The sequence below is a fragment of the Cricetulus griseus genome, chromosome 2, assembly GCF_003668045.3.
Source record: "Cricetulus griseus strain 17A/GY chromosome 2, alternate assembly CriGri-PICRH-1.0, whole genome shotgun sequence".
In the NCBI taxonomy this organism is placed as follows: domain Eukaryota; kingdom Metazoa; phylum Chordata; class Mammalia; order Rodentia; family Cricetidae; genus Cricetulus; species Cricetulus griseus.
This window is the reverse complement of record NC_048595.1, coordinates 253794055-253866143: the sequence shown is the minus strand read 5'-3', so window position 1 is coordinate 253866143 and position 72089 is coordinate 253794055. Positions and strand designations below refer to the sequence as shown.

The 72089-nt window shown below is 36.7% G+C and overlaps 1 protein-coding gene across 1 annotated transcript; it reads right to left on the bottom strand.

The window, feature by feature from the left end:
• Positions 1-40331: 40331 nt before the first annotated feature.
• LOC100766682 (anaphase-promoting complex subunit CDC26-like) lies at positions 40332-40589 on the bottom strand. The gene has a single exon (XM_035438756.1). It carries the CDS (start codon positions 40587-40589, stop codon positions 40332-40334), a length of 258 nt encoding a protein of 85 aa, XP_035294647.1.
• Positions 40590-72089: the final 31500 nt, after the last annotated feature.

Sequence of the window (72089 nt, the reverse complement as noted above, 5' to 3'; positions counted from 1 at the left end):
TTCAAATAAACATACTGTTTCTTGCAGTCTTTGCCAATTTGGAATAGAAGTTTAGAAATAAAAGCCTGCTAATCTCAGAACAGGTTGAAGAAATGATTCTTAATAGAAAAAAAAAGACATTAAGGGTCAGTGAGATGGCTCAGTAAGTAAAGGTACATATTCCTAATCCTGATAAGCTGAGTTTGGTCCCCAGGACTCACATGATGGAAGGAGACAGCCCTCTCTCACAAATTGTCCTTTCATCTCCACAGAGTACGCTATGTGTGGAGACACGCACACACACTCACAAACACAAACTCATTAACATAAAACAAAATGTTTCTAAATGTGTTTGATAGAATAGTTTTATATATGTGTGTATTTAATACACACAGTGTATTGAAAATTTAAACCATTCATTCCATTTAAATTAAATCATTGTAAATGTATTATTTTTTCTCCTCATTTTGATTGATGGTATGATATTCTATTGTAAAGAGACTCCATTTTGATTTTATACCCTGGCATATTATGTATCCTTATTTATAGAAATATTAATAGAACTTGTCCTAGTGCTGAAGAAACAGTGTGAAGATTTTATTTGCCTGACAATTCCTTTCTGCAACACATCTGAAACTCAGCAGATATGTTGCCCTATGTCTTAATATACTACAGCAACAGAAATAGAAGAGAGCTTTCTGAATCACCATGCAGGGAATTCCTGTTACATGGATTTCAGAGAAAGAAGCATATGAAATTCCTCTCAGAAGTATCAAAAGCATCTCATCTTTAATTCTTTCAATAATTTTATAGCTGCCTATTGGTCATCTGATTATGCTATTAGACATAGGAATATGTGTAAATGCTTGGTTTAAAGTTAATTAAAATTAAGGTAAGTATTAAGACCACTGAGTGATCAATGTAATACAAAATAAAATGAGCCCTAGCACAAGCTCAAAGCTCACATTTGCAATTCTTACATGTCTCACTGTGTCTTCAAGTGATGTTAATTTAGCATGCAACCTTTTGAGAAAGATCAAATCAATTTGTTACATGGCCTAGGGAAGAAGTAAATTCCAGTTACAAAAGAAGTAAAAGCAACTTTCCAAACCTATTGATAATGTATGGGCAGTACCAAGAGAAAGACAGAAAGTGAGTGTCCTTTTCCTTACAACTGGCAGATACTAATAAGTTTCCAAATGACAACTTAAGGATTTATCTGAAATAATTTCTATGAGGACCATATAGTTTATGTCATCTGTGTGAAGTAACAAAAGCAATCTATTCTGTTTGTATATTTTCTTTAGTGTTATAAGGATAGATCACATTTTGCTTTTATATATTTGTTTAAGATGTGGCAAAACTTAATCTTTTACTATAATTTCAAAATCAGGATAACAAATGACTTCATATCCCCCATTAATAAAGGAAATCACACACACACACACACACACACACACACACACACACACACACACACACACACACAAATCATCTATTGTCTCATTTTGTTCAAAGTTTCTCCATCACTATAGTTTTCTATGAAGTTGAATAAGTCAAATCAAATAAAGCCACAGACTGTAAACATCATAGACCCTTTCCAGTTAGCATAATGTCTTTGATATTAACCAAAAGATGCTGTTTGTGTGAGTTTTTGTTGGCTTTATTAGTGATATTTTCATTGTGTGCTCACCAGCATTTCAGATGACAGAAATGTTCTATTTTATGCATTATGGTACACATGTCTTATATTTCAACATGGTTTAAATTTCACTTTTTAAAGATTAATTTATAAAAGTACCTTATAGTATCATAAAAGCACGCTGATTCTTTAATTTTGATAATGAAATCATGTGAGTCAGTGATTTACTCTTGAGAACAGTCATATATCGATTATCTAATTTCTCGTATATTCATATGGACTCAGGTTGACTGATTCTGTGAAAATGAGCTTGCTAGTCACATTGCTGAAATATGAGCCTGAAGTTGCCCACACTACACTGTTAACTTTATATAGCTGTGAAGTTATGCTGACATCTTTCTTCCTCACTCAATTAGTCATTTATGCCTACATTTTCCTGTCTTGAAGAGGTTTATCACCTGCATTGTTTCAAAGAAGCAGCTGTAGATTTCATTTTTTACTCACACACTACACAGCTGTTTTATCATATATTTCTTTCATTCTCATTATATTTTTATTTTCTTCTATGAAATCTGGATTTTCTTTGCTCCTTTAATATGATATAAATATATATATTGCTAGCTTTATGTATTTTCTTCTAATATAGGTATTTGCACTATAAATTTCAATTTGTGCAAATCTTTCCTTATACCACTCAGGAGTGATATATGGGATATATTTGAGGTTATTGCAAAGTATTTCTTTATTCTTAAAATTTTCTCTTTAACTCTATGGATTACATAGAATCATGTTGATTAATTTTCAACATTTTGACTCTTTTCCTGTTATTTTTAAATTTCATCTCAATGAAATTAGCTTGCTTTTTAAAATGTAATTATTTCTTTGTGATATGAAGATATTTTGAGTATTTGAAACATATGAGACTTGTTAAGTTAAATCACTATGTTTCTAAGATGAGGTTAAAATCAAATGATTTTAAAGTGAAATTTTTAACTTTTTAAATTAAAATACATTAACATCATTTTCCACCTTTCCTTTCTCCAACTCCTCACATATAACCCCTTGCTCCTTGATTTTATATATATGTTAACCACTTGATATTGAATAACTAATTAGGGGGCTCATTCCTTGGAGAGAGTAATTGTTTCTATCTTAGAAATCCTTAGTTGTCTGTATTTCTTTCTCTAGAGACCTCTTGATATTTCTCTTCCACATTAGCATATTTGTTGGTGGTATTATTGTTCAGGTCTTGTTTAAAAAGCCATAATGAAAATGTTGTCATAGGTAAAGCTTCTCTGTAATTTCTGAGAGAGAGAATATCATAGAAGTTTTCCTGGTTTCTGGCTCTTATAATCTGTCTGGCCCCTATTCTGTGATATTCTTTGTGTCTTAGGTGCAGGAATTGTGTTGAATATATAATATATATAACCAATTGTAGTTGGGCATGACATAACCTCTTGTTTTCTGAATTTTGACCAATCATAGCTTCCTGTAATGTTCTTTGCCTATGCAAAGAGAAGTTCTTTGATAAAGGTTGAAATCTATAATTATCTGTGTGTATACAGCTAAATATTTAAGTGCGGCAAGGAATTAGTGCTACATAACTGTGATGTTTATGAACCACAATAATAACCAGCATGACATGGTAACTTTAAAGATGTAATCATGGCACTCATATCATGATAGTAACCAACAGCACTCTAATTGGACATAAGACTTACTTAACAGGAGGGAAACCATTCAGGTTACTGAATACCTGGCTAGTGAGGTTATGGATCTTAAAAGAGGATTGTGGTGATTTGAATGAGAATATCTCCTATAGGCTCATACATTTGAGAAGGATTAGTTGATGTGACCTTGTTGGAGGAAGTGTGTCCTTATTGGAAGAAATGTGCCACTGGGAGATGGGATTTAATGTTTTCAAGGGTCAAGCCAGGCCCAATGTCTTTTTCTCTGCCTGTTGCCTTCAAATCAGATGCAAATCTCAGCTACTGCTCTAGTGCCATGCTTGTCTGATTACTGCCATGAGAATCATGAAACCCTCTAAGCAATTCCCAATTAAATGCTTGGTTTTATAAGAGTTACCTTGATTGTGTTTTTCTGAAGAGCAATAGAACAGTTATTAAAACAGAAGGAGGTACCAGTGACTGGGATTCTGCTTCCACCTTTCTCCAAATAATAGCACAGTAAAGCAGTGCATTGCACTAGAAAGACATTGAGTGCTTCAAGCAGGACTTAATGGACCATACTAGTAGGCACATGAAAGACAATAGTGCTGAGAGCACTGTAGATTATGGTGGACCAACACAAGAGTTATCAGAGGAGAATAATATTGCAGAACATTTTTGCTATATTTGATAAAGAATGTGGTCACTTTTTGTCCATGTCCTAAAAACTTTCCAGAGGATAAATTGGAGAGTTTTGGATTAATGTTGATGGCAAATGGGATTTCAAGACTATCTAGTAATGGCTATGACATGTGGTTAATAGTGATTACTGTTATATAGATCTACCTATGAAAAGAAGCAAATAGGGCAAAGAAAAAAACATAATAGACAGTTTGAGGAGAAAAAGAGCACTAGAAAATGGAATGTTTGAGTGAAATCCTATGCTCAAGGAGATAAAAAGTTTAAAGAAACAAAATACTGCTAAATTGAATAAAGCTGGTAGTAACTTCCAGGCTAACCAGCAACCTGTGAAAGGAACAAGCCTGAGGAATTTCCTTGTCCTATAAGCAATCAACATGTCAAAGATATGCAAATACAAGTCATGGACGAGGTCAACTTCCCAACCAAGAAAACAGAAAATCTTGGAACATTCAGCGATGTAATACTGGCTCTAGAATCAAGGATTCAGAAAAGCAGTGGTGGAATGTTTTTCCATGGTTAAAGAAAACTGCTGAAGCCAGCCAGGTGTTTGTTTGGCAGAGCATCCCTACATGGAAGCACAGGGAAGCATTGCATGAAGCTGTGAAGGTAAAGCCAAGATGTTGGAGATGCCAGAGTCATGTGATACCTGCCAAGGAGAGCTGCTAACAGGATATGGAAACAGCCTAAAAGAAAGAAGTATTTTACAGCAAAGCTAGAAGGAACTGGAGCTCTGAAGAGCACTTTAACATTAGACATAGAGATGCAGAATTCAGAGTTTGCACTGTGGGTTTTGGTCTTGCTTTGGTCCGGTATTTCTTCATTGTGCCTCCTTTCATCCCCTTTTGGAATATAATGTATATTCCATTCCATTGTATGCTGCAAGTATGTGATCTCCTTTCGGATTTTGATTTTACATAGCATTTATAGTTAAGTTATTGCCTTGAGTAAAAGAGAGCTTGGACTTCTAAATAGTGTTGACATTATTGAAAAACTATAAGAACTTTAGAAGCTTGAGTAAATGCATCTTACATTATTACACAGCTAAAGCCTAAGAGGGATAAGAGGGGCTGATGTGGTGATTTGAATGAGAATGGCCCCAATAGACTCATTTATTTTGCCCCGGCCCTCGGGGTTCTGGTAATTTGTGGGTGCAAGGGGGACTAAACCTGAAAATAAATGGGTGAGAAAGAAAGAGCGAGACCAAGCAGTGTCCTTGTCAAGGTCTAATTTTATTGATTATAAGCAAGGAGTTTTAAAGAGAAGGGAGGAAGTAAAAAAAGAGGAAGTAAGGGAGGGGGGGAGGAATGGGTGTTAAATGCCCTCAGGCCTGAGCAGGTGTCCGGGAACTTTCCTGTGGTTATCTCGAACACTAACCTAAGGGGTGGGGTACTTGACTAAATTGGCGGTTTAGCATGGAGGGCGCCAAGCCTCTTGTAAAGGAGACTTTTATATCTGACCAGGGCTGGCTCCTGACAATATTTGATTGCTTAGTCAACAGAGAGTGGAACTACTTGAGAAGGTTTAGGAGGTGTGGTCTTGTTGGAAGAAGTATGTCACTGGTGAATGGACTTACAGGTTTCAAAAACCTAACTCAGGCCCAGTATTTCTTTCTATGCCTGCTGCCTGAAGATCAGGATGTAATGTCTCAGCTACTGCATCAGCACTATGCCCATTTGCTTTCTGCCCTTGAGAATAATGGACTAACGTTTTAAAACTGTAAGTAAATAGCTGCCTTGGTCATGGTATCTCCTAAAATCAATAAATCAATAACTAAGACTGGAGACTACTACTGTCAGTTTACAGTGTAATTTTTTTATTCTTAGCTAATGAGAAATTCTGTGTAAGAAGAAAGAGATTTTCACACTTGTTTGCATTTTTTAATTTTTTTTCCATTTTAGGTGTTTTTCCTGCACTGTCACCATGTTAGTGTTGAGAGTGGAATTTGGGTCCTCTGGAAGAGAAGTCATAATCTTAACCACTGAACCATCTCTCCAGCCCTGAAATTTTCATAGCTTTTATTTTTGAGATTATAATTTAATTACAATAGTTCTCCCTCCAAACCCTCTTATATGCTCCTCCCTGGACTCTTTTTTTAAATTAATCATTACTGCATGCATATATATGCACACATATTCCTAAATATAACCTGTTCAATTAAGGTTGTAAGTATGTATGTTTTCAGGACTCACCATTTGGCACTACACAACCAGTTGGTGTGCTTTTCCTTGAGGAAGACCACCTATTTCCAGCTTTATTCAGTTGCTTGTAATTTTTTTGTGTAGGATTAAGGTCCTTAGCTGTTAGTTTTGTGGTAAAGATAAACAAGATAGATAACCAAGGTGGAACTTAAATGTAACTAATGTAGATATTAATTTTTATCTGAATGTGTTTAAATTTCACTCTATTTCCAAAAAACTTCATTAAATAAAATAAGAACTGAAGATGAAATCTAAAACAAATTGTTCCATTCTGAAGAGAACCTAGTCACAAGTTTAGTCTGGAGATGTAGAGTTAGTTATTGCCTAACTGTTATGTAGTAATTGGACAAGCTTATATGGATGAATCAAAATACAGAGGGGTTATGTCTCATGCATTTAACAAATTATGAAAATGGTACCATGCAAGTTATTACAACATAAGCAACCATCTTTCTGTACTTCTTAGTAGAAAGATCTCTAGATGCTAGACATACAAATCTTTTCAATAGAGTACCTACCACTAATATTGGATTTTCTCAGGTTCATTTTGAAAACTCTATAAATGTATTTTTTCTGTACTCCTTTCCACTATGAAAAAGAAATAAACCTTTACTAAGTCTGTTCCCTTAGGATAATAAAAAGAAAATGTCATTCAGTTCTTTTAAGAGCTTCTATTGATCATCCATGAATGTTTCTAGATTTCTAGCTAATGGTACCCTTTGCAAATCATTGCAGGAACAGTACTGGATCTACTTCATATCTCTGGGGGAGTTAGTAAACTATAATTTTAGTTTTGCTCAAGGATTATTAATTGAATACCATGAAAATAGTTCATTTCTTCTGTTACCATAATTCTATATTACTAAGTAAATTAATCATCATAAAAATGAAATATCAACTGTTTTCAAAGTAAGGAGCATCCACTATGGAGGTACAACACCATCTAGTAGGAGGTATTATATATTTATGCAAATGGAAGCTGTTTAAGAAAGACATAGTAACTACCACTTTCTACCTGGTGTTATGCCCTCTTAATGAACAGAAAGTTCTCAGTGGTCATGCTTTTGAAGTTGCAAAGAAGCAATCAGAAAGAATTCAAATAACATTTTGTCCTTCATGTTATGGCTTTTGAAAGTGTTTCTGTGGTTTGCATCACAATTGATAGTGACACAAAATGTTTCCTGTGATCTTGGAAAAATCAGTTTCAGACCCTCTGACCAAAAGCAACCTTCATAGAGCTATGTAAAATGATTCAGAACACAGGCATATCACCTAAGATTGAGAAAATATTTATGTAGATTATTTACAGGTTTAAATAAAATAACCCTATTATGTCATCAGAGTATAAAATGTCTGGGAGGCAAAAGGTCTGGTCACCATTGCTCACTTCTTTATTCTCCACCTTTTTGTCTTCCACTGGAGAAAGTATACAGAAGTATGGAGAGAGAAAATTGTGTTGGAGATTCAAAAACCTTTGAAAACCCCTGCTAGGAATTTTAACACAGCTACTAATTTTACTGGCATTTGTATATTAATTGAAAACCCAAACTCACAACAGAGTGCACCATTTAATGTTGGTACACAAAACACAGAAGACACTTTGTGTCATGTAAGTGTAAATATTAATGCCTTATTCATTTATTGTTATTGTATTGGTTGTTATGTGCACAATGGTGTTTTCATACCTTATGCAACTGTAACTCTGTCTTACTGGAAATCACCTTGAGTTCCAAGCTATACCATCCAGTAGAAAGAGTGGCATCTGGTGCCAACATCTTTAATTATATATCCAATTATATTTGGCCTTCCTTCTGTTCTCTGGTTTGAATTATATTTTTGTGTTTCCATTTTACTGTTTTCCACAGTAAAATTTTTACTATACTTCATGTGCTTCAAGATTAAGTTTCCATTCAAAAATATGTTGGTGCAATGTACTTTGACCAACACAGCCCTGTCATCTATAATAATGAGATCTTACTGACCATGTACATTTCTTTTCCTCATTATTCTGCCAATAATGTCTAATAGAACCCACCTGTCCACCTGTCTAATAGAACCATGAGTCCACATGACTCATCAGCACCATTACAGTGTATTGCACCAGTTTCAATGATGTCCTCCTTTAAAAGTCACTAATGTCTCTCTTAGAATCCTCCTTGTTGCCTAGCTTCTCTGGTGGTGTGGATTGTAGGCTGGTAATCCTTTGCTCTATATGTAAAATTCATATATGAGTGAGTGAATACCATGTTTGTCTTTTTGTGACTGGGTTCCCTCACTCAGAAATTCACATTTGTGTGTGAATTTCAAGATTCCATTTTTTTCCCCTGAGTATTACTCCATTGTGTAAATGTACCACATTTTCTGCATCCATTCTTTAGCTGAGGGGCATCTAAGTTGCTTTCAAGTTATGGCTATTACAAATAAAGCTGATATGAACATACAAGATTTCCTGAGCAAATTGGGATCATGGGGGAGGGGAGAGGGAGCTAGGAGAATGAGAAAGGGAGAAGCGGAGGGGTGAGGAGGACATAAGGGAGCAAGAAGATTGTGTAGGGGGGATAGTAGAGGAGAGCAAAATAAGAGATACTGTCTGAGAGGGAGTCAGTATAGGTTTACAAAGAAATCAGGCACTAGGGAAATGTCCAGAGATCTACAAGGATGACACCAACTAACCATCTAAGCAACAGTGGAAAGGCTTCCTTAAATGCCCTCCCATGATAATGAGATTGATGACTAACTTATATGTCATCCTAGAGCCTTCATCTAGCAGCTGATGGAAGTAGAAGCAGATACCACAGATAAACACTGAATTGAACACTGAATCCAGTTGATGAGAAAAGGGGTCAAGATTAGGCTGGTGAAACCCACAGAAACAGCTGACCCGAACAAGGGGGAGCTCATGGACCCAAGACTGATCACTAGGAAACCAGTATGGGACTGATCCAGACCCCTGAATGTGGGTGTCAGTGAGGAGGCCTTGGACATATATGGGGCTTCTTGTAATAGATCAGTACTTATCCCTAGGATAGGAATGGTCTTTGGGAGCCCATTTCACATAAAGGGATACTCCCTCAGCTTAGAAACATGGGGGAGGGCCTAGGCCCTATTCCAAAGGATATGAAAGACTTTCCAAAGACCCCTATAGAAGGCCTCACTCTCTCTGGGGAGCAGAAATGGTATAGGATAGGTAGGGTGTTAGTGGGGGGGGCATGGGAGGAGGGGAAGGATGGGGAACTGGAATTGTCGTGTAAAACAATCTTGTTTCTAAATTAAATAAAAATGGAGGGAAAAAGTCACTGTTGAATTAAAGAAACTGATGTTTGACAGGTATACCTCACAGAAGGGAAGATTCACAGAATGATGAAATCTTAAAAATGATTGTAACTCATTACCCAAGATGATTCTCTGTCATTTGTGTAGCTAACATCATATGTGAACATGTATGTCTATTCATTCTTTATAAGGTAATCTGTGCCTATACATTCAACAGTATATTCACTCAATGATATTTACTGATGACTGTTTTTTTAGATACTGGTGGGCATTATTTACTTCTGCTGTTTTTAAAGTTTAGACAATTTCTCAGGTCAAAGAGTATCCAGCCTACCAGGGTAATTCCTCCTTTAAATATCAAAAATTGGAGGGAAATGCATTCAATAACTTCAGTATCTTCAGTTACATATTTTATATGTTTATGTATCTGTTAGTCTTCCCACAGGCAGGATGTCCAGGCAACCTGATATCTGGCAGCCTTAGTAAAGCCTACCCTGACAATATGCAGATTCCTTTAGCATTTTTATACATCTCCTTCAGTGTACGCATGCTCCAGGATGCATTTTATTGACCTGCCTGCTTTGGGGGTGTAGCAGTATACCCTTGTATTACTTTAAGGGTTTTGCTTCAGGGAAGCAAAGACTACAAACCTCTGTTCTTGGAAGTTGCTTCACCTCAGACCTCATGCATTACAGGTAGGGAGCTGGATGAAGCATAATTCTTACTACAGCAATTTTCAGTGAATTGTTCTGCTAAATAGAAATATATTACCTGAAGGCTGCAAAAGTGATGATAAACCTGACCCTTCAGCTCTGCTTTTAAAGGTCATTTTGGTTAAATGTAGACAAATTGTGGTATAAAGTACCTTTGCTTGCTGTTTCCCACTTATACCTCCCCTCACACCTCATTATGCTAATGTAATGACTTATTTGACAAAGCAGTTTCATCCATAATCTTGGAAATATATAATGGATTTAATTTTCAAGGTTATATTTTCAGAAAACTATTAATGTTCCTTTCAAAGTCATTGAGACTGAGTTATGTTTCAGCAAAATATTAACTACATTAAAGTTCCCTCTTAGATCAGTACAGCCTATCAGTAATCCAGCTACTATTATTTAACAGCTTAGGGCCCAGCTTTGTTAAATTTAAGATGAATTAGCCATGCTCATCATTATTTTGGTAAATTAAACCTCTCCACTCCATTCAAACTTCATCAGAGACTGTCACCAAATAACTGATTTATTCCAAAAAAGTATCAGAGCCATCTTTATTTTTTTAAATGTACACTAGCTAATTATCTTTAAATAATCAAGAAATGCTTTTATATTATTTAAATTATCTCTTGTTACTAGTGATTTTTTCCCCTGTGGAACACATTCGCTCATACCAACAGTTTCTACTACTTGGATGGAGGTAACCAAAGTTCTTTATATTTATGTAGACAAATTTAAAATAATCACTGGTACTAGATCATATTAATAATCAATATGCCTTATAATTAAGCACCTAAACCTCTTCAACCTAGAGATGATTTATATCAGTAATCTGGCCAACAGCTCCACACAGGACACATATCAACTGTGGAAATATCTGCTAGTCATCCCCAGACATGTTGGAGACTCACTCAGGGAATTTTAAGTAACAGAAAACCCACCATCCCCTCTTCATATGAGCATTTAGGTTGCTCTTCTGGAGATTATTTTGCATATCCTAGGAATAGAGAATGCAGAATATGCCGAATTTTAGTCAAAAGAAAGAGGCAGAGACAGAGACAGGATGAATGACACTGGTGATGTCCGTGTGTATGTTAGAGCTCATTAGCATGCTATGACATTTGTGATACTTTACGAAATCTGAGACTCCATCACTGTATTTCATTTACTGTGTATGGGTGTTTTGCCTCTTTGGATGTCTGTTCACCATGTGTGTTTAATTGCCAGAGAGGTCAGAAGGTGGTGTCAGATCCTGTGAAACTGGAGTTAAAGATGGTTGCTAGCCACTATGTGGGTGCTGGGACTTGAACCCAGGTCCTCTTGAAGAACAACCAGTGTCCTTAACTGCTGAGTGCTCTCCCCAGCCCTTCATTGCTACTTTAACATGAAACATCTATGTATGAAAGGAATACTAAATCTATGTCTGCTGTCTTTCCAGCAAATGTTATTGGTGCTAGAAGCCCTTGCTTCTAGACAAGTGAGAGGCTTTATTCAAACTCCAGAACAGTCCTTTCCTTTCTCATGTCACCATAATTTCTATGCCTTTTGGCCCTGCCTCACTTCCATTCAGATCACCTTAAGTTTTAAAGGTGGATAGATATTGGTAGTAGCGAAATAATACACATAGGAAGGAACACAATAAAGCCAAGAGGCTAAGAAGTCACAAATGAAGAACTGCAATTGAGGTGACCATTCAGGTATTCTGTATGATTGGAAGACCAAGCACCTAGAAGACAGGATGATGGGCTAGAAATAAAAAGGTCAGGCTAGCCCAAGAAGGGAAGGGAAACACACAGAATAATACAGAATAGTATAATTTCTAAAATAAAATAATTGTGTATAGTTTTCCAAGAGGAGGGCAAGACAAATGAGAGTAAAGAGAAGTAAAATACAATGCAAATTGCACACTGAAAAAGTGTGCTGACTACTATTCATAGGTATAGAGAGGAATTAGGCATTGCCAGAGATTAGGGAGTGATTAAGACTACACTTTCTTGCAAAAGATACTCATTTTATCAGAAGGAAAGTAAATGTATGTGTATTAGTTACTTTTCATTTTATCATGGCAAAATACCCGAGGAGAAGCAACTTATGGAAAGAAGGGCATATATTATTCCATTGTATACAAAGGCAGGACAGGTATGATGTGTTCATGTGTTGTGGAATAATATTTTGAACACTGTGAAGATTTGTCTTAATCAAGGTGCCTTCTGATTAGTTTAATAAATAGCTGAATGGCAAACATCTAGGCAGGAAGAGGTTAGGTGGGACTTTTGAACAGAGAGAGAAGAGGAGGTGAATCTAGACCAGGAGAGATGCCAGAGGACACAAAGAGGAAACAGGAAGTTCAAGATGGAAGAGAGGTAAACAGCCATGAGGCAAAACATAGATTAATATAAAAGGGTTAATTTAAAACATAAAAACTAGTGGGACAAGCCTTTTGTAGGCTGAGCTTCCATAATTAATAGTAAGTCTCCATGTAGTTTTCATGAGCTGGTAGCCCAAGACAAAAAATCTGACTACATTCATAGGGGAGCGAGAGCACAGCAGTTGTTTGATTACATTTCAGTGGATCAGGATGTGTAGTGGTTGGAAAGAAAATGCCCCCCAAAGGGAGTAACAGTATTAGGTGAGGCTTTGTTGAGTAGCTACGGCCTCATTGTAGAAGTGTGTCATTGTGAAAGCATGCTTTGAGGTCTCCTATGCCCAAGGTATGCCTAACATGGAAGAAAGTTCACTTTCTGTTGCCTATGAAGATGTAGAACTCACATCTCATTCCCCAGCACCATGTCAGCATGCACGCTTCCATTTCCCACCATGCTAATAATGGATTAAACCTCTAAACTGTAAGCTGCCACCTCAATTAAATTCTTTCCTTTCTAAGAGTTACCATGGTCATGGTATCTCTTCACATCAACATAAACCCTAAATAGGACAGGAAACAGATAAGAATGCTGACTCTTTCCCCCATGTTGTTCAGTATTAGTTCCAAACTCCTAAGCCTATGTTGCCTCTGGTCAGGATAGGTCCTTAGTTAATTATCTATGTAAGGACCCTCATAGACATTCCATTAAGTATGTGTCCTAGGGAATCCTAAAGCTAGTCTCATTGATAATAAAGAGTAGCCATCAAAATATCTCTGTAAAACATGATAGACATGACTGGTCATGATTAAAATTTTGCTGAAGTAGCATACCATTTGTATTGTGTCCTTCTATTTCAAAGGGATACTTCTATCACCTCAGCACTGGAGAAATATGAGGTTTTAATTTACAAAAGTCCTGACCTATACTAAACCCATTCCACTGTCCTTTGGATGCCAACTCACATACTTTTCCATATGGACTCATTACCATGCATTTCAGCAAGTGGAAAAAGGTCTAAGAAGGGGAAATGAAGGTCAGTGCTTTCCATTTATGGGGGAAAACTACAATTCATATATATTAACTTTCACTCATACACCCGTGGATACAACTAATTTACAACATCACTCTTACCAAATACAAAACCATTTGGTCTTTATTGGGTATATCTTAGTTCTGGACTAAAGCAAGTTCCTTCAGCTATGAGAAAGAATTTAAAAAGAAAACACAACAGACTGTTTGATTAGAACATCTGGTGCAGGCAATTAAAATAAAGAAACACGGGTGCAATAACATAAGCAAACCAATTGAAGGAAGGAACAGAAGACATTCAGAAGGTATTTACAGAGGTAGGGAGCAGGGTGAGAGCACTGCTTGTCAGAGTTATAATTGGAAACAACCTTAAACAACATGGAATTTATTAAAAAGCACTGAGAACTCCATAAAAATAACAAACAGGCTAAAGAATTGCCCTTGGCTGAAGCTGAACAGGTCAGCATATTCTAGAATATTTCTCAGGACCATAATAATTATAAGGTATAAGCTGCAAGGCCAAAAGACTCCAACCTCTACAGCCATCCAGTCTCCCAAATCACTCACTCTGTATTGCTCCCAATATTCTTCCCAGCATGCATAAGGAGTTGGATGAGCATCCAGACACACTGAGTGTCTGAGTCTACTGAGTGTACCTGGATAAATGGAGGTCCCAGACCCATTCCAGCTTCTTCAGTGTATTTTCATGCAACTCCCCACATGTCAAGTATATACAAATACATATTCAAAAGACTGAATAGTTGAGAACTTCCCTCTCTTCTTTTTTAAAGAATCAACAATAGAGAAAAATCTAATGTAAGCTGTCTATGTTGGAAAAATTTCCTTCATAATTCAGTAGCCAAAATTACTTGTCAATATTTAAGTAGATATGTATAATGATAACAAATATATATGCTTCTCTTAATAGTCCTTATAAACAAAAAAGCAAAAGTAAACACAATTTACTTAAAAAAGTAAATTTCCCTTGATTGCCTTTCTGAATCACCTTCTCTACGTCAGTATGTGAGAGGAGGATTTTTAACTTTATCAATTATTTCTCAATTATTTTCTAAATAATTCAATATAATTAAAATGAGTAAAGATAGAAACACAAAGTATTAAAAAATTAAAATAATCTTTATATCAGTTTAAAATCGTGGAAGCACATCTTATAACAGATACCAGAATGATGACTCTGTCCAATGCTTTTAGAATTAGTCTCTCGACTCCCCTACAGGGAATGATGGCTTAAACTGCAATGGAGGAAAAAACCAGTCAAGTATAAGACCATAGTTGAACCATTCAACTAGCTGACAACATTATGATTAAATTTGACATACAGTAATCTAGAAATCAAAACTGCAAACTACTTAGTACCAAAACAAACCTCGTAGCTTTAGAATGACCAATCTTGAAGATAAGTAAAGTCAAATGTTGAATAATTGAGCATTATGCATCAGAAAAAACAAACGCTACTTTAACTTAAAGGGAAAACTGGCTTCTTACAAGAGGATGTAGGGCAAATATCACATTCCCTGCATCTGTTTCGTGCCGGTATGTATTTCTGGAGGTTTATACTTAGCAAGGAAAGGGGAGAAAATACAATAAAAATAATTAGTTCTATTTTAAAAAAATACCAGATACATGTGAATATACTTAGCATACAAAATGAGAAAAAATTGTAAATAGCTAATAAGCAGCTATTGAAATACACAAAACTATCTCCCAGTGATGCTAAATCCATTTTCCTTAAGAACAAAGGATCAATGGAGAAAGAAATTAAACCATTCTAAGTTTGAGTGGGAAATTAAGTTACTGAAGGCAGCAAATGAGAGTCAATGATGGATTACTGCTCTCATTACCTTTGGGAAAGGGGGATATTAAAGCCACATCATTAATACAGTTTTATTCCTGAGGATTCCAAAGTAACTTGAAAGAATATCTAATAAGCTAGGTGTATGTTTGATAAAATGTTCAGTACTGTATCTGAATAAATTGTCACAGTGTGGTATTTTTATAAAACATAAAGCTGTGGAGGAAACTATAAAAAATAAGCAATTTTATTGTGAAGTATAAATTTTAAATATTTTTATTTACCTACTAAAAGCATATGACACATTATCTAAATAGAAAAAAGCTAATATCATCTTACCTCATGAATTTTAATTATTAATTTGTTTCCATGACAGTTTCATGTGTACTTACAAGGCATCCTGTATATACCTCCCACTCTATCAGCCCCCTTCTGTACCTATTAGCTCCCCTTCCCCATCCTAAAAATCTCTTTCCCACATTCATGAATTTTATTTTTTGGTTCACCAAATTTAACCAGAACTTCCTGTGACAAGTGGATGTGAATTATCCTTTGGAGCCCGTGGTCCTCCCAGTGTATGCACAGCTGAAGACAAGGACACTCCTCTCTCAGAATCCACTACCAGCAAATATCGCAGAAGGGAGAGACAGTAAGCTCCTCCACCATCAATGACAGAGCCAGCTCCTGCATGCCCAGTGCCATCAACTTTAGCTACTGTGATTTCATGCTTGCAATGACCTTTTCATGCCTAGAAAATGACATTTCTCAGCCCTTCTTCTTATCTTCTCTTTCATTCTTTCTGCCTCCTCTTCTGAAGTAGTCCCTGAGGGTTAAACAGTATGGTATAAATGTCTTATTGAGGGTTGATCTCTCAACTGTTACTCTTAGCATCTTGTGCAGCCACTACCTGGTGGGTTCTTTTCCATAATTATTGAAACAAAGTATATCAAACACTGTTAATGGTACATTAAAAGGGGTCCATAATTTAGCAACAATTATCCTATAACAACAATAACTTTAGGCAATGGCAACATTAAAAGTAGTGCTAGAGGCTTAAAAGATGACAACCAATTTTATTTAATGCCCAAGAGAACTAGGAAATGAATTTCTGTTCTTCCTCCCGTGTTAAAATCCAAATTCTGAGAGTGAATTATTTAACCCCATAAAACCTTAGACTTCTTATTTCTTAAATGTGTGGTGCAGTACTTAACTTGCTAGGCCTTGCCTATAAGGATAGAAGTATGTCCTCATGAAACAGCCACAATTCTTCATAAATGAAATTTGATTATATATTATATTGGCTTCTTGGTGTTCTAGGATATACAAGGAAGAGTCAGGTGAGGTGGTACACACCTATAATTTCAGCAGGAGAACCAACATATAGTTGAGGCCAACCTAGACTACATAGTGATTTATAGACTAAGCTGGGCTAAAAGATGAAATGCTATTTCAAAAAACTACAACAATAAGAATATATAGGGAAGATGTAGATATCCAAGGATTGAGATATATTTCAGAAGTGAACAAAGCTTAATGAAAATCTATTTAGAACCAATACTATTATATCATGAATGATAAAAGCTTGGGATTAGAGTTGCACATAAAGTATAACTAACCATAGCTGGAATAAATGCATGCAGTCTTAATACATCGAAGTTATCATGGCTTCAATATTCTAAACTCTGACATGAGGAAGAGATCATTGAGATGGGGAGTCTGTTTTTAATCACCAGCAAATGAAGCTGGGCAAGAACAACTTCTGGAAAATTCCTGTGTCTCAGGAATGTAGTTTGTGCCTGTTAATGAAAGAAAAAGCAACAAGGAAGCCTGAGCATACAAACTGATGCTCTTCTCACAAGAAAACAAACAAACAAACAACAAAAAAACAGGGCAAGATATGGTATATTTATAATGTTGATAGACACCTTAAACAAAACAGAAGTGGAAATACTGATGTTGCATTAAATACAGGTCACCTAGGTAAAGAGGACACAGCTAAGTTTGAAATGTATTGAAGTCATGAAACAGTGACGAATGTGATATTTGTCTGCACCTGCTTAACTGAATAGAATGACAACCAGTGAGAGGAGCATGTGGTCACTGGTAGTTACATGATGCCTGGTTTCTGGGACCATAACAAGTAACTGTAGAATCTAGTTAGCTATGTATTTAATGCGATTGGGTATGATTATCTGTACCCTCAGATATGAAACATTCTACAAGTAACATAGATTATCTTATGATAGATGAATATTTCTCACTATTTTGCACAGTCCAACATCAAGGTACAAATATCTGTTCAGAATTTTTTACAACAACCAAACAAGGGAGAGGGTCTCATATGGTGAGAGACCACATGACGGAGAAAGGACAGGGTTAGGTGTAAATCCCAGATGCTGAAATTGTTTATGGCATCTACACTTGACAGCTGTTCCACCCTGGCAATAATAACTGTAACCCATCTCTAGTGCAGAGCTCGCCTGACCTGGCATCTACAAATAGCCTGATCGTGCAACACCGCTACATTACCAGTTAGAGTTCATATGAGTTTCCAGGAGGTATTCAGACTGTGATATGACTGTGAAATTTATAAAAATCTATTCAGTCAAATGACAGTGATTATGTGTGCCTTACACTTGAATACAAAATTAAATTATGTATAAAATCTTGTACTCGTCTGGGTCCAGCTTCAATGTACATCTGTGATTTCAAGCAATTCCAACAACAAATGCAAGCTTCCCCCTTGTCATCCTTGAAGCTCACAGCATAAGATGCTGGGGTGGTAGGTGTGCCAAAGACTTCAGAGAGAAGAAGAGAAGTAGATACTCTAGCAATTAGACATTTAATTAGCTATGTGTTTTAATACAATTGTGTTTGATTATCTGTGCCCTCAGATATGAAATATTCTTCTCTTGTCACACAAGTGACATTTTAAAATGCTAAGCTTCGTTAAGAGAAAGAGATACAACTCATTAAGATTCATATTTTTACTTATTAATATAGACACTTTTTGTAGAGGAATTTAGATTACTTTGAAGAATCCTATTGCGGATTCTCTTATAGAAACAAGAGGAAATTGACAGTATTATTCAGTTTTTGCAGTCATCAGGAACTGGGAAAAAATTCATAAAATGAACCCCCATCAGCTAGATTTGAAGTAAAGTTTGGTCCTGTTTTCTTAACCTGAAGATATTTCTTCTTATGAGCACCTTCATATTTTGTGACACACTGTGTCTAGAAACTGAGCATAATATTCATTTGGAGATTGCTAATTGGATATGGATGCTATTGTTGTTTATACAACCAATTAGATTGATAGACTTAGTCAAATATATAGACAAACATGTATGGGAACAAAGTTCTTCCCTTTTCATCATTTTGGGTCTGAAAACTTCTTAAGTTAATTTCTTTGCCTTGCCTAAAACTGTTCTTCTTAACAGGACCTTAACAAAAAATGTCTAAAGTATTTCTTAAACATTTTTTGGCTGAATTGGAACAGGAAGGTAGAGCCCTATACACTAGTTCATGGGCTAGATTTCACTCTCTCTTTGACATCTTGGGACTGGTGGACTAATTCCTTTATAGATAGTGAAAAATTTTACCCCCTCCCCACTATTATTATCTTATCTTTCTTTTTATGATAGTCTCCATTCTTTAAAATGATGAAAGAAAACAAAAGAAAAAATCTGTGTTATTTTCAGATTCTTGCTGGCATAGTAGAGTCAACTATAGAAAGTTTAATATGAAGGGAAACATGAATTCTAAGATAAATACAACAGGACACCCAAGTGAAGATAGGCATGTGTGCTGCAAAAATTCCCTTCCATAAGTTCCAACAATAAATCTAGTCACAATTCTGCCAAAGGTCATGCTGGGGAACCAATGAATTTATTAGGCTTCCTTACAGAGCATACATGAGGGGTTAATTACAGGAGTCGGGCTTCTCTGTTAACAGGCAGCCACCCCTCTCTACTGGGGTGTAAACCATCAATGAGCATAGCTGAGAAAATCTTTTGCAAGAGAAGGCACAGCTGAACTCTCAGAATGGCAGTCGCTTGGCTTGAAGGACAGTCATTCACTAAAACCTGGTATTCAAGAAGGGAAACAGAAGTGCTTTGCCTGGATAGTCATCTGCATCTTATTGTGTATTTTCTTTGTTCATCCTTTTCTCTGTATAGGCAGTTTCCTAGTTTTTTATGCAAGATGTAATATGCTCAGGGTTCTTAAGAATCTGTGCTCAAATCCACCTAATTTGCTTTTGGTTCTAATTCTGACAGAGGAAAGCAACCATAACTATTTGGCAGGTTGTTCTACAGGGTGTCTAACTGTCCCCCAAGGAAGTAGGAAAGAGGGTCTGAGCAGAAAAGCATGGGGTTACAGACCAGCCTGTCATACCTCCAATGGCTATACCTCTTCCCCAAGGCATATGCAGTTTTTAGTATTAGTGTGTCACAAGTGAATGGAAGTTTCTAATTTCAAGTTCCAGGATGTTTAGATGCCAGTTCTATTCTTGCATCTACACAGACATGGATTTAGTGTGAGTCCCTGCCCAGAGAGCAGTTGTGTTGTCATCTTGAGATACAACACATAAGTGCTTAGGCTCAGAAGATGGATTAGAGTAAGATTTACCCACAAGGCATAACAGGCATTCTACAAATTTGGTCTACCCAGTTCCAGTCACATTCATTTATAGAAATGCTTACGGAGGCCATGCACAGGACTGTTGCTCCTTTGAAGATATTCTGGGAAATGGAAAATAAAACTCATGCAAAGTTATGTTTTGAATAAACTGAAAGAGCCTCTTTGAGGTTTACAGAATAGATTATTAAGATACTCTTGAGTATTTTTCTACATCCACTTAACCCATGCTTTTATCTGTAGTGGATAATGCGGCATAATCAAAGAGCTATCTAAAGTTTCAAATTACAGGAAGTAATGTTTAAAGCCAAATTATGTGCGACAAAAATGAAGAGAAACAAAACTTCATATGCTATATTTGGTATACCTACATAATGATCCAAACAGAGGGGACATTTCTTCATCTTTCTGTGGTTTACCCTGAGTAATTACACAGTCTTCTATCTACCTATATGACTACTTATATGATTACCCTCAGTCACTTCATTAAATTGACTTTCTCTTTTAAAATAATCAACTTTAGCTGGGAAGCTTTCACTGATACTTCAGAGAAAGATGATTTGTATATAATAATAATGGCAAGGATGGAACTGTGTGATTGTCAGATTATACTCATCAGCCTATTAATTAAAGACAAAGACAAAACATCCAAGCAATAATGGGGACACAAATCCCTTGCAGGGAATCAGATGTAACACAGTTGCTGGTATCCTTTAACATCAGCAGAGCCTGCATTAAGAAACAGATGGCTTTTGATTCATTTTCTTCACACAGTAGCCTATAAGGCAGTGCTTCCCAATCACCTTAATGCTGCAAGATTAATACAGTCCCTCATGTCGTGATGACCCCAACCCATAAAAGTATTTTTGTTACTACTTCAAAACTATAATTTTGCTACTGTTATAAATTGAAATGTAAATATCTGTGTTTACCGATAATCTTAAGCAAACCTTGTGAAAGGATTGGTGACCCCTTTTGCCAATCCATGCAAAGTGGTTGCAATCCATAGGGTGAGAAACACTGCTGTAAAGAATGCCACTACTCTTTTTGATATCCAGATTAGAAAACAGAAGTGAAAAAGAAAACTTAAGTAGTTTGACAAATAACTGCTTTTGAAGGGCCAGCTATTGACCAATGTACCTGATAAAACTGGACCATGCATGCAATCACACTTGGTACATTGTAAACATGGGAATTAAAAGAAGTAATGATATTATGATCCCTCCCTGAATATATTGAGTTTATTCTAATTGGAGCCCAATATAGGTAGTGCTCTAACTTTATAAAAATATGTGTGGTTGTATCTCAAACCATTCTCAGATAGTCAGTGTCCTGACAGAGGACATGATGCACACAGCCACTCTCAGCCTCATTTAATGTTCCTTAGATGAATCTCTATTCCCTCTTAGAAATTCTCAACCTAGATTTTGTGAACCTCACTTATTTGGAAGATTAAACCATGTACAAATGTTTATAGTCTTATGAGCACAAAGCATGCCATCATTTCACTTGTTTGTGGACACAGTTGCATGTCATATAAGATATCTCCACCATCCTTTGAGGCCACTGAATTGTCAAGCTTTCCATCACTAAAAGCCATGAAAAATTATTTTATTCTTTACCAATGATATCAAATCACTTACAGGAGGGCAAATTATATCTTATGAGTTAGTTCCATTTCGACTTTCAACTACTTTCCCCCAATTTTAGCTTTTCGATAAGTCAAGAAGCCACAGAAGGTCAAGAAAGTAATTTCCCAAGGGGCTGAAAAATGAGACCCTACTGAGTACAGGAAAGAAATCACTGTTTACATAGCTTTGGAGTTGATCCCTAACAAAGGTAATCTAAATTCTAGAGGGAGTTTATGCATTCTGTGCCCTTCAGTAACCAAACACCTTCAAAAACAAATCTATTTAGCAAAACATCCAGAGAACTTTTTGATCCTATTTTAAACAAAACTTCCCATAAACCAAAATTCCACAGCTCTATAAGAGTTGGTAAAACATTGAATAGTGATCTCAAGGATTCTTGTAACAAAGTAGAAGAAAGTCTGTGCTTAAGTTGAAGTAAATATATTTGCATCTCTAGCATTGTTTTAAAAACATCTGAATTTTGTAATAGCTAATTATTTGCAGGTATTTGAATGGCAAATATGTTTACATACTTGGGAGGTGAATTACAAACAGAGTTGTCAATAATATGGGTTCCTTATTTATATTTTTGAGGTAAATGCACAGCAAGGAATAGCATTTCCCAATCCATGTTGTTAATAGATACAGTCATGGGACTGAGCTTGAGGTAAGGGAAATTGAGAAGAAATTTTTGTAAAACTATGAAGCTCAACCTATAAGAAACACCTTCATGTTTTCCTGTTCCATTAACTTCTCTCTCCTACAGCCATAGTCAATGTCCAAGTAAACTTGAGCAGCCCTGTGTCCAAAATGATATTGGGTCACTGTTTAACTGCCTGAAGATAAGCCCTCTTTTTATTAGTTCTACCCCAAATTGTGAGTAATGTAACAATGTACTATAGTAGATATTTGAAACTTAGTAGTCTGTTTTAGCAGCTCATATTATGCTAACATGGAAGCAATAACAGTCAAAACCATTATTTTAATGTACAAACTTATTGAGTCCTTATGTGAATGGTATGCTTATTATGATTTTGTAATGATTACATACTTATAAAGTACAGAAAAAAGCACAAAACACATTGACATATGTTTTGTGTCTCTCAGCCTAGACACAAGGGGAGGGGGGAGGGCCTAGGCCCTGCCCCAAACGATGTGACAGACTTGATGATCCCCCATGGAAGGTCTCATTCTTTCAATGGAGCAGAAGAGGGATGGGATGGGGGTCATTGGGGAGCATGGGAGGATGGGAGGGAGATGGAACTGGGATTTATGTATAAAATAAGATTGTTTCAAATTTAAATAAAAAATTCAAAAAGAGAAAACTACAATGTAAGACCTAATGTTTAAAACTGGATGATTTAAGTAATGGCACTTACAATCCTTATCAGTTATGCTCTTATTCTGCTTAAGCAGAAAATGAAACTATCCAGTTCAGTTTAATAAAATGTGAAAATGATAAATTATAATTATTATCAGTGAATCCTTTTGGAGATAAGGGGGAAGAAGCTCACATATTAAGGGGGGTGGCTGGAGAGATGACTCAGTGGGTAAGAGTATTTGTTGGTTTAGCAGAGGATCTGGGTTCAATCCCCAGTACCTACAGGAAGCTCACATATGAAAAGCAAAGTTCAATACATGCCAGCTTGTGAGGAGAGAAAATAAGGAAGCTCTTCTAATGATCCAATAGTTAAACATGAAAACAATGCTTAATATTCATTCAGGGAGGTGGGAAGAGTAAGTGCAGAAGTCAGGACCTCACTGCAATGCTGGAGAAAAGCAGAACTGACTCAGATTAGAAAAAACAAGATACTTCCCTATCATCAATGACCAACAATAGACTGAAGGAATTTCTACCAGAACAGGAAAGGAATGTATCCAAAGGTTTTGAGCAAGACAAACTACATTCTAAGTGTTCTTAGGAATGAGAATTTTTGGTAATATGTAAACTGAGAGACCACAGAGTCAATGTCAAAGAAACTCAAGAACCTGAATGAAAATTATTAACTGGCAGATGTAGACTGGCACTATTTTTGTTCTTTCTGTTTTTGCTATATTAAACTGTAAAGTATTTTTACAAAACAGCAGATTTCAAGAAGGATTAAGTTGAACTAGGGAAAAAATTATCAACCACATTTTTAATACCCTAAGTTAAACAAAAGGATGTCCATATAATTATAAATCTGTAGTGAAATTTTAATGTTGCTTAATCTATTGCATGCCAATGTTGTAGGATTCTAGAATATTATAAATGATAATTAAGAATCTTGTGGACCAAAACATTAAACAAATGCACATGGGGATGATTCCACAACTATTTGGATTTTAAGAATGGTGTTTATCCTAGTGACATTGTTATTATTCATTTATTTCCAAAGTGTAAAATACGTCAATTAAAGACAATTATTTCAGCATCAATTGTCCAGAAATTTCACTTTATATGGCCATATCCTCTGTATTATGACAAATGTCTGCCTAATGAAAAAACACATTGTGGGGAAGTAAGTTGTAAAATATCTTATGGTCCCACTAGTAGTAATTAGAGACATAAGATCATTACAAGACACAATGTTTTAGTAAAATCTACCAATATTATGTGTTTCTCTTGACATCATTTGTCAGCAATCTTTCAGTAGTTTTTAAGAAAGTCAGTGAAAAAATTATTTGAACTAGTTGAACCGAACCACTCAATGTTTTATAGGCTTCAGCTTGTATCATTGCAGTCTCTAGATGGTTCTTCATGTAATTTGCTTTGGGTGTCTACTCCTTACCCCTGCATTACTGCTTCTCATTTGAAGATGAGCAGTCTCGGGTTTTAATGCAAACTTTTGACAGAATCTTATCTAACCTATTCCCTGTTGTTTTATCTTCAGCACAGTGCCTGTGCCTTAATTTACTGCTGTCTCAGTCAGAAATAACAACTCCACAGTTATAGGCTTGCTTCTAACAGTATCTTGGCTCCTCAGGCCACAGCCTGGTGAAGAATCTGCTCCCACAGGCACTGGCCCTGTTGTTGCCACTAAAGGTAGCTATAACTAAATCTCTATCATTCTAATTATGAATAAGACTCGAGATTCAAGGGCTGAGGTGAAAACCTGAGAGCTCAGAGAGGCTGAGTAGCAACTAGCTAACCCTTTCTCCTGGTTGGCATCCATGGATTACTTCAGCTTGCCAAAGGGAAAAACCTGTGCCACTCCAAATTCCACCTACTACTTCCTCCCGGACCACTCTCTCCCAGATCCTCTCCAAAATTCTATGATTACTTTCTCTAAACTAGTTGTTAACAAAGCCTCCTGATCCAAGGTTAATTTTATTTAATTAACACAAATGTAAACTCGAGGTTCACAGTGTGATTGCATATATCAAAAGAATCCCTGTGTATACAAAACATTTCCACCATTTTTCTGTATTAACATTTTCTCTCTTTGCAAATTAGAAACTATGCAAAACAGCAATAGTCATGAACATTTGCTTTTGTCTGTGAGATCATACTCTCCTCACAATTGACTAAGTCTGCTGAATAACAACCATCAGAGCAAATTGTGTTAAATGGAAGCAGAAGCGAAGATCATCTACTCAGGGAGTAAAGAATTTGAAGGCAGAATGAAATTCAGAAGGAATCCAGAAACACATCTAAGAAAACAGAGAACATTTAATTGGCCTCTACTAGCTACTATGCCACAGTTTTCTGTAATAAAAATTATATGCAAATGAAACATGGATATTTAAATAGATACTCATGTTGGATACTTATGTAATATGTTCTTTTGGAAGAGATGATGAATTAATTGTGATGCTGAACAAGTACAATTAACTTAAAAGCTGTCTGTCCCTCTATATGAAGAATACTACCTAAAGCTTTTCATTCTTAACCTATATCCATTCAGTATCTTCAGGTTGTGTAGGGGGGAGAATAGAGGAGAGCAAAATAAGAGATACCATCAGAGAGGGAGCCAGTATAGGTTTACAGAGAAATCAGGCACCAGGGAAATGTCCAGAGATCTACAAGGATGACAACAACTAACCATCTAAGCAACAGTGGAGAGGCTACCTTAGTGCCACCCCTGATAATGAGAATGATGACTAACTTATATGTCATCCTAGAGCCTTCATCCAGCAGCTGATGGAAGTAGAAGCAGATAAACACAGATTAAACACTGACCTGAACTAGAATCCAGTTGCACAGAAGGAGGAGTGATGAGCAAAGGTGTCAAGACGAGGCTGGTGAAACCCACAGAAACAGCTGACCCTAATAAGGGGGAGCTCTTGTCCCCCAGACTGATGGTTGGGAAACCAGCATGGAACTTATGCAGACCCCATGAATGTGGGTGTCAGTGAGGAGGCCTTGGAAATCTATGGGGCCTCTTGTAGTAGATCAGTACTTATCCCTAGCATGGTAATGCACTTTGGGAGCCCATTTCACATAGAGGGATACTCCCTCAGCCTAGACACATGGGAGTAGGCCTAGGCACTATCCCAAAGGATATGACAGACTCGGAAGACCTCCCCTGGAAGACCTCTCTCACCCTGGGGAGCAGAAATGGTATGGGATTGGTAGGGTGTTAGTGGGAGTAGGGGCAGAGGTAAAGGAGAGGGAACTGGGATAGACATGTAAAACAATCTTGTTTCTAATTTAAATAAAAATGGAGGAAAAAATAAAAAAAACAGAAAAATATAAGTATTAGAAAAATTAGATAATACTGAAAAAATTCTGACTACACATCTTCCTGCATCTGTTTAGGTAGTGACCCTCAGAAATCATTGAATCTGCTTCTATTTCTTCTTCTACAACGCTATTGTTAAACAAACAAATTGGAGATGATTTAGGATGCTTTGTTGGAGTTGGGGAGACTGCTCAACAGCAGAGAGCCTTGATGCTCTTCAGAATAACTGAGTTTGGTTCCCAGCACCCCTGTCAAGGAGCTAACTACCGCTTTTAACTTGTATGTACATGTATAGTCACACACACACACACACACACACACACACACACACACACACACACACACAACTGTGCACATACATACACACACAATAAATAATTTTTAATTATTAAAATATATTGTAGTATTTCAAGTTATGTTCAAAGTAAACATATACAATAGATAAGTTTGGGCACTCAGTTTCCTTAAACGCTTTTTGTTGTTTTCATCAAATGCCTCCTTGCTGTTCCAGGATGGCCTGAAGATAGAAACAATATGTTTATTTCCTTGAATACTTTAAAGCCTATACAGCCAAACTGGGGAAATCTTTATGGACAACTTTTAAATGAATATTTCAAACATTATGAGAAAGTCAAAATAAAATTTTTATTACTCTTGCTCATTTATAGTGCATATTTAAAATGCTCCCTGTATATTTGTTGGAGACAAAATGAATAATGCTGGAAAAGAATTGGGTTGACTCAATGTGCTGGACTATTAGGTACATGTACCTGAGTGAGCAAGGAGGAAAGTGCTATTTTGTCATTCCTCTCTCTAATTTTTCATCTATCTAATTCATGACTCAAGCCTGACAGTCTGGAACAGCAACTTGCCTGAAGAAATTTACTGAAACCAACATAAATATAATGAGAAAGCATACTTCATCTTCATGGAGAACTAAAGGATGTGTGATTAGTAATTCAATAATGCAGCCAAAAATAATCAACCAATAGAAGCAAATGGCAATCAGACATATGAAATTGAAAGTCACCAAATTTTAACAGCTCTGTCCCTGTTCAAGTGACTATCATAATAAGTGACAACAGCATGTAAGATTCATAACAAACATATCATGTGACTTTTTCTCTAAGTAGCACTAGCAAATTTCTGTTGACATTTAAGAAATTTAGTAGAGATTTAAATATACACAGACAAACTAACTAAAAGATGATGGGGGCTATTACTAGCACAAAAGCTAATATGCCAAAATGGAAAGCATTTTTGATAAAAAAAATATTAAAAGCTAAATAAAACTTTGTATTTGCAATAGTGAGAAAAGGGCTTAACTATAAAATTGGGGAAGGAATCCAAACTCCCCTAGAAAATGACAACTTTTTAAATTGCTAAATGACAATAATGGTCACAAGGAAAGAAATTAGAATGGCAGGAATGAAATTTTAAAAGCAAGTTATAATTTTAAAATTTTTCCCAAATGGAAACGTAATCCCATGATACAAATATTTATTTATTCTTGTATATCAAATATGTTAATATCTTATGGTAAAATGTCATTTCAAATTCAAGAAATACCTTATAACTGTTGGAAGAGACACAAAGATGCCAAAACTAAGCTACTGTGAGCTGATTCCTCTGTAATTCTAACTTTAAAATGATGACTACAGAGCATCATTAATAAAACATGGTAATTTAACATTTTTGGTGATGTGCTTCTAGTCATTAATGAATAAAGAAACAAAGAACTCTCAGAAAAAATATGAGTTTTTAAATCTCTAATTCTTTTCTCTAACATTTATTTTATTTTATTTATTTGATTTTATTTGTTTGTGTACAATGATTATTGAGGATATGACCCCTCCACACAGACTTCTAATTTTTCTACATTCCATGTTCCCCCACCAACACACCACACTCCTAAATCATTGTCCTCTTAATTCCCTCCTTCCTTCCTTCCTTCCTTCCTTCCTACCTTCCTTCCTTCTTTCCTTCCTTTTTTTCTTTCTTTCTCTCTCTCTTTCTTTCTTTCTTCCCCCCACCTTTCTTTCCTTCCCTCCCTCCTTCCTTTTTCTTTCTTTTTTAATTCCTACAGTGAGCCATGTACTCCTATCTGGCTTCCTGCAGCTAAGGATGACTTTAACAGTTCCAGTTAGTGCTGCCCTTATGCATTCATATGTGCATGAGTATGTGGCCATTCACTAGAGAATGGGCAGCCTTGCAGTGACTGTACCACAAAAGAAATATAGTTCTCCGTCACCCATCAGCCATCAAATGCCTGTTGCTCTTCAGTTGCTGGTGGTGCCTCATGAGTACCTCTCCTATGCATGTTGGAATTTTGACTGGTCTGATCTTCTCCTGTTGTAGGTTTGGACAGGCCATTGCCTGTCCATTTCACAGACCCCCCTCTCTATCCTCAGGCTTCTACAATTTTTCTATCACTCTTCCATAATGTCAAAGGAAACTTATACTGTGGTAGATATTTGATGCCACATTCAGGTTAAACATCCACAATAACTTGCTGTCGGTTATGAGTTTCTGCATTAACTGCTAAAATATTTAAACATGCTTAATCAAGTTTGGGAGTACCATAGATCAATTGGCATAAATTGTGCTTTTGTCTTTTGTTCCCACAGTTTATTAGGTATATATTATTATTTGTCTATTCTACTTAGGACTTGGGCCTTCAGGCTTTCTTTATTTAATAAATTTTCAGTTGTTTTTCCCAATAAGATTTTTGCATTCTTTGTACTCATTGGGACTCCCATTAGTTAATCTATGAAAATAGTTTATTTAATACCAAGACATAAATATAATGTAGATTAATTAGATCAAATCCATCCCCTATTCGTCCCCCTATTAATCCCCAACTTTCTACACCATACCGTCCCCTTTTCCTCCCATTTTCATCTGCTATATCTTCTTTTCTAGTAACCATTGAGTTCATTTCTTGCTACTTGTATGTGCATGTGCTACTTGTATGTGCTACTTGTATGTGACATCATTGACTTCAACATGGGTATCCTCTCAGGATCCACACCCCCAAAGAAAACTGACTCTCCTTCTTCCAGAAGGCATTTATTGCAAATAGCTCCTCAGCCAGAGGTGGGACTTCATTTCCCATCACATCCATACCGGCATTTTGGTGTTTTTTAGCTTGTGCAGGTCTTATGCATGTGGGTTCAGCTGCTGTGGGTTCCTATGTGTAAATGTACTGTAGTGCCAAGTACCACAAGTGTAACAGAACTGTGCTGTTTTTTGGGATTTTGTTTTTTTTTACTTTGTTGTTGTTGTTGTTTGTTTATTTGTTTTTGTTTTTGGTTTTTTGGTTTCTTGGAGTGTGCTGGATGTCTCTACAATTTTGTTCAAATGACTGCAGAACCTGGAAAAGCTGTTGCTGCTCTTGATGCATAACATATTGCCATTATTGCTCTCTCTCTCTCTCTCTCTCTCTCTCTCTCTCTCTCTCTCTCTCTCTCTAATTGAAACTCAAATATGTGATGAATCTAAGGCATTTCAGTGAGTGATCACCTGTGCATGCAAATTTGATTTCATCTTTAGTAAGTAGTAAAGCTATATGTTTGCCCCCCCAAAAAAGTGACACACTGGAAGACAAATGTCACACAATTTCAATTTTATGTGTAACCTAGAAATGATGAACTTATGGGAACATAGAGTAGAATTGTGGCTATTAGGCTTCAATGTGGGTCTTTTAACAATGGGGAAATGATTGGTTTAAGGATACAAAAATGCAGTTGGACTAGAGGCATGGACTCTGTGATGTCTTGAGGTCTACTGAGAGCATGATAAATATGGTTGATAACAATATGCTATATTTTAAAAATTGTGAGATAGTATTCTTTAAGTGTTCTCAAAACAAAAATGATAAATATGTGTGATATAACATGTTAATTGGTTTAATTTAGTCATACCATTGTGAACATACTGTATTATGTATCATAATTGTGCATGACTTTATTTATGAGCTAAATAAATGAATGGAAAAAATAGATGGTAAGTATTATTTTATTACAGACATATATTCCCTCTGACTCTTGCAATCATTCTACCCTTCTTATACAATAATGTCTGAAGCTTGAAATTAGAGTATTTATCATAAATATTCTATTTAGAGATAAGTACTCCACTGTCTCTTATTCTCTGAACATTGACTGGTTATGCATCTCTGTATCAATCACTAACCACTGAAAAAATGGTTTTCCTGTTAAGAGATGTATTAATCATTGTGTATTAACATAAAAAGTGTGTCTGTTTAGATGAATAGTAATAGTTTCACCACCATGGGATATCATATACCCAGCCATGTTTTTGGAGTGTGTGTGGCAGTTAATGGTACCAGGCATGTGTTCCATCTTGTGGAATGGTATTTAAATCCAATGAAAAACTTGATCAGTCACTCCTGTAAAATTTATATCATCATTGCACCAGCAGGAATATCCTTCCAGGTCATTGTTGCTGTTCACGGAGTTTATAGCTGGGTAAGACTGATAATGACTTTTCTTCCCTGGTAGCATGCACTATGAAAGCTAAGCAGTAAGGATGAAGTTTCCATGTTAGTATAAGCTTGGTTTTTCCATATCCTGTAACTTGGGTATGTGGTGTCTTCACCAATAGGACCTCACCATCAAGTTCTGGAGGGTAACCAAGATCAATAACAATAAACTGCACTATTTGAGGACTGATGGGACCACCCTGCCCAACCAAACCAAAGAGGCAACAGACACCTGGTATTGAGCCTTTTATTTGATAGTCTATGATATCTTTGTGAGGCATTGTCTACTGTTATAGGGTTAATTCATTTAAATCCCTTTTGTATGCATATATTTAGGAAACATCTACATGTGGCATTTTCAAAGGTCTTTTTGGAAAACTAATTTTATTACTTATTCATGTGTTTGTATAGAATATATATATATATATATATATATATATATATATATATATGTTCACAAGCATCAGAGTGGCAGAATAGGGTGTAGTGGCCCTTGAGCTAGGGATAAAAACAGTTGTGAGTTTCCTGCTGTGGGAACTGGGAAATAAACACAGGTCTTCTAATAATTCATCAAATTTTCTTTGTTATTGAGCAACCTCTCCAGCCATCTAGTTCTTAAGAATATTGGGCAAATAAATATTCACTATAACCAAAGTAAGTTAAAATTTTAAATTTTGAAAAACAAAGATAAATTTATAAAATATCAAAAGTAATAAATAAAAACAAACAGTCTTTAAATGGCAATGGAGATTTGGGTTCTTTTGCCAACTGCTTCATCATTTTCCTCAGTAGGGGCAAAGTATATTGCAGAGAGGAGGAATTAATAAAAAGAAGACCATACAAAACTGTTTTCCTGTAAGAGAATGATTTGAAATATAGTGAAAAACTAGAATTCAATATTAACTATTCAAAATAAGGTATTTATTTTTAATATTGCTTAAAAAGTAGGCAGTCAATCAATATGATTTAGCAAAGGATAGAAAATACAGTTGAAGAAAAGGCAATGAAAATGCAAATCCTACTGTGTAGTCTATTCTCTTACAACCGGGGAAACATATGATTAAATATTTCATTAATATAGTTAATGAAAATTACATGTGGAATCCAGAAGAGAACTTTGACCTCTGTATTCTCACATATTGGTAAATACAGATGAAATATATATATATATATATATATAATATATATATATATATATATATATATATATCCAAAAGATACAATAAGTAAAATCATGTATGATACATTTTCTTCTAAAACAAAAATATGATTCAAGCTATAATGTAACTAATCGTACTATGTTAAAAAATCAGATTCTACCTGGTGACCAAAATAAACAAATTATGACAATAGCAAATCAGAATATGTACACTCTACAGATGCACTAAAATATTTATGGCTGCAAACAAGCTACAGTTTTAATATGCAACAATGTAGAAAAGGTGGGGCCTGACAATAAAGTCTTTTTTTAATTCCAGTGCACACCATGGCCTGTATCTAGTCACACTCATACATAGAAACACACATTCATTCCTCAATGCACACAAAGATTTAAAATTTAAATGACATAAAATAACAACCTTGATTTTTGATGACCTTTATAGCTTCAAATCTATAGCCAAACAAAGCTTTTATTTGTACAGATAAAGGTGTTTACAATTAATTTAGGGACACACCGTTACTTCTAATAATACAAAGCATCCCAATAATGTTAAAAACAATAATGTAAATAAGAATGGGAGTCAATTATTCATGTGTAATTCCAACGACAGGGACACTGAGGCAGGAGGATTGTCAGTTCTACCACACAAAGAACATTCATATAACAAGACTATCTCTAAATCACTGCTAAAGGAACAATTAATTATTCTACTGATTTTAACATTATTCTTTGTAAATTATTGGCCTTCATAATGCTGAAAATTCTGTTTATATATTTTATTTCTTCTTTGGTGGTGCATTTTACTTTGCATGTAAAAATCTACTGTATATTGGCTATGCTTTCCTCATTTTCAGCTTTTCAAAGTTTTTTTTTTTCATTTCTCAGTAGCCTAGAATCAAATCAACATTCCTAACTATTTCTCAGTACTAGAAAAGAAACAACATGTATAATGTGAGAGGAACTAAAAACGTTATCACTAATATGTGCTTCAGAGTCATCCTTCTCTGCACATACCAGCAGAGGCAACTTCCCTGTGCACATTATACCTCCAAAGATTAGCATGATATCTAAACCATTAGAATAACCCTCAGTCACACAGAGCTATTTGTATTCAGACTGTGGTGGTTTTTGTTTTACGTCCTTGTACAGAATTCCAGTACTAATTATCATGCAATAAAAAAATGAACAGCACAAATAGCATTCAAGTGGTTGAGCTGAGCAACAGGAAATACAAGAACTGTTGAAATTAGAAGCCAAGGTCTATTCCCTCTGGAGAGCTGTTGTGCATGCTGTACTTAGAACCACCACACTATCTCTCACCAGGGAATATCATTCACAATGCCTTCGACTTGAGTTCTTTTGTGACTTTGTTTTCTTTACATAATGTGATTTTCTTTCCTCATCTCTAAATCTATTTCACATGCTTTATGCAACAACTTCATACTGTTGAGTTTATATAACTCAAGTCTGTGTATTAGAAGGAAAGCTTCTACCTGTGTAATGAGATGAAAATAAATTGTATTATGTTTATTTTCAGAGCCCACAGTAGCACATATTCACTCTAAGCACAGACAGGGGCAGGAAATAAAAACAAGGATGGAATAGTCTTTCCAATGAAGTCTTTCACCTAACTAATGACAGAGCAATATTTTTAGATTGGTATGTACTCTTTAGGTTTCTTTACTGGTTTCTTTATTGGTTTTATGTTGAAGTCTTTGGTACTCATCTTTGTTGATGCATGTGGGCTTTGGAATATTACCACTAATTGCTTGCAATGCTACTCATGTCATTGTCATAAATTCAAAATTGGATATTCACTGATGAAGCATTTCCTTGTATGTCTATGGGGTACATACTATGGGTTGCCAAAGTGCTTGGCTTCTTATTTGTTTCTCTATTTTTTGTACAAACTTTGCATAAATTAGAAACAATCTTATTTTACATATCAATCCCACTTGCCTCTCCCTCCCATCCTCCTATGCACCCATCTCATTCCCCATCCATTCCTCCGGAAGAGTGAGGCCTTCAAGTAATTTGGGGCAGGGCCTAGGCTCTCCCCTATGTATCGAGGCTAAAAGCATATCCCTCCATGGGAAATGGGCTCCCAAAGTCCGTTCATATACTAGGGATACACCCTGGTTCCACTGCCAGAGGTCCCATAGACTGCCCAGTGCTCCTAGCTGACACCCACATTCAGAGGGCCTGATTTGGTCCAACCTATGTTGGTTCCACAGCTATCAGACTTGGGCCCATGAGTTGCCCCTTGATCGGATCAGCTGTTTCTGTGGGTTTTCCCAGTGTGGTCTTGATCCCTTTGTTCCTCACTCCTCCCTCTCTGAAACTGGATTCCAGGAGTTTGACTCAGTGCTTAGCTGTGGATCTCTGCTTCTGCTTCCATCAGCTACTGATTGAAGGCTTTAGCGTGGCATTGAAGGTAGTCATCATTCTCATTACAGGGGAAGGGCATTTAAGGCAGCTTCTCCACTAATGCTTAGATTCTTAGTTGGGGACATCCCTAGTGCCAGATTTCTCTTTAAACCTACAGTGGCTCCTTCTATTGATGTCTCTTTTCTTGCTCTCCTTATTCCCCTACCACTCAATCTTCCTGCTCCCTCATGTTCTCCTCCCCCTCCTCTTCTTCTCTCCACTTTCTCCTACCTCCCCCCTCTCCCCCATGCTCCCAATTTGTTCAGGGGCTCCTGTACCTTTCCCCTTCACTGGGGGACAGTGTATGTCTCTCTCTTAGTGTCCTCCTTGTTTCCTATCTTCTCTGGAGGTGTGGATTGTAGGGTGGTAATCCTTTGCTCTATTTCTAATATCCATATATGAGTGAGTACATACCATGTTTGTCTTTCTGTGACTGGGTTACCTAACTTAGAATGGTTTATTCTCCTTCTATCCATTTACCTACAAATTTCAAGATTCCATTTTTTCCCCACTGAGTATGTTACACCTTTGTGTAAATGTACATTTTCTGTAGCCACTTTTGGTTAGGGGGCATATAGGTTGCTTTCAGGTTCTGGCTAATATAAATAATGACACTATGAACATATTTGAACAGATGAACTTGTTGTATGACTGTGAATCCTTTGGGTATATGCCTAAGAATGGAAATGCAGGATCTCTAGGTATACTAGTTCCCATTTTTCAGAGAAGCCACCATACTGATTTCCAAAATAGCTATACAAGTTTGCACTCCCACCAGCAATGGAAGAGTGTTCCACTTTGTCCACATCCTCTCCAGGTTAGACTGTCCTTGGTGTTTTTAATTTTAGCCATTCTCTCAGGTGCAGCATGGTGTCTCAGAGTTATTTTGATTTGTATTTCCCTGATGGATAAGGATGTTGACCAATTTAAGTGTCTTTAAGTAATTTTAGATTCTTCTATTGAGAATTTGCTGTGTAGTTCTGTACCACACTTTTTAATTGAATTATTTTGTGTTTTGGTGACTAGCTTCTTCAGTTATTTGTATATTTTGGAAATCAGCACGCTGTCAGATGTGGGGTTGTTGAAGATCTGTTCCCATTCTGTGGGCTGTTGTTTGTCTTGTTGACTGTGTCTTTTGCCTTGGAGAAGTTTCTCAGTTTCAGGAGGTCACATTTATTAATTGTCAATCTCAGTTTCTGTGATAGTGGGGCTATGTTCAGGAAGTGGGCTCCTGTACCAATTTGTTCAAAGGTACCTCCCTCTTTCTCTTCTAAGAGGTTCAGTGTGGCTGGATTTATGTTGAGGTCTTTGATTGATTTGGACTTAAGTTTTGTGCGAGGCAATAGACATCTATCTATCTGCAGTCTTCTACATGTCAGCATTCAGTTATGCCAGCACCGTTTGTTGAAGATGCTTTCTTTTTTCCATTGTGTAGTTTTAGCTTCTTTGTCAAAAATCATGTGTTCATAGGTGTGTTGGTTAATATTAGGGTCTTCAGTTCAATAACACTTGTCTACCTGTTTGTTTTTGTGCCAACACCAACCTGTTTTCAGGACTACTACTCTAAAGTAGAGCTTGAAGAAAGGGATGGTGATGCCTACAGAAGTTCTTTTATTGTACAGGGTTGTTTTGGCTACCTGGGTCTTTTTTTCCATATAAAGTTGAGTATTGCTCTTTCAAGATCTGTGAAGAATTGTACTGGGATTTTGATGGGGATTGCATTAAATCTGTAGATTGAATTAAATTGTAGATTTTATTATGTCGATCCTACCTGTCAGAGTAGGTGGGGAGTATGAGAGATCTTTGCATTTTCTGGTATCTTCTTTATTTTTTTCTTTAATGACTCAAAGTTCTTGTCATACAGGTCTTTCACCTGTTTGGTTAGAGGTACCCCAAGATATTTTATGTTGTTTGTGCCTATTGTAAAGGGTGATGTTTCTCTGATTTCTTTCTGAACCCCTTTACTGTCTATATGTAGTAGCACTACTGATTTTTTGAGTTAATCTTATATCCTGCCACTTAAGGTGCTTAAGGTGTTTAACATCTGTGGGGGTTCCCTGGTAGAATTTTATGGATCACTTATGTAAACTATCATATCATTTGTAAATAGTGAAAGTTTGACTTCTTTCTTTCCAATTTGTATCCCCTTGATCTCCTTTTGTTTTCTTATTGCTCTAGCAAGAAATTCAAGTACAATATTGAAGGGATATGGAGTGAGTGGACAGCCTTGTCTTGTTCCCGATTTTAGAGGAATCGCATTGAGTTTCTCTACTTTTAGTTTGATGCTAGCTGACACTTTGCTGTATATTGCTTTTATCATGTTTAGATATGTTCCTGTTATCGCAGATCTCTCCAAGACCTTTATCATGAAGGGGTGTTGAATTGTGTCAAATGCTTTTTTAGCATCTAGTGAGATGATCATGTGGTTTGTCTTTTTCAGTTTCTTTCCGTGGTGGAGTCCATTGATGGATTTTTGTATGTTGAACCATCCCTGCATCTCTGGGATGAAGCCTACTTGATCATGGTGGATGATTTTTCTGGTATGTTCTTGGACTGGATTTCCAGAATTTTATTGAGTATTTTGCATCAATGTTCACAAGAGAGATTGGTCTGTAGTTCTCTATCTTAGTTGTGTGTTTGTATGGTTTGTTTATCAAGAGAATTATAGGCTTGTAGAGTTTGGCAATGATCCTTCTGCTTCTATTGTCTGGAACAATTTTACCAGTATTGGTATTAGCTCTTCTTTCAATTTCTGGTAGAATTCTGCACTGAAACCATCTGGCCCTGAGCTTTTTTTTTTGGTTGGGAGACTTTTGATGACTGTTTATATATCCTTAGGGGTTATAAATTAAATTGCTTGTCTGTTCACTATTTAATTTTGGTAAGTGATATCTATCCAGAAAGTTGTCCAATTTCTTTAAATTTTCCAATTTTTGGAGTACAGGTTTTCAAAGTATGACCTGATGAATCTGTGGATTCCCTCAATGTCTGTTGTTATGACTTTCATTTCTGATTTTGTTTACTTGCATTGTTTCTCTCTCTGCCTTTTTGTTAGGTTGGATAAATATTTGTCTATCTTATTGATTTTTTCAAAGAAACAACTGATTCTTTGTAATGTTTTCTTTGTTTCTACTGTATTGATTTCAGTTCTCAATTTGATTATTTCCTGGTGTCTACTTCTCCTGGGTGAGTTTTCTTCCTTTTGTTGTAGATCTTTCAGGTATTCTGTTTTTTCTCTACTGTGGCTATTCTCCAATTTCTTCATGTGGGCCCTTTGTGCTATGAACTTTCCTCTTATCACTGCTTTCAGAGTGTCCCATAGGTTTTGGTATGTTGTGTCTTCATTTTCATTAAATTCTAGGAAGTATTTGATTGCTGTCTTTATTTCTTCCTTTACCCGGGAGTGATGCAGTTGAGCACTGTTCAATTTCCATGAGTGTGTAGGGGTTTTGCAATTTGTGTTGTTACTAAATTCTAATTTTAAGCCATGGTGGTCCAATAAGAAATAGGGGGTTATTCCACATTTCTTTGTATTTGTTGAGGTTTACTTTATTGCTAAGTAGGTGGTCAATTTTGGAGAAAGTTGTGGTGTGGAGAAGATATATACTTTTGTGTTTGGATGGAATGTTGTATAATTGTCTATTAAACCGAATTAGGTCATAACTTCTGTTAGATCCTTTGTTTCTTTGTTAAGTTTCTTTTGTTAAGTTTCTTTCTGTTTATCCTGTCTAGTGGTGAGAGTGAGGTGTTGAAGTCTCCCAATATAGTGTGTGAGGTTTAATGTATGATTTGAGTTTTAGTAATGTTTCTTTTACAAATGTGACTGCCTTTATATTTGGTGTATATATGTTCAGAATTGAAAACTCATCTTGATAGATTTTTCATATGATGAATATAAAATGACCTTCTTCATATCTTTTTATTAAGTTTAGTTTGAAGTCTAATTTGTTAGATATTATGATAGCTATGCCAGCTTGCTTCTTAGATCAATTTGATTGGAAAATCTTTTCCCAACCCTTTACTATGAGGTACTGTCTGTCTTTGGAGTGGAGGTGTGTTTCTTGTATACAGCAGAAGGATGGATTCTGTCTTCAGATCCATTCTGTTAGCCTGTGCCTTTTTATAGGTAAGTTAAGACCATTGATATTGAGGGATATTAATGACTATTGATTGTTGATTCTTGTCTGGTTTTTTTGGTGGTGGTGGTATTGTATCTGAATTTTTTCCCTTTTTCTGGCTTTTGGTAAAGTGGGATTATCTATTGTCTGTGTTTTGTGAGTATGGTTAATTTCCATGCGTTGGACTTTCTGTAGTGCTGGATTTGTAGATATGTATTGTTTAAATCTGGTTTTGTCCTGAAATATCCTGTTTTCTCCATCTGTAGTAATTGAGAGTTTTGTTGAATATAGCAGGCTGGACTGGCATCCATGGTCTCTTAGTTTTGGTAGAATATCTATACAGGACCTTCTAGCTTTCAGAGTTTCCATGGAGAAGTCGGGTGTAATTCTCATAGGTCTGCCTTTATATGTTACTTGACCTTTTTCCTTTCCTGATCTTAATACTCTTTCTTTATTCTGTATGTTTGGTGTTTTGATTATTATGTGACGGGTGGACTTTATTTTTTGGTCCAGTCTATTTGGTGTTCCATAAGCTTCTTGTACTTTCATAGGCTTATCCTTCTTCAGATTGGGAAAGTTTTATTCTATGATTTTGTTGAAAGTTTTATGCACCTTTGAGCTGGGCTTCTTCACCTTCTTCTTTACCTATTATTCTTAGGTTTGGTATTTTCATAGTGTCCCATATTTCCTGGATATTTTGTGTTAGCTATTTGTTAGACTTAATATTTTCTTTGGTCAGTGAATCTATTTCCTCTAGTTTATCTTCAGTGCATGAGATTCTCTCTTCCATCTCTTGTATTCTGTTGGTTATGCTTGTGTCTTTAGTTCCTGATCATTACCTAGCATTTCTATTTCCAGCATTCCCTCAGTTTGTGTTTTCTATATATTGTCTCTATTTCAGTTTTCAGGTCATGAACTGTTTGAATTGTTTCCTTCATCTGTTTATTGTTTTTTTCTTGGCTTTCCTTTCTTTCTTTAAGAGATTTGTTGATTTCTTGCATGTTTTAGTTTGTTTTCTCTTCCATTTCTTTGTTTGTTTGTTTTCTATAGCCTGTGTCTGGCTTTTACTGTTTTTTAAGATAGTAAGGTAGCAGGACTTAGGGATCATCAATAAAACAGGAATAAAGGTTTTATAAAAAAAAAAACTTGCATGACTGACAGTTTGTTCATTAGAATCCAATCTCCATGAGGGCAGAAGTTTTTTCTTGGTTGGTTGGTTATTTTGGTTTTGGTTTTGTTTTGGTTTGGTTTGGTTTGGTTTTTTACATTTTGAGAGAAGAGTTCACTCTGTAGCCTAGACTAGCCTCCTATTAATGAGACTCCTACCTCAGACTTCCATATGCTGGGTTACAGCTATGAGCACACTCATCTGGGATCTCTGTTGCTGGCAGCACGGTCAGCAGTCACCAAATACTGAATAAACAAATGAAGGGAAAGTCCAGGGCATCAACTGCAAGTGTCCAGGTTTGGGGTCATTTTGTAAAAACTACCTCTCAGAGCTGGGGACTTCATTGCTACTACCTTTAAGGATGTCTCACATTCTTCCAAAAATATATTTATTTTTTCAAAAACAAAAATCAGGTAAGCTTTTTGTAGTCCAATTTTCCAGAAACAAGCTAGAATTTGGCTTCTATCTTATCAGAAAAGTTGAACAGCAGTAACTTCATGCAGACATTATTTCTCCCTGCACAAGACAGAAAACATTCTGCTTGGTTGTACACACTTAATTCTCTAAATCTGTTCTGTATTTCTGCCATCATTTTATTCCATTCCAGAGGTCTGGCATTCGAGAGAATCCATCTCTAACACTCAAAGTTTCCAAACTGAGATATGCGGTTGTTAGGCTTAGGTTGGGGTTTATAACCAATTCGATCCTTAATCATTTGTTCCCAGCTCTTAGGGTCTCTGCTGAGCCCTGTGGCCCCTTCTCCATCACTGGTTCCTACACCTTCCACATCTTCCTTCTGCTTCTTGTGGGTCTCCAAGTCCTTTTGAATGCTCTCAATCTCTTCAATGTCATCGAGCTTGAGCTCCAGGTACATTGGTTTTCGTCTCAGCATATTGAAATCCACAGTAGGAGTCAGACCCAGTGAGTTATGGTCTATCAAAAACGGTGAGAGGAAAAACTTCGGGTGCCAAGTCTCAGGAATTCACAAGAGTATCCACAAGATCTAACGAGTTCCTTAATGGGTAAATCATGCATTAATCAGATGTTTAAAGTCACTGTTGTAACCTCTTTTCAGGCCCCTGCAGCTTCCCAGAACCTCAACTCCCACCATGAAGCCATTGCTGTCCTTCTCTTCCATTTCTTTAAGGTATTTTCTTATATCCTCTTTGAGGACCTCTATCATTTTCATGATGTTGTTATTAAGGTCATTCTCTTCTGTTTCATCTGAGTTAGGATGTTCAGGACTTGCTGATGTAGAATCCCTAAACTCTGGTGGTGTCACATAAGTCTTTCTTTTGTTGAATGTGTTCTTTCTTCTACTGTCATTTTCCTATCTCTTCTTCCAGTGGATACGGGTGGGTTCTCTCTCTCTCCCCTCTACCAGAGGCTGGAGGAGCAAGACAGGAATGGCAGCTGATCCTGGATGCTTTGTTCTGCCTCGAGGTCCCTCTGGGGCATTCAGTGGTAGCAAGGGTCAGGAGACAGCAGGTCAGAGGGAAAGGTGGCTGGAAGAGCCCCTGGCACTCACCTCTCTCTCTACCAGAGGGTGGAGGGACAAGACAGGAATGGTGGCCAAAGTTGGATCATGTTTCTTTTTTAAATGCTTGATTTCCTAACCTCCTTTACAACCCTTAGTCATGTGACACAGCATGAACCAATGACATAGAAAATAATGTATTATGTGCCACTTTTATCCTCTCCTCTTCTAGCATAAAGCACAGTTGTGAGGTCTAAAATAGTCAATGTGTGATTATGAGCCATCAGAAGAGCAAAAATAAAGCCTGCCAAGGATCATAAGGCAGAAGGCTTGAGAAAATTGGATCCCTAATGGCTTGGCTGAGCTTCAGCAATCCTTATATCCAAGAACATTATGGGGAGAAAAGAACCTTTCATTTCTCTTCGAAATGGTTGGTCAGAATTTCTGTTGTTTGCAGACAACGATATTCTGGAATGCTTGGTTCCTTCCCTTTTACTTTTCTGTGTAGTCCACAATTCCTGTTCATGCTGCTGCTACTGCTGTTGCCGCTGTTCTTCATCACAATGCACCAGTGTGGGAACTGCTCTTCACTGTTTTCATTTCCTAGAAACCCTGCTGGCCCCTTGTCTGTATTTCACATGCCACCCAGTTTACTCTTACATCTTCTCTCCTCAGATTATTTTTAGTAGGAACCCCGAGATTGTTTTATCAAAGCATCAGACCATTCAAGTGGTCTTTCCAACACCTAGATTTATTCTTTTCAGAAAGGTATTCCACCCACCTTCAATGTGTCACCCTTGACTTATACGTCCTTATCCAGTTGCAAAGGCAACTGGAAAAGGACCTAATACTCTCTATTCTGTATCTCATTCACAGCCAATTCTCTAATTGGATTCTTTGCGTCTTTTGACAATACCTTTTCCTTGAGGCTTCACATTGAATAAACAGTGCTGTCACATCTACTGGTCTCTCATGTCCAGTATCACTGTTATCATTACCACTGCATTATGAGTAGGTGTTCAGCAGTCACTCACTACCATTTTCTTTGTACTTCTGTATATACAGTGAAATGGATGACACATATCAGATGCCCAATAAATGGAAAAACTGAATGAAGTAAATTGAAATTAAAATGATTATAACAATATACATTATTGTTTACTGTGTCAGCAATACACTTTTCAATCACATATATCAAATTCTCAGAGTAAATTTATATCTACTTGCGTCTTGTAAATATGACATCTTCATGCAGAATTATAGGTAACATGAGTGACGTTATATTAATTGGTCAGACGAGGCACCAAGAGTAGGAGAGCCTTGCGCATAATGGTAAGATTAAAAATTTAAAACTAGGCTTGCAGTGTTATTTTGTGTATTTTCTCTGTTATAAAGAAGTTCCTTACATTCTACAAAGGACTTTATAAAATGTTCTCTTAATTAATATGTCTCAGAAGCATTCATTATCTGTTGAAAAGGTTGCTAAAGGTTTTCTGTTTAATAGTGTTATTCTTTCATAGCTCCAATAGTTAGCTAGCATTATTTTCAGAAGCATTATAATTTTGAAATTTCTAATCTGCTTGGTAGAAATGTAAACTGTAATGATTTGTTATTCAATTACATATTATTGGGGTCAACAAAACATATTTAACTTCTTAATATCATTGCTGTTAGAAACATGAATACATGTATCATCACACCATTAGATGGTATTTCTTGTCTAGGCTGGTGTGATATAATGTTTTCTACATAATGTTTTTGCTTTGAAATTTTATTTTGTTTTATATTGCTCACTATTTATATCTACTCTTCTCAACTTCAGGTGTTTTTTAAATATTTTGAGAATTTCATTCATGTATACTGTATTTACATAGTATTCAGCCAACTCTTTTGCATACCCCTCATAAATCCTTCTCAGATTTATGACTTTTTACTATAATTATTATTTTTACACATATGTAAAATTCAATGAGTAAACTATAATGATTTGTTATTCAATTACATATCATTGGGTCAACAAAACATATTTAACTTCTTAATATCATTGCTGTTAGAAACATGAATACATGTATCATCACACCATTAGATGGTATTTCTAGAATTACTCAATCTATTTAGTGTTGCTTTACGTAGATGTATTTAGGGCTGTTTATTTGGGATTAGATAACCAATCAGGATTCTTGGTCCGGAGAAACTCTTAATTCTACCTCTCTTATCAGCCACTGATTTCCATGTAGCTTTTCACCTAAGGGTGGGACTTGTAACCCACCCCCACCCATCCATTATCACATGTCTATCTCAGTTTCCATGTAGGGCTTGTTTAGGAAACCATATTGTTTATATTTCATGGGTGTACCATCCCTGCCTTTTCTAGAATATACTAAATAATAGTAGGTGTCTTGGTCCTCTGACTCCTGTAGTCTTCCTGACCTCTCTTCTGCTATGTTCTCTGAATTTTCACTGTAGAAACTGCATTTTACATCTACCAACTGGGAGGTGGGCCTCTCACAACTGATTCTACACATTTTGACTAGCTGAAGACCTCTTCAGTGGCTTCCATTTGTTACAGAAAGAATCTTCTTTGATGACAAGCAAGAACCACAGTTTTCTGTGAGAATAAAGATAAGTATTTGGAATACAGCTATACATTATATTGATTTAGGAAAAATCTCAGTAATAGTTTGTCTTTGGGTCTATGGCTTCTCGAGCTTTAGGTAGTTGGTAAGGTTTACAGAACTAAGTATGGCCGGGCATTGGTGGCACACGCCTTGAATCCCAGCACTCGGGAGGATCTCTGTGAGTCTGAGGCCAGCCTGGTCTCCAGAGCAAGTGCCAGGATAGGCTCAAAAGCTACACAGAGAAACCCTGTCTCGAAAAACAAAAAAAAACAAAAACAAAAAAACAAAACAAAACAAAACAAAAAAAACTAAGTATGAGTTTCCTCATATTAAGTCCAGTTAGACAGATGTTTTTTACTTCCAAGGGAGTAAAACTCCCTTGGAACTCCCAAGATATGAGTGCCATTATTGCTTTCTGGGAGATGTCTTACCAGGGTCATCATTGTTGAAGTTTGTATGCTTTACAGTGGGGTAGAGCTGTTGATTACCTCTCATCCTTGGTAACTTACATAGCACCTTCTGATACTATGAGAGCTATTTCTCAGAAAGAAGGCTTCCAGTTTATCTCCAGCTGGATTCTTACAAATCCAGTATCTGAAGTATGTAAGTATGTGCTATTTTCAGCAATCACATCTTTCCTTCAAGTTCTAAAAGCCAAATAAGAGTAATGGCAACCGCCTGAATTATTTTTGGAGTCTCTTGGACACATATCACCAACAATTCAAAGAAATACTTCCTATGGTTGGCACTGGGATTTTTGTTAGTTTATGGCTCTTGGTAAGGAGCATTATCTCCCACTGTGGCATAATTCTTTTTAAATTGTATATGTGCATACACAAACATATATTATCCAAGCATTTTGAACTAAGCTCTTAAAATCATGTTTACTATGGCTTTGAACATACTCAATGTTATTCATCTCTTCTTCCCTTTTGCTCTCTTCCTTCTCCATTTTCATCTTTTCCCCTTCATACCACCTCAATTTTTAGATTTAAATTCATAAACTTAGATACAAATCCAGGAAAACAGAAAAGGACCACTGTGAGGGAAAGAATAGTTTTCTAGATTCTAGAGCCCAGGCACTAGAAAGACAGAGTAATAATAGTAAGACATGACATGGGTACATTTCAGTTTAGTAAAGACAGATATTAAGATATCTCTGATGCAGAGATGTCATGCCAAAATCCAGAATCATGTAAAGATCATGGTAGAACATCAATCAATTGGGTTTGCTACATAAGAAGGTAAAACACATGATTAAAAATCCACTCCAAGGGAAAAGAAAATCTTACAATCCAGCAAAATGCAATGCAAAATATTAGATCAGTATCCTGATCTATGAGATCTAGCAAGATAAACATTTCTGCTTAAATAGTGAAGAATTTGAAAATGTTAGGATCTTTGTTTTTTCTTGCTCTTTCAATGTTTTTCATATCTTATGTATTCATGTCACTAACATTCCCAGTGGCTCTTTTTTAGATCCATAGGACAGAGGCACCAACAACAATCTTATTAGTATTGTAAAAGCTTGTTCTCAGTTCTTTAACTATTGTATTTTCCCAGTGGGTAACAACAGTGGAAAAGGACAGTGTACACATGCATACTGAAGTTTAAAAAATACCATCCCCAATCAATAAAATTTTGAAAATCAAAAACCCAGTAAGAAGAGGACTCTTGATTGGAGTAGGCAGTGGCAATAGGCTACTCCAAGTGCAAGCAATTGGTTGGAACAGAGAATATCATTATCTCCTAATTATTTGGAGAAAGGAGGCTCCCATGGGTCATAGTTTGTAACAATTGTTCCATGTTAATAATAAATAATAGTGACATTATTTTTATACTTAATACTTGAAATCTGTTCTCATATGGCTGAATGTACTAATTCAATCCTGATGTGTCATTAGTGACAATATGCTTACTTGTAAATGGTTTTCTTTTGTGATTCTGTCTTTCTTATGTTGAAAATATTATTTATTATGAATATAAAATTGCTATTAAAGTTCATGATATCTTCTACAAAGATGATTTAACATCATGCAGAGAACACTGAGCAAGCCGGGAAGTGCGGGGTATATTTCCTGACTCTCTTATTTTCCCCTAAATACCCAGAAAATTAGTTACATAAAAATGTCAACTTCCAGATCCATGGGTGATTGGGTAGTGACAAGCAAGAAATTAGAGAAGTCAATTTGCATATGTTTTTTGCAACTGAGACCTTTGTTTGACATCTCTAATAGCTCCCTCAGTGTCCCCAGGTGTGCTTGAACAACAGAAAGGGTAAATGGAGGGACAGGAGTGATGATAGTTCCCACCTGCTTTGCCTCTGCTTCAGCAGGGCTCCATGATTGAGCTTTTTTAAAAGACAAAGAAGATAGGAAGCAGCTGTTTTGAAACATTTAAAACTGCATCCACCGTTGACAAACAAAATAGATTTTCAAAGTGCTTTTTTGGTACCATGTATAAAGGTCTTTTGAAATCAGAAAGAACAAGTTAGTTTTACTCAGTTCAATTTTAGTACTCATGCATTTTCAACCACTCACATATTCTTCATAAAGCAAGTCAAGGGAATTCACTGCTTATGAAGAGCAAAATGAATAGCACTTAAAAGAATATGAAGAAAGCAAGCAGTGTGAATGTTTCTCAACCCAGCAGGAACAGTTTCACTAAAGCTGGCTACAAAGTGAAAGTGGTATGTATTAGTAAAAAGCCTTGATCTGCGAACTATATTGCAAAAGTTACCAGGGACAAAACTGACCCTTGCTCATACAGTATCTTCTGTTTGTCTTACAGAATATCATGCTCCTTCATCATGATACAGTGTTGTTCCATGAGATATATTTGGGGTAGAATTAACAGCTATGAGCCTTTCATCTTTCTCTTTGCACTCATTTTCTTGTAAGAAATAGACTTCAGCCCCTTCTAAGTTCACTCTTTCTTACTAAATTGAGATTGTCACCTGCACAATCATTATGATGCAGCAATAAATGAAACGGTGTGGCAAGTCACAACACATCTCTTTAGTTGCTCCAACAGTCTATGGAAAGATTACTATAGGAATCTATGTGCTTTAATTATCTTTCAAATTTTAGCATTAAAAGAGTTGCAAATGAAAAAATTATATGCCAAAATTAACTAGACCTAAAGACTACACAACTCAATGAACCTGTGTAAAGTTAGTCATTCAGATTCATAGTAAATGTCTAATTGGTATTGAGTAATCAATTGAGAGTATTACCTGCAATGTAAATAATTGTGTTGGTCACTTTTAGAAGTCTGCACCTATGAATGGATTAGAGATCAGACAATGTTTAATGGCAGATAGAGCTATGCCTATTGACATGGTTTGAGACTAGTCCAGGATAAGTTGAGATTTTATTCTAATTATTATTGTTGTTATAGTTATTAAATTTTCATTAGGGAATGAGACAGCCAGTTTGACACCTCCCTGGTGATTTCTAGTCATGGCACCTATAAAAAGTGATATCATTCAAATATGATTTTAAATAGATGATGCAGCATTAAACATTCTTCACAATTCTAAAAACATGAATATGATTGAATAGAAAATTTTATATATGTCAATAATGCTGACTAAATTAGCTAGCAGATGTTTTATATAAATCTGTCCCTTAAAATGGGTGTATGGGTTTCCCTGAATATACTGTGAAGCTAGTTTTAGTCACAGACTCTAATGCCCACTGTTTTGTGTCTGTTTTGCTCTGTTTTGATTTTAGCATGAGAAGTAGAGTTAAGAACTAGTAAATATGCAGGTACATTTGTATTTGTTGTCATATAAGAAAACTTGAAGGCACATACATTTTTTCCCAAATGAACTTTACAAAGTAAATAAAACAAACAAAATGATAAGCTTTAAGAAAAAGTTACAATGGTTATATATGATATAGCAGTTCAGTCACAGATAATAAATGTTATAGCATTTAATGCTACATGGTTCTCTATAAGAGGCTTTGTCAAAGCTCCAATCATATACAGAGATGAAAAAACTGCTGCTGAGGTACTTTGAATTTCAGAAGCTTTGTACATTAAAGGTCTTTGGAGCACAGTATTTTAGGGACCAGAGTGCAGTGTGTGTGTGTGTGTGTGTGTGTGTGTGTGTGTGTGTGTGTGTGTGTTTCCCACATCTTTCTCCTCTGTTCCCTTTACTTCCTTTACTTTCTCTGTATGACCTGATTAGCATGGTGGTAGGTTAAGAGCACAAATACTGATAGGAATAGGACAGAAAGGATTGAGTGTGATGTTGTACAAGGATATTCAGAGATTTTCAGCTAATATAATATGGAAAGATTTGAACAAATTCAAATGGAAAATATGAGGGACCAGATGAGGGGAAATGCAGTGAGACAGGTGTGCTGTGTTTGTAAGTGAGGAGAAGTGAGTTTGTCATATATTCTCCTTAAACTTGACACAAGCTACACTCATTTTGGAAGAGGGAACCTCCATTGAGAAAATGCCTCCCCAAATTGGCCTTCGAGCAAGTCTGTGGTATGTTTTCTTGATTGATGATTGATCTAAGAGGACCACGCTCACAGTTGGCAGTGCTATCCTTGGACTGGTGGTCCTGGCTACTTTAAGAATGTAGGTTCAGGAAGCCATGTGAGGCAAGCCAGTAAGCTTCAGACCTCCATGGCATCTGCATCAGTCCCTGCCCTTTTGAGTTCCCTATCCTGACATCCCTTAGACTGTGATATAGAACTATAAGCTGAAATAAACTGCTTCCTCCCCAGGTTTCTTTTGTTCTTGGCATTTTGTCTGAGCAATAAACCCCTAAGAGAGCATGTTTAAGCAAAATGGAGTGATGAATAAGGACAGAGAACAGTTCAGAGTCACATAGTGCAATGGGCAAAATGCAGATTGTAGGCATTTAAGAACTCATTCTCTTGGTTCGAGTTGTTGAAAAAGAATTCATTAAGGATTTTCTACATAACAAGAGATAGGAATATGGGCTTCTGTGGTCTAAAACTGAAAGACTCTGTGGGTAAATTGCATTTCCAATGATGAAGTCAGAATGTGTGACAGATTTCTTGAGGCCCTCTTTGAAGGTTAAGTTAGAGCGCCTGAAAGACAGGGTCAACCTGGAAGGAAATCAGATATCATGAAGGGGCCAGAAGCAATATGGGAAGTATCTTGGGTGTCTGGATCCTTTATTTTAATGGATGAAGGTATAAGAAAGCACTGCAAATTAAACTTGAGACATATAGTGAAAAACAAAAGGCACTGGAGTCAAGCCCAGGGCTTGAATGTTATGCTTGGAGGAGACAGCTTATTTAATCTCCCTTTAGAAACAAAGTGATAAGGCTGATTTGTAGAACCTTTGTTATGATTTACTTCAGGGAAATATCTGGTTTCTATTGCAGTCGCAGTAAATCCCTCCTACTATTTTCACCTAGAAAAACATGGTTTTAACAGGAACAAAAGTGTTTTCTTCTCTTGCTTTTTCAGAATTTGTCCAGAATCTGAAACAGAAGAAGAGTTCAGTGAATAGTGGCTGAATAGATGAATATATCTGAACAGATAAGGTCTCTATTTGGCTGCAGATATCCACATGAGGGGAAAAGTAAAGAACTGGATCAAGATAGGGGTGATGGAAGTAAGAAAAAGGAGGGACACCTCTAAGGTTCATAAGTGATAAAGAGATGAACTTGTTACTCTTTAACTTGGGAGGGAGATGCTGAATTTGGGCTTAGCTCTCAGGTGGATACTAAGTGAGAGGGAGAACTTGACAATATTCACTAAAATAAGATAACTAGGAAGTAAGGGAACTGAGTTTCAAGACATAAATAGGAGAGGCATAAAGTCAATGTCTACGGTCCAGGGCAATCAGAAACACAATCCATTAAAAAAAATTGGTAAGTAATACCATTAAATGGACAAGCAAAATTATATTGTCATTAACTTAAGTCATTTTTTGTACTTGAAATTTGGTACAGAGAACATGACCAGGTAGTATATATATAGAAAATATGTATAACAGACTATATTAAAATTTAAAAGGCAAAGTAGGAAGATACCTTTTGAGAGAAATCCCATCATTTTACAGAGAATTTGAGAGAATTGTGAGAGACCAGTGATGCATCATACCAGGTATTTGTAGAAAAAGAGCCAACAGTGCAATGTAAAGATTTCTTAGCCTGAGTATTTTACTACTGAAGATCTTCTGAACTTAAATCCATGTAATGGTCCCTACTCTAAGACCTCATTATGGTTTGTGAGAAATGGTTAAGGATAGTAAGATTAATAGCTCAAAAATAGTATTGTGTTTGAATTTATATGACTTAAACATGGAGTCATTATTGCTCATTTTCATATTGGACATTCACTGTAATAGTATTGAGTACATTATGAGCAGGTAATTGAAAAAAAGTGACATTGTTGATGGAAATTTTCCTGATAGATACTTTTTGTATCATCTGGTCATCTTCAATATTTTTTTGCCTAGATGGGATCTAGAGATTTTGAATATGTTATCATTAAGTCTAAATACATCTAAATACACTATTTGAGAGATGGTGATCTTAAATACTATTTTAAAGAATTGTTGGACAATCTAATACCCAAAATAAAACTGACTTCCTTATCCTAATATTCATTCTGTGATTGTGTCTGTAAACATTCTCAGTTTTTCAAAAGTATTTATATTTTCAAGCTGCATATCTCATATATTAGTTGAGCCAATTACAATATATTGTTTCAGTTAATTGAGACCAATATTGTTAAATGGATTGTTTCACTATCAAAGAGTTGCTACTATGGGAACATAAGCAGACATAACATGTTCAATTGAAAACTATACCTGAAATGATGTTCATAAATTGATCCCATGATTTCTAAGCATGGTTTCTCCAAAGCATGCTCTTGAAATATTCATGGACCAATAAAAGCAAATCCCAGAATCCTGTACAAACTCCACCATCACAGACCTAGCACTGATTTTGGCATCAGAATAGAGGCTTAAGTATTGCATGCTCAAATTCCATGAACTTCCAATTACTCCAATACAGAAAAGCAATCATGTAAATGAATTATCCCTATTTTTATATGAAAGCTAAGAGAAATTTCCACAATTTTATAAATTGATATTTTCTTCAGGTATAGATTTTCTTATATATGTGTTAATTGTAAATGGTATGCCCATGGTGTTTTATAAAATAGATTTTGCTTGGCTAGTATTGATTTTCAAGTAAGCATAATGTAGATAAAAGTGTCAGGCAGATAAGTAAGCTGGAGCTATGATTTGTGATAGGTAGAAATTCTGAAGCAGGAATTAATTAATAAGAGTTCTACAATAAAATTCTTCACCATAGTGTTAAATATTTTAAAGTATTTCACCCAAGCTGTATATTTCATATTAAATATTGTAAATTCGTACTGCTCTTTGATGGGGAAAGTAAGGTTTGTGTGGGTCATTTATATTCTAAAGTGAAAAAACCATTTAATATTGCAGCATTTCTCCTGAGAATAAAGAGGTACTTAATCAAGTTACAGATATTGCTGAGTAAATTATTAAGATGAAGAAGATTATTCCATAGATAAAATGTGAAGTAATGAAAATTGAGTTGACCATGCTTCAGAATTACATGCCGAATCATTAAGAATGTAAGAATACAAAGGGATTAAATTTGTTAGTCAGGGGGTTAATAAGTTTCCCAAATTTGATCGAGGTTAAAAATGACCCCACTAAATAGCTTCCTCTCCATTTTCTAGACAGATAAATATAGGACATATATATGCAGTGAATATTTTAATTCTGTTTCTAATGTAGCTAAGTACAGTATCCACTCACAACTGAAACTTAGGAAAGCATGGAAACAAGAAAAGGAGGGAGGGAAACAAGAAAGGGAGGGAGGATGGGAGGGAAGGAGGAAGGGTGGGAGGGAGGGAGGGGAGGGTGGAAGGGACCTTGAGCTGCAGACCAGCTTTGTATTAGATTTTTTATTATTTTCTCTCTATTTTGTCCAAGTGCCATCTGCCAAATAATTTTACACACAGACACAGACACAGACACACACACACACACACACACACACACACACACACACACACACTCATGGGGTAGGGGGTGGGTGTGGAGAAGGAGGGGGCTAATGACAAACCCAAAGCAGGAAGAATTTGAAGAGACAGAATCTGGGCTGTCAAAAATCACAGACTGAGGGTCTTCTTCGCAATTTCCCTCTGAGAGAAAGTAGAGTCCGTACAAAAGCATAACAAGGTACTAAAAGTGCATTATCAAAACATGCTACACTGGAATGGCTGATAACATTTTAAATACTTCTTCATAAGATGAAAGTCATACTTGGTACCATTGTTTGGCCAAGATCCTATGGCCAGACAGAACATATGCCTTAGTGGGGAAACTATTATTATCATGCTGCTAAATGAACATAGTACTAAACTGTCTCTTAATGGATTATTTTATGCCCATAGATCAGTGCACCTCTCAATCCTCATTAGAGAAGATTCTATTTACAGTATATGATGATTAGCAAACAGACATCCAACTGGCCAAAAAATGAAGATTAAGAGGCTCAAGAATTCTCAGCTCTTTATGGAACAGACATACCTCATCCCCACCCAATGTAAAGCTCACTGCAGAAGTATCAACATATAGAGTATAAAGTCAGTAAATGACTACAAGGAAACATCCTCTGCACACAGCAGGGCAGCTACACAGATAAACTCATAGGGACTGCAATAGTATGAATAAAATCTGTGTAAACCCAAATCAAACATAATCCCAGCCTGGAGAGGAGAGTTGGACAAACAATCCTACTCATATTTGTGGACTTAATGTCAATTGTTGGCTACTGGGAGGATTGTCTTAGGGTTTCCATGATGATGGCAAATCTTATAAAGAAAAACATTTAATTGAGCCTGCCTTACAGTTCAGAGGAATAGTCCGTTATCATCATGGCAGGACACATGATATCATGCGGGCAGATTTGGTGCTGTAGTGGTAGTGGAAGGTGCTGGAGAGCTGAAGAAGTAGCACAGAGTTCTACATCTTTATCCACAGGCTGCAGAAGGTGACTATGTGCCACACTTGGTACAAATTGAGCATATGAGGTCCTCAAATCTCACCCCCACAGTGGCACATTTTCTTCAAAAAGGTCACAACTAGTCCAACAAGACTACCTTCTAATAGTGCACTCTCTATGGGCCAGGCATCCAAATACATGAGTCTAAAGGGATCATTCCTATTCAAATCACCCCAAGGGGGGATCAATTTTCTGTAAAATGCATCATCTGATATATTGATCATGCTACACTAGTAGACTACATATTCAAGAATATTTGGGAACAACAAATTGGTTGATCATGAAAGGTTCAAAAGAATAGGAAATAAGACTGAGTGGGTAGGAAGGAAATATGGATTTGGAAAGAGTTAGGAGTAAATAATGGCAACCATTGAAAAGTATATATAGTTGTATATAATCCAGTTATTTAAAATGCAATTAGAATACTACTATAAAATTTCAGTTGTATGTAGGAATTTTAAACACCATGATCTTATTATGCAACAATCAAACATCATGCTATTACTGATAATATAACACTATCATACAAAGAAACAGGATAGAAATGAAAACAGTTTCTGACATATATGGTCAATCAATTATCTGCAAAAGTTACAAATGCATTTATTACAAATAAATTTATTAGTTCTAAGTAAGTCTACTTGAAAGAAAATTATCTCAGCCTAAGGCGCCACAACATTTGGCTAAGTAGACAGGGAATATTAATGGTAATGTGATCCTCACTTAACAGACAACAATAATTGAGAGTGAATCATAGTCTAAAGTGTAAAATCTAAATTATAAATGTCCCAGAAGAAGCCAGTGGAGAAGTTTATTTCTGAATTGGAAGTACAAAAACTCCTATGTAACACATAAAATCCATTCTTCATAAAAGTAAAATATAATAATTTAGCAGTCACCAAATTTAAAGATAGTCTTAAAGGTTACAAGTAATCTGATTTTAAAAACATAAATATAAAATGTGATACAATATTCACAATGTATGATCCTGATAAAAGATTTACATTCAAGATATGTCTAGACATCATGGAATTCAATAACAGAAATGTAATAAAATTATTAATTCCAAAAAAGTATAAATTAAGCACATATCACCAAAACTTACAGATTTAATATCTCATATGCCCCAAATCCTTCAATATAATGCAAATATGTCACAATGCAGTCCCTCTTATGTACTCAAGAGAACCTTGAATCTCAACGTTTCTTCTGTCTAGTTGTCTTAGGTCCTACTCCAAGCACTTAGGCAAAGTCACATGATATGTAAATTTGCAGCCCCCTAGAAACCACTAAGAACAAGGAATTTTCCCTTTCCCTTCAAAACTGAAGGACAGCATCATGCTATCTATCTTTCCTATGTGGCTCTTCTTTAGCCCTTAAGTCTTTCTCTCCCCTTCCAGGATGTCACTGCTGCTCTCTCTCCCAATGACAGTGCAAGATTCCTAACAAAGCTTTACTGAAGGGTAACTTGCGCCAACTCCTTTCCACTGAGCCGTAAACATCCTTTACAAGTATAGCAAGGACTCCTCAAAGCTACTTGATTCTCTGTGTCTTAAAACTGTTGTTTCATGCTTGTTCACATTTATAGTTGTGTTATACAGAAAGACAAGTAGTCTCGCTTACTTTGTTTCCAGTGGAAATTGTTTTGTAACATAAGAAAGCCATATCCACCTTGACCTCAACTGGTGTCTATCAGCTCCCCTGACTGAATCATGCTTTTGATTTCCTTGATTTTAGTGTTTGAAAGATTTTTCTTGCAAAAAATTTACTGGACTCATCAGAAAGTCACTTTTCTTGGCTGCACTAGAAAATGAAAATGTAGCCTTCACTCTATCCACAGAAATCTCTTATTGATTTTTTTCATAAGGGGTTTTTGGAACACTTAAAGACATATTTAAGAAGTGCTTGCCTGATTATTCAAAAAAGCTTTCTGTTTTTTAATATTTAAATTAACAAATAACATTTAAATATATTATGAGATACAACATGATATTCTGATACATGTTTGCACAGTGAATCAATAAAACAAATTCATAAACCATACCTAGATTTATTTTATATGTATTCTGATGTATTTTTTAACTTGTATTGATTGTAAAGGTTATATATACATATATATGTATATAAATATATATAATTATAACACTATCTCTCACACATACATATAATGTGCCTTGTTACATGCATCCCCTCAATTGTCTTGCAATTGTCTTGCTCCTTCCCTTCCATATCCCTAAAAGTCTTCTTTACTTTACTCCCACCAACATCTATAAATGACCTATAAATGACTGTATTGATACCTTTATTTATGACATGATAGTTTATTGCAATTAGTAAACTCCAGTTCCATCCACTTTCCTATAGATGGCATAATTTCATTTTTCTTTATTGCTGAGAAAAAATTCATTGTATATATAATACAAGATATCCTAGTTAGCATTACCAGTCAATTTGACACAGCTACATTCGAGGAGTTCAACGGAATTATTGTCTTTATCAGGTTTGGCTGTCAGTGTGTCTGTGGTAGATTGTTTTGATTATTGATTTATGTAGAAGGATTAAGCCCACTATGACAAGCGCCAGCCCTGAGCAGGTATCTCTGAGCTTTCTAAGGAGCTTAGTGAATGAGCCACAAAGTGAGGCAGCAATTCCCCCCTTGCTCCTGTCTCCAGGTTTGTGTCTCAAGTACCTGCCCTGACTTTATTCAATCAAAGTTTATGGCCTGGAAGTGTAAGCCAAATAAATCCTTTCCTCCACAAGCTGCTTTTGAACAGAGTGGGAATATAGGCTGATCTTACAACTAGACTTTGTGCATAATGTCATGGTAAATATAAGAGTTCAGGTATTTCTAAAGTTAGGTGACTTTTAATAATTTTTGCATAAACCCAGAAATAATATAGGTCTGTCATATGACTGTTCTGTTTGTAATTTTGGGGGGATATCATTGTATTGATTTCCATGAGGACTGTACTAATTTGCATTCTCACCCACAGTATAAGATTTCCCCACTGCTCTCCTTACCAACATTTGTTTTTCATTATTTCCTTGATAATAATTATTGTGACTTGAGTAAGGTAAAAGCTCATTGTGTCTTTAATTTGCAGTATTCTGTTGGCTAATGATATTAACATCTTTATGCATTATTTGTACTTCTTCACTTGAGAAGTGTCCATTTTGTTCATTTGCCCATTTATTGATTAGGATATTAGTTTCCTGGTGATTAACGTTTAAGTTGTTTATGTGTGCCAAATATTAATGCCATCTATAGGCTGCATATTCTGAGAGTTCTTTCCCTTGTTACAAAGAAGTTTTTTAGTTAGATGCAGCTCCAGTAATTAATCTTTACTCTTGTCTTATGGTTTAATGGAATCATATTCATGCCTGTACCTACATCTTGAAGTGTTTTTTCTTGTTCTCTTTGAGGAGTTTCGAAGTTGTTGGATTAACATTAGGGTCTCTGGTTAATTTTTATTTTTATACTGAGCAAGAGTGAGTGATATGGTTTTATTTTTCTACACTTAGCCATTCAGTTTTTCATTCATTATTTATTGAAAAGGCTATACATTCTCCAACATGTTTTAAGAACCTTTACAAAACTCATATGGCTTTGGTGGAGGACACTTATTTCTGACCCAACTATTCTTCACATCTATTTCAGTATTATTGTTCTATTTCTAGAAAAAATGCCATTAGAGTAGGGCTTTATTGAATCTCTTTTTAAGTTAGCATTGAGAAGACTTTACAAATCTCAATATTTAGTGGTTGCCTCCCAAAATAAGATAAAAGCTCCTTTTTTACACGCTTTAGCAAAGTTATAATAATTCCTTACATAAATTGACGTGTGTGTGTGTGTGTGTGTGTGTGTGTGTGTGTGTGTGTGTGTGTGTGTTTGTGTAAAATAAATTTGTCCCAGTGTGGTCTCTGTGTAGAATATATTGCAACATCACTTGAAGTATAAACTGATTGTAACCTTACTTAAGAATACACACTGGTAACTCAGCAACTGAACCTCAGTCAATAAAAGCAACTTAAATATTGTGGGAAGTTAATATCACAGTCTTTTCTTTCACAGTTTACTATCAACAATTTGCTTATTATTTCACCTACTTTTAGAATAATAGCAAGTTTTAGAATATATTAATGACAATCACTGTCCTCCAAGCTTCCGTGTCATTGTGAATATTTTCATTTATTTTTAGTTTGTGTATATAGAAGTTCCCATAATAAATATTATAACATTGTTTCTTCAAAACATGTTAATATAGATTTACTCATGTTAACCAATTTCTTTGCTCATTAGTCCCTTGTACTACTCTTTTTACTTTCTATGTCCTTTGGTTCTATACCTATATATTAGATCTTCATTAATAAATAGTTTGATAAAATGGCTATTATTTCACTGACTTAAGTAACTTGATTTAACTTTTACTGTTGAATAATAATTTTGGTGGCACTCGCCTTTAATCCCAGCACTTGGGAGGCAGAGGCAGGCTGATCTCTTTGAGTTTGAGACCAGCCTGGTCTATAAGAGCTAGTTCCAGGACAGCCTCCAAAACCACAGAGAAACTCTGTCTCAAAAAAAACAAAAAAGAAATACATGCAATTCTAAACACAGGTTTTCTTCTACAATGTTTTAAAGATATTCATATAGTAACCACTGAACTCTAATGACATTGCCATTGGTAATGTGATAATGTATAAGGTAATTATTATAGATTATTGTTTTTATTATCTTGAAGCTGATTGTCAAAATAATTTTGTCTCTTTTTGTAGAACCTATTCCCTCTCATACTTGATTATGAGATACTAATTTTGTTAGTAGCAGAGTCTATCTTAAAGGTAAGTAGCTTTACTTCCTTTGTGGGAGGAAAGGCTGAGATCTCACCCCATACCCCAGAATGAATTGGAACTCATCATGAGGCTCATGATGGGGTCAAACTATCAATATTCCTCCCACAACGGCTTCCAATGACGAGGACTACAGGCATGAACAACAGCAAGGGTTTCTTGCTACTTTTTCAGTATATTTACTTTTTAATCATGATTCCATTATGGCCCAAGAATTATTTCTTGGCAAATGGCAAATGGGTATTGTAGGGGAAGCTGTAGCCATGCCTTCTTAGGGGCTGGCTACAAGAGTACCTGAGGGCTTGTGAGGGCGTGGTCAGAGTGAGTAGGGGGACTGAGTTTTCGGTTTTGGTCTCTCTTTGCTGCTTGCTGTACAGACTACCACCGGCTGGCTGGTCCGCTCTGTAAGTAAGGCTTTTCCCTATTAAATACCCTTATGTTTCTACCTGACTCCGTACTGGTAATTTCTTACTATATCTGGTGTCAGAAGCGGGATATTGGAAACCCACACCCCATTTGGGACAGGCTGTGGGTTCCATCGGGCCCGCCGCCTAGGCCGGGAAAGCACCCTCTTTCCACAGGCGTTGCCGGCTAGCAGCTGACCCACGGCAGCTGTGCGGCTCAGTCATCCACCCAGTTTCTGGCTGCCTAGAGGTGAGTAAGTTTCAGCTTTCAGCAGAGGCTTCCCCTTGCGGCAGAACGGGAAAGCCAAAGCTGAAAAGCCGTATACTCTCTAAGATAAGCGCAGCCGCTTTTGTAAGGCGCGGCTGAAAAGCCATATACTCTATAAGATAAGCGCAGACGCTTTTGTGACCGCTCTCCACTGCTGACCAACTGCTGCCAAACGCCTCGGAATAACTGAAGGCCTGTGCTACCTGCTGGTCAAATATATTTACTGCATCTGGAGTAGAAATCAGGTAAAATCATGGCGGAATATTTATCATTTGCTGAAATTGGTAATGTTTTTGCTTATTACGTGAATTCACTGTTTGAGGAGGATGCTAATTTGCCAATTATTGGCCTATATGCTGTCATGGCAGTCAGCTTGCTGGTACAAATAGTATTACTAGCCAGAGGACTCAGGAACAGGGACAGAAATAACCTCACCACCTGCTTGCAGGAAATAACAGCTTTACGCAATGAGGTTTTGGAAAACAGATTAGGTCAGACCACAATTGTGCAGCAAGTGGAACAGAAATTGGATGATAAGCTTGGCTCTGTGTCCAATACACTAAAGACAGAGCTGTCTGATGAGATACAGCGTATTTATGATAAGATAAACACAGAGAGATCCTCCATGTCTGAGGCCTTAGAGGCTAGGCTGTCAGAAGACCATGACCAGCTAAAGAATATCTGTAGCCAGCTAGAAACTCAGATAGGCAATGTTACTCATCAACTAGACGCAACGGTGCAAAATACCCAGCATAGGGTTGAAGAATTGGACAATGCCATTCAATCAGTTATTGAAGCATCCAAGGTAACAGATCAGAAATTTGAGTCTAGATTTGAATGTTTGGAAGATAATTTACAGTACAGGGCTGACAGATTACATAGGTCCATACGGTCGATTGCTGAGGACTCAAAATCAGCAAATCATGACCTGGAATCTAGACTCCAATACCTAGAAGGCAGTTTCCATGCCATCCAGATGCTGTCTAAGGATGATCGTATGAAAGACCTAGAAAAACGTGTAGATGAGCAGTTAGAGCAATTTACAGATTCACTAACGTGCTTGGAATCTTTTATGATTAAGGAGATTGAAACTTTTCAAAAGGATATCATTGCTAGGCTTAAAGATCAGTGGGATGCCTCAGAAGCAGAATCACTCCAATCCCAGGCACCTACTCCACCCAGGTATCGTGACTATTCTTCTAAGGTTGTTACTCGTACACCATTAGTGTACCCAGCTACCATGGTAGAAAAGCCAGCTTCTAAGAAACACCCTCATGGACGAATGGTTTATGAATGGCAACCTATACAGCCGAAGGATCTTAAGAATATTAAAGAATCAGTTGTCTCATATGGTCTCCATAGCCCATACGTAAAACAGCTATTACATTCATGGGCAACCTTTAACAGGGTGACACCCACAGATTGGGAACTATTGGTAACAGCTGTACTTGAGAATTCATGCCAAATCCAGTGGAAGGCATTGGTAAGGGAAGAGGCAAAGCTCCTTGAACGTCAGGGCATAAAGGAAGGTTTTGAAGCCCCTCTAGATAAGCTTCTTGGTCAGGGTATTTATGCTGACCCACAGGTTCAGGCTGAATATGATGACGATATACTGTCTCTTTGCAGGAAAGCAGCATTAAATGCCTGGGATAAGGTTCGTGAGCCAGGAGAACGTCTAGAAGCTTATACCAGAATAGAACAGGGACCTACAGAACAGTTCCAGGACTTCTTACAAAGGTTAACTAGGGCAGTAGAATTACAGGTAACAGATCCAGAAACAAGACAATCAATTATATATACAATAGCTTATGAAAATGCAAACCCTATATGCAAAAGAATACTTTTGCCTTTAAAGATCAGATCAGCTCCGTTAGAAGAATGGGTTTTGTATGCAGCCAACATTGACTATAATGTGCAAGATACTGGAGCTTGGGTAGGAGAAGCCATCTCCAAAGGTTTAAAACGGCAACAGGAAATTAAAAGTTCTAGAGGTGAGGATGTAAGGGCTTGGCAAGGAGAAGCACCTTACAGAGGTCAACATAGGTACCAAGAGGCTAGAGGTTACTACTACTATGAACCAGAACCTTGGGGAGGAAGAGCCTTCCCCTTGAGACCACGAAGGCGCCAGGAACCTAGATGTTTCAACTGTGGTAAAATGGGACATACTAAGAGAAATTGTAGACAAATGAATTCTAACAATGCCTCATATGGAAGGCCACTGCCTTCTGGATTGTGTAGAAGATGTGGTAAGGGCAGACACTGGACCAATGAATGTAGATCGACCAGGGACATACAAGGAAACCCCTTAAGGTCGGGAAACCCCGAGGGGGGCCTCAAGAAGTCCCCCACATCGAGAAAGGTCAGGTCATTTCCAATAGCAGTGGAAGACAATCTCTCACAGGAACAATAGACAGTTCTTTGCATATTGTGAAAAAAGATATTGCTCTAGATGGTAGTTTGAATAGTGATGAAGAATCAAGTGTGAATGGACAAAATGAGAAACGCATATTTTGGCAAGCTTCTATTAATGATAAAAGGCCTCAGTTAAAAGTTAAAATTAATAATAAAGTTATTTCTGGCTTAGTGGACACTGGGGCGGATGTAACTATTATTACTCAAAAGTCTTGGCCTCAGAAATGGCCTCTTAGAGAGGCAAATGTACAATTTTTAGGAATTGGAACTCTATCTAGAGTTCGACAGAGTGTTAACTCAGTGGTCTGCATTGGACCGGAAGGACAGAAAGGGATACTGAAACCATACGTGGCAGATATAGCTATAAATCTCTGGGGTCGTGATCTCTTACAGCAATGGAATACTCAGATTAATATTCCTCCAGTGTCAGATACAAATTATGAAAAAGATCTGGTAAGACGCTATGGAAAACGGTTACCAACCATCCATGCTGTACAGAAACTAGGTACAAATGATGGACCTTCAGAGGAGCCAAAGGCCCTGCCATTGAAGTGGCTTACAGATGAACCAGTTTGGGTAGGACAATGGCCTATGACCTCTGAGAAGCTAGAGGCTTTAGAAAAGTTAGTACAGGAACAGCTAGATGCTGGACATATAGAGGAATCTACCAGTCCTTGGAATTCTCCTGTATTTGTCATCAAAAAGAAGTCAGGTAAGTGGAGAATGCTGACAGACCTGAGAGCTATAAATAAGGTAATTCAACCAATGGGCTCTCTGCAACCTGGAATGCCATTACCTTCCTTAATACCTAAAGGATGGCCTATCATAGTCATTGATCTAAAAGACTGTTTTTTCACAATACCGTTACAGGAAAATGATAGAGAAAAATTTGCATTTACTGTACCAACTCTTAATAATTCACAGCCAGTTAGGAGATATCAATGGAGGGTTTTGCCACAAGGAATGCTCAATAGCCCTACTTTGTGTCAACACTTTGTACAGCAACCTTTGGGAATAATTCGTAAGAAATTTCCACAATCTCTTGTTTATCATTACATGGATGATATTCTTTTATCAGATTCTAATAAGGAAACTTTGGAACGTATGTTTGAAATGGTGAAGGAAGTTCTGCCTCGTTGGGGATTACAGATTGCACCAGAAAAGATACAAAGAGGAAATTCTATTAACTATTTAGGTTACAAGATAGACTTACAGAGAATCAGACCTCAAAAGGTACAAATTAGGAGAGATCGGTATCAAACTCTTAATTCTCTTCAGAAATTATTAGGGGAAATTTCTCAATTACAGACAATTATTGGTGTAGAAGGACATGACTTAAAGCATTTAAAAATGGCCCTTAAAGGTGATAAGGACCTAAACAGTCCTAGAATATTATCTGATGAGGCAGAAAAAGAGTTACAATGGGTAGAAAACAGAATATTGAATGCACATGTAGATCGGATAAACCTTAATTTAGACTGTATTCTGGTTATCTTGCCATCCAGAGAATACCCTTCTGGAATTCTGATGCAGAGGGAAGACACTATATTGGAATGGATATTTCTGCCACATAAACAGAATAAAAAGTTAAAGACATATATAGAAAAGATTTCTGATTTGATTTTAAAGGGTAAATTAAGACTTCGCCAGCTGACTGGAAAAGATCCAGCAGAAATTATAGTACCTTTAACTAATGAAGAAATTTCTTCCTTATGGAAAGATAATGAATATTGGCAAATAGCTCTTACTGACTTTTTGGGAACAATTAGCAACAACTATCCCAAAACTGACAGAATTAAATTCATAAAAAAGACAGTCTGGATTCTTCCACGTATTGTAAGACAAACTCCCATTTCTGGAGTTCTTACCTTCTACACTGATGCCAACAAATCAGGTAAGGCAGGTTATAAAGCAGGTGAGGTAAGTAAAGTAGTTCAAAGTCCATATACATCTGTACAGAAGGCAGAATTATATGCAATTCTCATGGTACTTAAGGATTTTACAGAACCTCTTAATATAGTTACTGATTCTCAGTATGCAGAGAGAGTCGTGTTACATATTGAGACTGCAGAATTTGTTCCTGATAATACAGAATTAACTTCTCTGTTTTTACAATTACAGGAAACTATCAGAAACAGAAGTAATCCTATGTATATTACACATATCAGATCCCATACGGGTCTGCCTGGCCCACTAGCACAAGGCAATGATGAGATTGATCGTTTATTAATTGGAAGTGTGCTAGAAGCCTCAGAATTTCATAAGAAACATCATGTAAATAGCAAAGGTTTGAAAAAGGACTTCTCTATCACTTGGCAACAAGCAAAGGAGATAGTGAAAAACTGTCCTACTTGTTCCTTTTATAATCAAACTCCATTGCCAGCAGGTTGTAATCCTAAGGGCATTCGGAGAAATGAGGTTTGGCAGATGGATGTCTTTCACTTTGCAGAGTTTGGAAATTTGAAATATGTGCATCATACCATAGACACATTCTCAGGGTTCCAATGGGCTACTGCTCTTAACTCTGAAAAAGCTGATTCTGTTATTATACACCTGCTAGAGGTGATGGCAGTTATGGGTATACCTGCACAAATAAAAACTGACAATGCTCCAGCATATGTCTCTACGAAATTGGAACAATTTTTCAAATATTATAACATAAAGCATGTTACTGGTATACCACACAATCCTACAGGACAAGCAGTGGTTGAGAGATCTAATAGAACACTTAAGGAGATGCTCAACAAACAAGCTTGGAAGACTAAACCCCCCAAACATAGGTTGCATAATGCTTTATTAACACTAAACTTTCTTAATGCCAATGAAAAAGGACAAACAGCTGCAGAAAGACACTGGACTACGGAAAAAACTGCTGAACTCAATCAGCCAGTATACTTCAAAGATGTACTAACCTCTGCATGGAAACCAGGACATGTATTACGTTGGGGTAGGGGTTTTGCATTGGTTTCTACAGGAGAAGAAAAACTTTGGATACCATCAAAGTTGATCAAGATTCGACTGGAAAAGGAAAAACCTCTCGACAAGGACAAATGACAGGTATTCTACTAAGGTATATCTTATAAACTAAATAGAAACCTCCCAAAGGAAAGGGAAGTGTTTTGCTTTTATCTTCACAGGAAAACTCATCTTCAGAAGGCAAAAGACACTGCATGGGTAGATACTTAAGAAGAAAAGGTAGCTATAACCATCAAATAGAAGGAATGTGCCATACGGTAAACTTTACAGCTGTCTCTCAAAAAACTCTATTTCTCTTTATTTCCTAGTCCCTATTCAATTAAACCAATGCTGGACTTAGAGGTGGATTTGGCTTTCCTCCTCTAAAATCCAAGCACATTATTTAACTAAGCTTTAGTGTTTCTGTGTTGTATCAAGAAGCCAATTGATGTAATACAGAATAAAAGAAGAATTTGGGGACTGTCTTTGTCTTTTCTTGGATCTTTCTCTCAAGGTGTACACCCTTTCATAATTGTTATGCTCTCATGGTTGCATTCCCTAGCATGTGTACATACACAAGCAAACATTTCTCTGCTAACTGTTTATGTTTGAGTCCCACACAGCCAATGAAGACCTGCCTGACAGCAATCCCTGGACACCCTGGAAAGAAAATGGGCCACATCTCCTCGACTGCACTGGATCCAACTTGCTCCATTTCAGCTGACACTCCGGCCAGAGGTTCGGGTACTGACTTCAATCAAGTTGAGGATTTCAAGCGAGATCTTCAATCAAGTGAATCCCATCTAACATGGACTGGATACTAACATTTTCTTTCTACAGGACCCCACATGACTATCATCGTCCCATTTCAGCAGGAAGTAACTTGGAAAATGCTACGCCCACTTTCCCCATTGTTGTCAGTTAGGATAGTGTATATACCTAGTTATAAATAGCTTCCTATTGTTTATGACTTTAGGGTTTAGTTAAAATAGATAGTTATCTTCTTAAGTTTTAATCCTCTTTTAGACTAAAAGGGGAATTGTAGGGGAAGCTGTAGCCACACCTTCTTAGGGGCTGGCTACAAGAGTACCTGAGGGCTTGTGAGGGCGTGGTCAGAGTGAGTAGGGGGACTGAGTTTTCGGTTTCGTCTCTCTTTGCTGCTTGCTGTACAGACTACCACCGGCTGGCTGGTCCGCTCTGTAAGTAAGGCTTTTCCCTATTAAATACCCTTATATTTCTACCTGACTCCGTACTGGTAATTTCTTACTATAGGGTATGGCTGTTATTATTTAGGCATTTGTACTAGCCTGCCTTTGGAGTTCTGACAGGATATGCTCTCAGCTCCTGCCACTAAGAGCCACCTGTGCCTCTTCACCACCTTCCCTTTCAAAAGGGTCAGGCCTACCTCCCACCCCTCTTTCTTTTTCTCCATCTCTCTGTCTGTTTATTCTCTCTCTCTCTCTCTCTCTCTCTCTCTCTCTCTCTCTCTCTCTCTCTCTCTTGTGTGCCTGCCTCTCTCTTGCTGCTCCTGTACATGGAAACAAGTCTCTCCCCTTCCCTTCCCCTTTCCTTTTTTATGATCCCTTTCCCCTAATAAAAATCCCCTCCAATAAAAAGTTAACTGAATTGTTTGATAAAATGGTATTTTAAATATTAAGGATATTTTCTTAAGTTGTTTGCCTGTTCCAATAAAAAAAAACTGCCATAAACCTTAAAAGGGAAATAAAACACTCCTAGGTAGTGAGCAGAAGCTAAATACTAATAACATATTGTTATTCTGATGAAAATTAAATTAAATTGATTTTTATAAAGAAGTCAATCAATATTTGCATAAATATAGATTATTTCCTTTTTGGAAAAAAGATGTCATAGTTATTTATATATATTCAGTAAAAGTATTTTTGTCAAAGATAATGAAAAGACATTTAAAGCAATTGGATTCCAAATTCTATATAGTTTCAGACAATAAAGAAATGTTTCTGAAATGCTATATCAGTTTGAAAATTGACATGCCTGCTGTACTATTAACTGGACACTGTGTCCTGCAGATAACAGGTCAGCAGTGATGACAGTAGGGAGTAGTTACCCTGGTCATCAACATGATAATACTATGGCCAGTGGAAAGGGGAGACTTTCATACAACCAATAAAATGTCCTTAGTGTAAAGAATTTTATGAATAAAAACAGAATAAAGGTAAAATACATTTAATACAGTAAATTATAAATTGTGCTATTGTTAATTGCTCTTTGACAAAGGTGCAAAAAAACCCATAAACTGTGTCATTTTGATAAGTAGTGCTAAGAACATAGTTTCTACAACAAAAAGGGTGAAATTATGCTATGACTTTATGCATATGTGAATAAGACTCAAATTTGATTATGGACTTACATGCAAAAACTGAAACCATGAAAATATGGAGGAAGCCTTTAGAAGAAAGACAGGATGCATGCTCCTTCACATATTGATCTTCTAAAGGAACCTGGGAATATTCCACCAAAAGCTAATTATTAAATAAAACATTCCCAGAACAGCAAAAGCAAAGTTAGTCCAATGAAAGGGCAGCCAATTGAATAGAAGGAAACATTTACAAAGCACACATCTGATAAGGAGTTAGTATATGACCAGGTCATGGACGCTGCTCAACTCATGCATCAGCAGCACAACAACTCACATGAGAAAAGATGGAAGGGTTGGATGAAATTGCTTTTAATGTGTTTTTATCAAGTGTATGAAAAGTTGCTCATCATCACTCAATGAGGGTCTACAAATCCAAAATTGTGTAATATGAGGTTGGTGAAGTGGTTCAGTGGGTAGAGATGCTTGCTACCAAGCCTGATGATGAGAATTAAATCCTGAGACATGCAAGGTGGACCGTTTGAAATGACTTCCACAAGTTGTCTTTTGAACACTGCATATACACTGTGGCATGTACACACAATGGGGAGGTGTGCACATAAAAAACAAATAAATAAATGCAATGAAACTGTTAAATATGGTCTTATACTTGCAAAGATGGCCAAGATTAAAAAATACTGCAGAAAATAACTGTCAGAATACAGAGAAAACTGGAGACTTCTTTCACTGTGGGTAGAAACATAAATTCAGCCAACCATACAGAAATTGACAAGCAAGTTCTTCAGAGATTTAAAGTAGAACTCCCATGTGATCAAAGAATCTCAGTGCTGAGTACTCAGCCAAAAGAAATTAGATCAGCATTTCCCAGGGTGTCTGCACACCTTTGTTTTCAGTAGCATCATCCATAGTCGCGAAGGTGTGAAAACAACTGAAGGAAATGTAAGAGACCAAGGATGGATGGATAAAGGAAAAGTTAAATTGTGGAATACACACATATCTACACATGCATACACACCCACACATATAGAAGGAAGGGAGAGTAGGATGGAAGGAGTAAGAAAGAGAAGGGGGAAGAAAAGGGATCAGGGATGGAGAGAAAGAGGGAGGGAGGGAGAGAAAGGGAGGGAGAGAGAGAGAGAGAGAGAGAGAGAGAGAAGGTTATTCAAGCATAAAAAGAGCAAGTCCTGCTATTTGTGACAACATGAATAAGCTCAAGGGACAGTATAATCAGGTAAATATAGGCTAGATACAGAAAGGAAAGTATATATTATTTCACTTACATATTAATGAATATAAATAACGAGATTGCAGAAGCAAAGTAGAATAAACACTGCTTGCCTATGGGCTGTGGAAATGAAGAGCGGTGTATCAAAGGCATAAATGTTCAGTAATGAGATGAAGGAGCTCTGGGGACTCAGTGCACAGCCTGGTGGCCAGGTTAATGTTTTTGTATTGTAGGTAAATTGAATTGGCTCAGACACTGGATTTTAATGCTTTCAGTAGACTAACACACATACATATATAATACTAAATCTGTGAGCTGATTGTTATACACATGTACAATTATCACACTGTACACCTTAAATTCAATTATTATGTTAATTAAAATTGTGTTTGATTAGCATTTTCCTCAAACATCAACTGTAATGGACAAGCTTCCTAGTTTGAATCACATCTGGCATGACGTGAGCCAAAGCCTTCCATGTCCTTGAGTGGTCTTCTTTGCTAAAGTTCAGCAAGTGTGGAAGGCTGTGCATGTCACAATGGAGTGTAAAGTCTCTGGGAGAGATGGTGTCTCTTTAGGGATCCTCTTCTGCTTACACTGAATGGACTTGGAAGCTTTCATTCTGTGGTCACTGCAGCCCTGGAATTTCTGTTCTGAGAAATGAGAGCTATGCCAAACTCCATTTAGAGAACTTTGTGACAGTCTTTTGAAAATATGAACTGTAATTATAGATCCATTCATGGTCCCATGTGACAAGTATTTATTTGGTCATTCCAATCCCCATGTTTGGGATGGACAATAATTGCTTGAGCTGTGAGATGCTCCTATTTGTGTATAAAGCCATTGTTGAAGGTAGGGTGAGAGAACTTCTATTACATTTGCCAACCCTGGAAGGAAAATGAGACTGCAAAAATTCAAGTCTACCGTTCCCTATTGAACCTTTGAGGAACTTAGAAATTTGTGTTTGTGTTGACATGTAGCATGGACCAGTAACATCAGCAAGAGAAGAGGATTTTAAGGTTAAAGACTCCCCTGGCTTGAAAAATGTGTTCAAGATCAGCCTGAGGCATTTTGTGAGAGGTTATCACAAAATATGAAACAGGAAAAGGCCTGGGCTATAGCTTGTGACTGGAGTATTTGCCTAGCATGTGAGAGACCCTGGGTTCAAACCCCTGTGCAACCAAAAATAATAAACTAAACAGTAAACAAATAATTATGCTAAACCAGTTCTTGCTTTAATCCCTATTAATTTTTTAGCTATTTACAAAAGTTAGAGAAAATACTTTTTTTTTCCTCTGAAACTCAGAGGTATGTCTTTAGCAATGCACTTGAGTGTTCAGTAAGGACATGTGGCCCCTGGCTTGAATTCTGTCTCAGTTCTGACTCTGCTGATCTGTTTTACTTCCACTTCTCAAACATTCCACTGTCTGTGACTTTGCATCCTTCTGCCGCTGCTGGCAATAACAAATACCCATTTTGTTCAAGCTGTTCACTTTTAATTTCTTTGACTGCAGGAGAAACACTTAGGAGATGTAACTTTTCTTTATTATCATCACAATGTTCTACCTTGACAAATTCAGAGGCTTTTAATACTCAGGAAGGGCCAGGCCTGACCCAAACGGCAGACCCTGCCTGTTTAAGCATCCCACATGCATTTGTTCAGGCTGGGAGCATGTCTCAGAGCTAACAGAGATCTAGCTTTCACAGCAGAATCTGAGTTCAAAGAAATGGCGCAAGCAGCCATATTCTAAAGGAGCTAGCTCATTTATGCACTCAAAATTCCTGAAACATTTAGTATTTTACTATGAAACCAACAAGTTTAAGGTTTGTTGTTCAATGCATATACTCATTTGACATCATAGAATGTTTTAACCAGGAACAAATGGCAGCATGAAGAACGCCCTCATTTCCCATGTTCCTAACAACAGTACCCCTTTAAACACACTGTTCAAAGATGACACCCCAAACCACTATATAATTTATTTTGAAATACAACTAAGCCAATCTCCTCTCCACCTAATGAGAATGGTATTCTGATATCTATAAATGAATTGCTTAACATATTTCTTTATATTCATAAATGACTACATTTAGAACATGTAACTCCTGCAGCATATGACACGTGTGCTGTCAGGCCACACTTTGGATATATGAAAATTATGTCATTAAGAGGCTGAGACAGTATGCCTCCATGTGGAGAGGGTTCCCAAAGACCATTCGTATACTAGGGATAAATACTGATATACCACCAGAGGGCCCATAGATTGCCCAGACCTCCAAACTGACATTCTCACTCAGGGGGTCTGGAACAGTCCTATGCTGGATTCCCAGCTGTCAGTCTGGGGTCCATGAGCTCCCCTTGTTCAGGTCAGCTGTGGGTTTCCCCAGCCTGGTCTTGACCCCTTTGCTCATTGCTCCTCCCTCTCTGCAACAGGATTCCAGAGTTCAGCTCAGTGTTTAGCTGTGGGTGTCTGCTTCTGTTTCCATCAGCTACTGGATGAAGGCTCTAGAATGGCCTATAAGGTAGTCATCAATCTCATTATTGAGGAAGGGCATTTAAGGTAGCCTCTCAACCACTGCTTAGATTGTTAGTTGGGGTCAACCTTATAGATCTCTGGATCTAGTACCCAAATTCTCTTTAAACCTATAATTGCCCTTTCTATTATTGTATCTCTTTTCTTGCTCTCCTCAATTCTTCCACTGAAAACTTTCACTCAGAACACCAGATACATAATACAAAGCAAAGAGTAAATTTGCACAGTGGTTCAGACAACAAGATGCACTTGGGGAGTATTTTTCTACAAAGTGTGAATTTTCAGATGTGTCAAACATAATAAACATGGAAGCAGAAGCTAGTAAAATTATCAAAAGGACTTTGGTTGAAAAACAAAAGCACATGGACAGTTTCTGATTCTGTTGTTATTAACTTCTGCACGATCTTTACCTGGGTACTTAACTTCCTGACTTGTCCCATCTGGAAGGCATTATTCACCTTCCTTGCTGGAAACTTGTGAAGCTTAATTAATGATTGGGAACTATTCTGACTTCCACAGCTAGAGGGTATTGGAGAAATGCAAATTATTATTGTTGTTATTTATTATTTATTGTGCTCTGGCCCAACTGAGTTCTAATCTCTGCAGGCTTACCCCTGGAGCTATGGAGGCCAATTAATAATAAATGCATTTCTGATCCTTCCAAAGAAACCCTTTAAAAGGCCTTAACAGAAAACTTTAAAAAATTGTTCTACAAAACATTTTATTTTGCAGGTTTAGGAAGAAGTCCCCAGAAATAAGGTTTACAGTTTGCTGAGAAACCAACCAGGTTCTGGATTTAAACAGGATCCCTTTCACTTTTAAGCACCTACCATTTCCATTGCTTGCAATGCCTTTCTCCAGTAAGCCAGAGCCACTGGAAAGTGATGACCCATTGGTCAGCGATTAATATTACCACTCAGTAATATTATTAACCATTAAAGCCCTTGTACCCTCACCACTTTGAATATGTGTACCCTCATCATTTTAAATTTTAATTGTAAAATAGTGAATGGATTGACTCGTAAGTATTCAACCAGAGATACTCAGATTCCTAAGCAATGTAAGCGTAAATCCTGGTTCTACAAAGTATTAGGAAACAGACACAATTTTATTTACAAGTCATAATAAGGCTAAAGCCTTTGGCTTTTTGCTCTGTGTGTGTGTGTGTGTGTGTGTGTGTGTGTGTGTGTGTGTGTGCGCGCGCGCGCGCGCGCGCGAGTGCGTACACGCACGCAGACACATATTGCATGTGAGGACAAGATGTCAATGTCTCCTGTCTTCTCTTTTGCTTTCAACTTTGTTTTTTGTTTTTGAATCAGGGTCTCACATAGATTGGTTAGACTTGTGGGCCAGTGAGAGTCCATGATCCTCCATTCTCTGCCTCCACAGTGTTGGGGCTTCAGATGTGCACCACCATTGCTATCTCAGTTCGGGGATGCTGGAGATGTGAACTTCGGTCTTCAAACTTAGGAAACACATACTTAACAGCTGAGCCATCATCCCACACGTAATGCATGTTATTTATGTCCACACTTGAGCAACTCAAAGGGCATATCATAGGAGGAGGGCTGTGTCTTCTTCATCACCGTAACAGATAATGGTCAGCTTTCTATAGGAGGATTTATGGAAAGGACAGGATTACAACAAATAATGAAGAAGCAGATTTAAGGAATATATGGAGCAGAAGTTCCACATGGAACTGTCCATTACAGTCCTTAATCAGCTCACAAGTTCCAAAATACTCAGCTCCACTCTCTTCTCTGAGGAACTTGGCTTTAAAAAGCCATGGGAGGAGGTTGTAGGCCCCTTGGGTCATTCAGGATAGAACAAGAATAATTGGTGCTTGTGTAAGCTTAGTACCTAGGCTGCTATTTATTGCTCCAAAACTGAGTTTGAACATTCTACTGCTGAAAGTGCTTTCCTCTGTGGCAAAAATTCCTCAAGGAACAAACAAAATATCAAAGATCCCATGGGTTTAATAATTCATCAGTTATCCACTCTATCAATATCTTAAGAGTATAGCTGATAGTTCTAGACTGGATGAATTTGAAAGCAGAGTAGAGCAAAAGTCCTCTCTGTGTCACCTGCTTCTTGTGGCTTTAGTGTTCCAATGCAAAGTTTATGGCCAAGTGACCTAGGAAAATCATCACTTTGTCTAGCCTGTGACTTTTCCTCTTTTTATCTATTTTCAGTGACTCTTATCAAGTATATTCTAAGGAATTACAAGCTTAAACTGTGTCTT

Coding starts and splice junctions, on each gene's coding strand:
- LOC100766682 (XM_035438756.1), bottom strand. CDS start 40,589: ATGCTGAGACGAAAACCAATGTACCTGGAGCTCAAGCTCGATGACATT.